This window comes from Macaca nemestrina, chromosome 19, assembly GCF_043159975.1.
Source record: "Macaca nemestrina isolate mMacNem1 chromosome 19, mMacNem.hap1, whole genome shotgun sequence".
NCBI classification, from domain to species: domain Eukaryota; kingdom Metazoa; phylum Chordata; class Mammalia; order Primates; family Cercopithecidae; genus Macaca; species Macaca nemestrina.
In genome coordinates, this window is record NC_092143.1 from 17,045,916 (window position 1) to 17,117,414 (window position 71,499).

Below are 71,499 nucleotides of genomic sequence, written 5' to 3' on the forward strand. Positions count from 1 at the left end.
CGATGGGATCCCTGCAACAAAAACAAATGCCTATTCAGCTCACTAAGGGGCTACTTCATTAGCCTAACCAAAACCTCCCAAGTCTGGTGGACACCCAACCAGAACCATCATGATAGGCAAAGCATGAAGCACAGCATTGATTTTGCAGCACTTGAAATAAGCATAGGCTCGGTATTGTTGAGGAAGGATCCTGCAATGATACCACAAGTACCTTCCTTTCGGCCTTCTCCGAAGGGGTAGGAGGCTACTTGTCAAAGCTGCTAGGAAATAATGAAACAGAAATATGAAGACTTTGGAGGACTGTGGGACACTGGCTCTGAGGTAATAATCTTACCTGGAGAATCAGAAAGTCACATGGTCCACTGGTCAAGAGGGGACTTACGGGGATTCAGTGATAAATGAGGTGGTGTTTTAACCAAAGTGTGCATTGGTTAAGCTGAATGAATATCTCTGGGAATGGTCAGTCACCAGAGCACTTCTCTTACACGTGGGGTGAAGGTTAATGTAAAAAAAGGGTCAAGGAGAACCCCTTGGAACTTTTCCCTCTTACAGAAACAGTAAATAATAAACAGTTGTTACAACACTAGAGGAAATCACAGAAATACTGCCACCATCCAGAACACGAAAAGTGCAGGTATGGTCTTATCCACCAGGGGCCCGTTTAACTCTGCAGGATGGACAGCTTAGAAAATAAATGAATTTTAGAGAATAACAGTGAATACATACTTTACGTGTTCTTCCATTGGCCTGGTATTTCACAGTTAGATAATGAAGATATATCTAGGGTAAGTTGAGAATTGAAATAGATGTAGAAGAAAGAACAGATATTATATAAACTTAATCTTACAGACCGGGCACGGTGGCTCACGCCTGTAATACCAGCATTTTGGGAGGCTGAGGCAGGTGGATCACAAGGTCAGGAGATCGAGACCATACTGGCCAACATGGTGAAACCCCGTCTCTACTAAAAATACAAAAATTAGACGGGCATGGTGGCACTTGCCTGTAGTCCCAGCTACCCGGGAGGCTGAGACAGGAGAATCGCTTGAACCCGGGAGGCAGAGGCTGCAGTGAGCCGAGATCACGCCACTGCACTCCAGCCTGGGTGACAGAATAAGACTCCTTCTCAAAATAAATAAATAAATTAATTAATTAATTAATTTAATTAATCTTACAAATGGATAGTAATATGAGATTCCAAAAGTTGGTGGAGCAAGAAATGGAGGTTTAAAAACAGTTTCAAAGGTAGGTGATAAAATTCTAAACTATTAAAAAAAATTGGAAGGGGCAAGTGAGGGGTTAATGCAAGTGACCTAAAGTCTCATCTCTCAAAGTAGGAAGCAATCATGTACAAAGTCAGTAAATTGAGATGTAGTATAATAAGCAGACATGGAGGTAACTCAAGAAAAATTATTTGTTTGGAATTGCTGCTTTAGAAGTCATCTCCAAACTTCACAGTTTCAATTATTTTCTCTTGGTTCCTGTGGGTCAGGAATTCAGGAAGGGCTTGGCCAGGTGCTTCTGCCTAGGAGAGCTCTGCACAGGTGCAGTCCCACAGTTGCTGGACAGCTGAGGCATCCGGGCGCTGGCTGGATAGCCCTCTTCATGAAGGTTTGGGGTTGCTCCAAGTGGCCGCTCTGCGTAGGATGTTTGGGCTTCCACACAGCATGGCTGCCGCAGGGCAGTCTGACTGCTGACGTGGTGACTGGTGACTGCAACTTCACGAGCAAGTATTTCAGGGACCAAAACGGAAGCTGTACCACCTTTAGCAATCTAGCCTCGGAAGTCACATAGTGTCTCTCCTGCCATATTCCATGGATGACAATATTCACAGAAGCCCACCCAATTTTGAAGGGAGGGGACATGGATCCCTCCCATCCCTGGGAGGCATGTCAAAGTGACATTTTAAGAAGAGTGTTTGAGTTGGCAGATGTTGTTGTGGCCATTTTTGGAAAATAAAATCATCCACAGGAACCAAACCTAAAAAAAGACTGGAAGTGATTGCCCCTGGGGAGTGGAATCAGGGCTGAGGAGGGTTTGAGGGTAGGGAACTGTGAAGTTACATCTTAGCCCACTGTACTGTTACTTTTATGTCCACACACAGCTATTCTTTTGATTAAAAAATAAAATGGCTGGGCACGGTGGCTCACGCCTGTAATCCCAACACTTTGAGAGGCTGAGGCGGGTGGATCACGAGGTCAGGAGTTCAAGATCAGCCTGGCCAATATGGTGAAACCCTATCTCTACTAAAGATACAAAAAAATTAGCCCGGTGTGGTGGCAGGCGCCTGTAATCCCAGCTACTCGGGAGGCTGAGGCAGGAGAATTGCTAGAACCCAGGAGGCGGAGGCTGCAGTGAGCCGAGATGGTACCATTGCACTCTAGCCTGGGTGACAGGGTGAGGCTCCATCTCAAAAAATAAAAATAAATAAAAATAAAATAAAATAAAAACTAAAGTATCAAGATCACTTCTAAGAAAAAAAGAATTGCAGAATTAAAAAAATTGTACGTATTATCTAAGCTATGTAAAAGATATGTCCAAAACAAAAAAAGAAACTAAAAGAAGTATGGTAGAAATCTAGTACCATCTATCTAGATGTCAGAACTTTATGTATACTGGCCTTGAGCCTATAATGTCCCTGGCCTCAAGAGACTTACAGTCCAGTTAAAAGGATAGTCAAGTGAATCAATGATTGTAGTGCAACACTCTGAGATCAAGGACAGATGTGCAAAGCGCACCACGCAGCCACTGAAGGGGAACAGCGAAGGGGGAAAGCCTCATTTGCCGCCACTGGTGGTGAATATCACTCAACTTCTTAGTCTGAAAGCTAGGAATTATGGGAGACATTGAACATTTGCTCTTCCTCTTTAAGGGGAATAGGAGTTGATACCTAGATGATGAGGGAAAGCTCTCTCTCTCTGTCCAGAAGAATGCTAGCTAATAAAGGTGAAGTGAACAGAAGAATTTAAAATACCCTTTGCCAAGCCCAATGAAATGATTCAGGCAAAGATCATTGATGGATGCTAAAACTATTGAGTGAGATGATGTTTACATGGTCTATGAGTGTATAATAAACCGCTCAAAATCTTAATGGCTTAAAATGGCCATTTATTATTTTTCACAAGTCTGCAATTCAGGCAGAACTCCATGGAGAGGGCTTACCTCTGCTCCACATGGTGTTGGCTGGGGTGAGCAATCTAGGATGGCTCCATCCCATGTCTTGTGCCTCAAGTTGGGCTGGCTGGACTGTTCTCTCATGTGATCTCTTCAGGCAGTAGTCCTGCCTGAGTTTCTTTCCATGGCAGGTTACTCCCAATCCCGGAAGCTTCAATGCCTCTTAAGGCCCAGACCAAGAAATAAACAAGTTAGAAGACCAGTCAAGATTCACGGCATGAAAAATAAATTCTACTTCTTCATGGGAGGACTAGCATATGCAGATAGGAAAGGGAGGAACTGTTGGTGATGACACGCCCACATTCAGAAGTGTCCTCTCAGATTACTTGCTCACTGCCAAGGGGAACACTGGCTTTACAATGGAGAGCCATGGCTGTCACCACCTTGCCAAGGAAATCAAATTGAGCATCATTAACAATGGCAACCTGACATCATGTGCCACCTGGTAGGATGCAACATGAAAACCACTTACGAAGTATTCTTATTTAAAAATGTGTGGTCTGAAACTGTAGACCTAATGCCAGGTTACAGAAAATTCACTGGAGAGAGAAATAACACCACAAGAAATCAATCAGTCAGGAGAGAATGCAGCGTCTTCTACAAGACAACTGACCCAGTCTCTTTAAAAAAGTTAATTTTTCTAAAAAGGTTGGAAGATTCTTCTATTCTTCTATATTTAAAAAAGTTGGAGATGTATAACTCAATGTAATATGTGAACCTTGCTTAGATCCTAGTTTGGGGAAAAAAAGCTATAAAAGACAATTTGGGCTGGACGCAGTGGCTCACGCCTGCAATCCCAGCATTTTGAGCGGTCAGGGCAGGTGGATCACTTGAGGCTAGGAGTTCAAGACCAGTCTGCCCAACATGGTGAAATCCCATCCCTAAAAAAAAAAAAAAAAAAAAAAAAAAAAAACTGGGGGGCATGCATTGTACCCTTCACTTTAGAAGACATATGCTTAAGTGTGCTCATAGAGGGATGCAGAGGAAGTGCCATGACGTCTATAAATTACTTTGAAATTGTTCAGAAAAAAAAACTCACACATGCACCAAAACACCTACATGAAGCAAACATGTCTAAATAAATAAAGAACACTGAAGGATAAAGAATCGTTTCTGGAGTTTAAAAAATATCTAGTGACAGAATCTATGACTAACTGCCAGGCGCGGTGGCTCATGCCTGTAATCCCAGCACTTTGGGAGGCTGAGGCAGGTGGATCACTTGAGGTCAGGAGTTTGAGACCATCCCGGCCAACATGGTGAAACCCCGTCTCTACTAAAAATACAAAAATTAGCCAAGTGAGGTGGCAGGAGCCTGTAATCCCAGCTATTCGGGAGGCTAAGGCATGAGAATCACTTGAACCCGGGAGGTGGAGGTTGCAGTGAGCGGGGATCGTGCCACTGCACTCCAGCCAGGGCAACAGAGCAAGACTCTGTCTCAAAAAAAAAAAAAAAAAAAAAATCAATGACTAACTGATCTTCAATAAATGCTTCCCACACATCTTTCACGTTTTTCTCCTTCCTCTCCCAAAATTTGTCCCTTGTATTATTTTTGCATGTAACATGTACACACATATTATTCTTTACCCTACATCTCCCATTTGCTTTAGGCTTTGGTGTACTGTTAAATAGATTCAATTTTCAAAAGACTGTTCTTTTACTATGCTTTTCCCAGTCAGCTATTGGCTGGCTGAGTCATCCTGTAGTCTTAATAATTTCCTCAAGAACTGCTTAGGGGAAAAATATTTCCTTGGTTATTATATGTTCAAAATTATTGTCTGTAACTTTTATGGGTGAAATACGGATTCGCTGAACGTGCAACCTTGACACAACATTCCTTGCTTGAGGATCTGATAGATGTTGCATTGTTCTGTCATGTTGAATGTCACTCTGGAGAAACCTGAAACTAGCCTGATCTCTTTTTAAAACAAGTGACCTGATGATTTTGTCTAACTGACCAAAGTCTTCATTCTTTTAAAATTCAGTACTTACTAGAGAATGACTCAATGTTGATTGTTTTCAGTCAGTTTTCCCTGGTGTAATATATCGTGTGTGTGTGTGCGTGTGTGTACACACACATATAAATGTTCAAATGCTTTAGTATTTTAGGAAAGTGTATTTGAAATTTTAAAAAATATTTCTCATGTCTTGTTTTTTTCTTCAGGCAGTCCTGTTATACATATGTTGACTCAAATCCTTTGTTTTCCTATCTTTTTTCTGTCTTTTAAATTATTTTTTTTCATTTCATTTTGTTTGCTTTACTCATTCTCTACTTTCTATTCCTTACTGTGTTTTTCACTCTATTCTCCTACTGCGTTCACTTTCATTTCATTTCTTTTTTTTTTTTTTTTTTCTTTTTGAGACGGAGTCTCGCTCTGTCGCCCAGGCTGGAGTGCGGTGGCGCCATCTCGGTTCACTGCAAGCTCCACCTCCCGGGTTCCCGCCATTCTCCTGCCTCAGCCTCCGGAGTAGCTGGGACTACAGGCGCCCGCCACCGCGCCCAGGTAATGTTTTTGTGTTTTTAGCAGAGATGGGGTTTCACCGTGTTAGCCAGGATGGTCTCGATCTCCTGACCTCGTGATCCGCCCGCCTCGGCCTCCCAAAGCGCTGGGATTACAGGCGTGAGCCACCGCGCCCGGCCTCATTTTCATTTCCATGATGATTTTCACTTTTCTTTCTTTCCTGATTTCTGCCAGTGTAACTTTTATCTCCTCTTGTTGTTTCCTCATTCTTCCCTGAGTCCTTGCATTTGTAGTCTTCCTTCATAAAATAACTGCTTCACCAAATGTTTTAAATCCTGGTGAAATATGTAAGTATCCAAATAAAATATTTTTTGTTTTGTTTTGTCTTTTTCCCTGAGTGTAGATCTATTGAGGAGTATTTCTGCTCTTCACTGCTCTTTCCCCTTTTTTTTTCCTCATAATATCTTTGTATTAGGATTGTGCCAGTTCCTTTCAAAATAAATTACTTAGCTTTCAGGTCGAGTACTGTGGATCACACCTGTAATCCCAGCATTTGGAAGGTCGAGGCAGGCAGATCACCTGAGGTCAGGAGTTCAAGACCAACCTGGCCAACATGGTGAGAACCTCATGTCTACTAAAAACACAAAAATTAGCCAGGCATGGTGGCAGGTGCCTGTAATCCCAGCTACTCAGGAGGCTGAAGCAGGGGAATCACTTGAACCCAGGAGGCAGAGGTTGCAGTGAGCCAAGATTGTGCCATTGCACTCCAGACTGGGTGACAAGAGCAAAACTCTGTCTCAAAAAAAAGAAAAAGAAAGAAAGAAACTATGTATCTTTCAGGCTGGGCAGGGTGGCTCACGCCTGTAATCCTAGCACTTTGGGAAACTGAGGCAGGCAGATCCCCTGAGGGCAGGAGTTCAAGACCAGCCTGGCCAACATGGTGAAACCTGTTTCTACTAAAAATACAAAAATTAGCCAGGCATAGGGGCGCATGCTTGTAATCCCAGCTACTCTGGAGGCTGAGGCAGGAGAGTCACTTGAACCCGGGAGGCAGAGGTTACAGTGAGCTGAGATCGTGCCACACCCCAGCCTGGGTGACAAAAGGAGACTCCGTCTCAAAAAAAAATTGTTTTTAATGTCTTATATTTTGTTCATCTTTAAGAATGTAAGAAGAGTAAGAATGCCAATATTACTATTCTAAGGTAATCCAAAATATCTTTTTTAATGGTTTCAACAAGATAAAAAAAAATTTTTTTTTAATTATCAGATTAGAAATTAACTTAATGGTTCTCATTGTTTATTTCCTGCTTTGAACTTTTTCATGTCAACCAAAAGAGTCAAACTCTAAAACATTTGAAAAGATTTATACTGAGCTAAATATGAGTGAACAATGGTCCATGACACAGGCCCGGAAGATCCTGAGAACATGTGCCCATGGTGGTTGGGCTGCAGCTTGGTTTATACATCTTACGGAGACATGAGACATCAATCAATACATGTAAGACGTACATTGGTTTGGTCCAGAAAGGTGGAACAACTGCGAGTTGGGAGGTTACAGGCAAATTCCAAGATTTTCTGATTGGCAACTGGTTGAAAGAGTTATTATATAAAGACCTGGAATTAACAGAAGGAAGGAAGGGGAAGGGGAAGGGGAGGGAAGGGAGTTATTTCGATTTCTGCTTTGTCATAACTCATGCATTTATTTAACCCCAAGTTTGTTGAGGACCAAATCATCAGTCAATTTAACAATAAATTATTGGACACCTGCTTAGGTGTCCAGAATTCAGCAAGGCACTATGGAAGAATCTTCTGATTCAAAGAGTTATAAGTCATGTGACTACTTTCAAATACAATGTGATGAATGTTATAATTAAAATGTGGAAAATGTGGATTAGAGAAAAAATACTCTTCTTAGATTGCTTGGGAAAACCTCACTGAGCCACTGACACATTTGAAATCAATCTTGATAAATAAAGCTCACAAGACAGAAGAAGGTAGAGTGAGGAACTTTTAGAAAAAAAGACATTGCTGATGAACTGCATCAGGTTGACCAATACAGGAAAATTTGGGTATAATGCCATACTTAGAGACCAAAAAAATCCTTTCTGTAAGACACAGTATCACCAGGATGATAAAAATATCAAGAAGAGCCTGCATTGTCAGCTGGGTTCTGAGGGACTGGGAGCCAGTCAGTCACCCAACATAGCACTTCTGAGTTTGTATTTTGCAGGTTTTTCATGGATGGTGAGTAGGTTGTGGCCAGAATTTAGGTTATATGCATTCTGTGTTTTTGGTATGTGTGAATCTGAGTAGGCAAGAGGAACTTGTATTAGTTTTGTAATGCCATTGTAACAAATTACCAAAAGTTAGTGGCTTAAGCCAATGCAGATGCATTAGCTTACAGTTCCGTCAGTCAGAAGTCCAGTACAGGTCTCATTGGGCTAAAATCAGGATGCCAGTCAGACATAGTGTTGCATGCCTGTATTCCCAGCTACTCAGGAAACTGAGGTGGGAGGATTGCTTGAGACCAGGAGTTCGAGGCTGCAGTGAGCTGTAATCACACCACTGCACTCCAGACTGGGTTATGATTGCACCACTGTATTCCAGCCACGGGAAGAATTAGTTTCCTTGGTCATTCAGGTTGTGGGCAGTATTCAATTACTTGTGGGTGTAGGACTGAGGTCCCATGTTCTTGCTGGCTATCAGCTGAGGGCTGTTCCCACTTTCTAGAGGCCACCTACATTCCTTGGCTTGTGGCCCCTGTCCTCCACTTTCAAAGCCAAAAATGGCGGGTTGAGTCCCAGTTGTGCTTAAGATCTCTCCTGCCTCTTCTTGCTTTGTTGCATCTCACCCACCCACTCTCCTGCTGTCGTCTTTCACTTTAATTTTCTTTGTTTTTATTAAACTTTTTACTTTGACATAATTGTAGATGCACATGTAGTTGTAAGGAACAAAACAGAGATCCCCTGTACCCACTTTCCCCCAGTGGTAACATCTTGTAAAATTATACCACTATATCACAACCAGGGTATTGACATGGATATAGTCAAGATACAGAACATTCTCATTATCACATACTCCCCTTTTATACACCTGCTCCCCTCCTGTTCCACTTCCTCCTTAACCCCTAGAAATGATGTTAATTTTTGATTTTTTGTTTTGTTTTGTTTTGTTTGAGATGGAGTTTCACTCTTGTCGCCCAGGCTGGAGTGCAATGGCACGATCTTGGCTCACTACAATCTCCGCCTCCTGGGTTCAAGCCAGTCTCCTGCCTCAGCCTCCCAAGTAGCTGGGATTACAGGCATGCACCACCACACCCAGCTAATTTTGTACTTTTAGTAGAGACAGAGTTTCACCATGTTGATCAGGCTGGTCTTGAACTCCTGACCTCAGGTGATCCATCTACCTCGGCCTCCCAAAGTGCTGGAATTACAGGCGTGAGCCACCACGCCTGGCAAATGATGTTAGTTTTTAAATTTTTTTTTTTTTTTTTTTTTTTTTTTGCGGGGGGACAGTCTCGCTCTGTCACCCAGGCTGGAATGCAGTGGTGCAATCTCAGCTCACCATAACTTCTACCTCCCATTCCCCCGCCCACCCCCAAGCAATTCTTCTACCTCCAGCCTTCCAAGTGGCTAGGACTACAGATGCAGGACACCATGCCCAGCTATGTTTTTGTACCTTTGGTACAGACAGGGTTTCACCATGTCACCCAGGTTGGTCTTGAACTCCTGAGTTCAAGTGATCTGTCAGCCTCAGCTTCCCAAAGTGTTGGGATTACAGGTGTGAGCCACCGCACCCAGCCTGTTCTTTATTTATGATATTGTCCTTTCAAGAATGTTATATAAATGGAATCACATAGTATGTAACTATATGGGATTGACTTTTTTGTCAACTTTTTGGGATTGACTTTTTTCCCTTAGCATAATTCATCCAGGTTGCTGGGTGTATCAATAACCCCCTTTTTTTTTTTTTTTTTTTGAGACAGGGTCTTGCTCTGTTGCCCAGGCTGGGGTGCAGTGGCACAATCTTGGCTCACGGAAGCCTCTGTCTCCCAGGTTCAAGCTATTCTTGTGCCTCAGCCTCCTGAGTAGCTGGGACTATAGGCACATGCCACCACGTCCAGCTAATTTTTGTATTTTTGTAGAGACGGTGTTTTGCCATGTTACCTAGGCTGGTCTCAAACTCCCGGACTCAAGTGATCCACCTGACTGGGCCTCCCAAAGTGCTGGGATTACAGGCATGAGCCACTGCACTCGCCATCCGTTCTTTTTTGTTGTCAAGTAGCATGGTACTGTTGAGTATTGTCGAGTTCCACGGTACATATGCACCACAGTTTGTTTAACCATTCACTTGTTGAAGGACATCTGAATTGCTTCCAGTTTTTCACTATTTTGCATGAAGTTGCTATAAACATTTATATACATGTTTTTGTGTGAACATAAGTCTTCATTTCTCTGGGATAAATGCCCAGGAATGTGATTGCTGGGTCACATAGTAGTTGCAGGCTCAGTTTTTGTTTTTCTTTTTTTCAACAAACTGCCAGACTGTTTTTCAGAAAGGCTGTGCCATTTTTTACATTCCCATCAGCAATGTATGAGTAATCTAGTTTCTCCACATCCTCACCAACATTTGGTGTTGTCACTATTTTTTGTTTTAGCCATTTTTATCAACATATACTGATACTTCATTGTGGTTTTATTTTATTTTATATATATATTTTTGAGACAAAGTCTCACTCTGTCACCCAGGATGAAGTGCAGTGGCACGATCTCAGCTCACTGCAACCTCCGCCTCCCGGGTTCAAGTGATTCTCCTGCCTCACCCTTCTGAGTGGCTGGGATTACAAGGACGTGCCACCATGCCCAGCTAATTTTTGTATTTTTAGTAGAGACGGGTTTTCACCATGTTGGCCAGGCTGCTCTCAAACTCTTGATTTCAGGTGATCCACCTCCCTTGGTCTCGCCAAGTGCTGGGATTAGAGGCGTAAGTCACTACGCCCCACCTTTATGGTTTTAATTTGTATTTCTCTAATGGCAAATGATGTTGAACATATTTCTTCATGTGCTTATTTCCTATCTGTATATCTTCCTCACTGAAATATCTCATGTAAATTTCCCATGTTGCAACTGGTTTTATTATTATTTTTGAGATGAAGTTTTGCTCTTGTTGCTCAGGCTGGAGTGCAATGGCGTGATCTCAGTTCACTGCAACCTCTTCCTCCCAGGTTCTCTTGCCTCAGCCTCCCGAGGAGCTGGGATTATAGGTGCCCACCACCATGCCCGGCTAGTTTTTTGTGTATTTCTAATAGAGATGGGGTTTCACCATGTTGGCCAGGCTGGTCTCGAACTCCTGACTTCAAGTGATACACTGCCTCAGCCTCCCAAAGTGCTGGCATTACAGGCACGAGTCTTTGCACCTGATGGTTTCAATTTTTTAATTGTTGAGTTTTGAGAATTATTTGCACATCCTGGATACTAGTCCTTTGTCAGATATGTGGTTTGCTAATATTTTCTCCCAATCAGCAGCTTACCTTTTTTTCCTTTTATCAGGGTATTTTGCAGAGTCAAAATGTTAAATTTTGATGAAGCCCAATTTATCAATGTTTTCTTTTAGGGACTGTGCTTTTGGTGCCAGATCTAGGAAGTCTTTACCTAATCCTAGCTCTCAAAGTGTGCTTTTTCCTAACATTTTGTAGTTTTAGATTTCAGTCCATGAGCCTCTCTGTATTATTTGGGGTACTCCTGAGAAATAGAATGAATGGGATGTACACATAAACAAATAGATTTATTATGAGAAATTGGCTTATGCAGTTATAGAGGCTGGAAAACCCCAAGATTTGCAGGGTGAGTTGGCAAGCTAGAGACCCAGGAGAGCTAATGTTTCAGTTAAAGCCAAAGGCAGAGGAAGAAGCCAATGTCCTAGTCTAAAGATCATCAGGCAGGAAGAATTCTCTCTTACTAAAAGGAAGGATCTGCCTTTTTGTTCTATTCAGGCCTTCAACTGACTGTATGAGGTCTACCCACAGTAGGAGGTACAATCTGCTGTACTCAGTCTTCTAGGTTAAATGATAAATCTCATCCAAAATTCCCTCACAGAAACACCCAGAATAATGTTTGACTGAATATCAGGGCACCACATGGCTCAATGAAGTTGACACACAAAATTAACCATCACACCTTCTTAAGTTTTGCAAATCGTATAAACTTTTGGTTGAGGTATTTTTTTTTTTTTTCTATTTGTTTGTTTTTCTTTGTCTATGGATGTCCAGTTGTGGCAGTCCCATTTCTTTTCTTTCCTTTTTTTTTTTTTTTTTTTTTTGAGACAGAGTTTTGCTCTTTTTGCCCAGGCTGGAGTGCAACAGTGTGATGTCGGCTCACTGCAACTTCCGCCTCCGGGTTCAAGTGTTTCTCATGCCTTGGCCTCCCGAGTAGCTGAGATTACAGGCTCGCACAACCACACCCAGCTAATTTTTGTAGTTTTAGTAGAGATGGGGTTTCACCATGTTGGCCAGGCTGGTCTCGAACTCCTGACCTCAAGTTATCCACTTTCCTTGACCTCCCAAAGTGCTGGGATTCACGCGTGAGCCATCGCGCCTAGCCTGGCAATCCCATTTCTTGAAAAGTGTATCTTTCCTCCATTAAATTGCTTTTGCACTTTTGTCAAAAATCAGGTGTATTTTCATGGGTTTATTTCTGGGGCCTATTGATCTATGTGTCTGCCCTTCTGCCAATACCATACAGTTTTCATTAGTGTAGCTATATAATCACTCATGAAATCAGGTAGATTGATTCCTTCCACTTTATTCTTCTTTTAAAAAATATTTTCACTATTTTAATTTCTTTGCCTTTACATATAAATTTTAGAGCATTCCTGTCTATGTTTACAAAAATATTGCTGTAGTTTGAATAGGCAGTGCATTAAAATAGTACATCAGTTTGGAAAAAATTTGACATCTTTACAGAGTCTTCTAATTCATGAACATAGTATGTCAGTTTATTTCGATCTTTGATTTCTTTCATCAGCATTGTGCAGTTTTCAACATGCAAGTCCTGTACATGTTTTGTTACATTACATCTATTTCATTTCTTTCAGAAATTATAAATGAAATCATATTTTTAATTGCAGTGTCCACAAGTTCATGGCTAGTATATAACAATGCATTTTATTTTTGTATTATGCAAATTTGCTGGAGATGCTTAATTCTACTAGGTTTTTTTCTTTTTTCAAGATTCTTAGGGATTTTCTGCATCATCAATCATGCCATCTGCAAGTAGGAGTCGTTTTACTTATTCCTTTCTTATCTGTAGTATGTTTACTTCCTTTTCTTGCCTTATTGATCTGGCTAGAACTTCCAGGACTGTTGAATGAGAGTGATGAGAACAAGTTTCTTAGCTTTGTCCTTGATCTTATGGAGGAAGCATTCAATATTTCACCATTAGCTGTAGGTTTTTCTACAGATGTTCTTCATAAAGCTGAGGAAGTTCCTCTATATTTTTATATTTCTGAGAATTTTAATTATGAATGGGTGTCAAATTTTGTCAAATGCCTTTTCTACATTGATTGATATGTGATCTTCCTTCTTTCACCTGTTAATATGATAGATTATACTGATTGAATTTCAAATATTGAATTTTAAATATTGAAATAGTCTTGCATCCTTGAAATAAACCCCAGCTAGTCATGGGGTCTACTTATCTTACTTGAAGTAAGATTTACCAATGGAATTTAGAAATCACGGGGTCTCACTCATTGGAGGCCAAAATAAATGCAAAGGAACAATGACATCAGAAAGCTGAACATAGAATCTCTTGATTGTTATTATCTGTAATAGCTGAATTATAGGGATAGTGTTGGGGCAGAACCTGATGCTGGGCCAACCTGGAATTCTAGCCATTGAGCCACAGCCGCTAGTTCAGGGCCATCTCCAAAGGGAAAAGTTATGCTAAAACAACAGAGAGCAGACTTATTCCAAGAGACTAAGGAAAGAGAAAAGGGAGAGAGAATGGATAGAAATTTTAAAACAGTTATTAAGAAACATCATAAATAAAGTGGGCATTGGTAGTGTTGAAACAAAAGTCTTAATGCAGCACTCTCAGAAGTTCGATGGACAAATGGAAACCCTTACTTACTAGTCCCCCAACATTGAAGGGCGCTCAACAAATCCACTTTGTTCAACCTAGTTTGGATAAATTTTAAAAGCTGCAAAGCAAAGATGACTATGAGATACCTGACTTCCAATCACCTGGGGTGGAAGATACACAATGTAGTCAAGATAAGAACTGAAGAAAGGCCGGGTGGGTAGCTCATGCCTGTAATCCCGGCACTTTGGGAGGCTGAGGTGGGTGGATCTCCTGAAGTCAGAAGTTTGAGACCAGCCTGGCCAACATGGTGAAACCCCGTCTCTACTGAAATACAAAAATTAGCCGGGCGTGGTGGTGCATGCTTATAATCCCAGCTTCTCAGGAGGCTGAGGCAAGAGAATTGCCTGAACCCAGGAGGCGGAGGTTGAAGTGAGCCAAGATCACACCACTGCACTCCAGCCTGGGCAACAGAGTGAGACTCCGTCACATACACACACACACACAAACACACAAAACAAAACAAACAAAAACTGAAGAAAGAACCTAGGCCCATTGGCCTAATCTCTGGCTGGGGTTCAAGACCAAATGTACGTGAATGGGTAAATAGTCAGGGGTGGAAAAGAAACATTTCTAAAATTCTTTGACATGGGAGCCCCATGCACTGTTTTTCTGTTAGTGAGATTCTAACCAAGGCGACAGTTAGATTGGAAAGATGAAAATACATTTGATGGGATTAACGCGAAAGTTTGGATAAAAACTGGAATGTCTGAACAGACTCTATTTGGAGTGGTTGCATCCCCTTTACATGAATGTACTATGGGGATGGATATTGCCTGAGGAAAATTTCCTTTATCTAGTAATGTAAAACACAAGACAGGTGGATCTGCCCTTCAGACAATATTGATTGGACATGTTAAATGGGAACCAGTAAGATTGCTGAGCCCATGAAGTTGTTAATACTAAAAACTATAGGATACTTGGTGGACAAAAACATGTTAAAAAGACAGTCTGGTAGCTGAAAGGGTGAAGGCCACTTCCGTTTTTGGAAACTGATAGCAAATGGGAACCTTCAAGCCTGAGTGGCATTTCTCTGGGAGACATTTTGGTCATACAATACGATGATGAACTGGAGCACTTGTTGATGGCAGAGTAGAACTCTTGTATCTATCTGCCACTAGCTTTTGACTCTAATTTTTCAAATTATGTTTACTACCATATAATAAACAGTGTAACTCTGGGACTGTAAGTGAGGTTATAATATTCACACTGATGGCCAAATTTATTGAGAAATTGAGTTAAAAGCCTCCTACTCTACACTGGCTCCTTCAAATGTCAGACATGTTCATTTTACTATAAGAGAGCTTTGGCCAAAGCAGGTGGCAGCCATGTTGTAAAGGATTCAGTCTTGCCCAAAGAGAAGAGTTGACTTTTGCCCTTGGCTTCTGGGAGGTTATCTATGTCATACCTGATAGGAGTGTCTTTGTTTAGATGGGGAGTGGGCAAACTGTATTTTAGGGTGGAGACTGGGCATTCCAGAGAGACCAAGCATGTGAATTAGGTGGGGGCTTTTGTCATGTACTATCAGTCTAGTTGGAGTCTCAGTTCAACCAAGTGGACGATTGATCAAGCCTATGTGCTAGAGTCCCAATAAAAACTCTGGACACAGAAGCTTAGGCAAGCGTCCCTGGTTGGCAATACTCCAAGCATACTGTCACATACCAATGCTGGGAAGGTAACACAGCCTGACTCCATGGGAGATGACAACAGAAGCTTTGCATTTGGAGCCCTCCAGACTTTGCCTTAGGCATTTCTTTCCTTAGCTGATTTTGATCTGTATTCTTTCCCCATAACAAACCATAACTATGAGCATAATGGCTTTCGGTGAGTTCTGTGAGTTCTTCCAGTGAATTATCAAACCTGAGGGTGGTTCAGTAACCTCTAAACTTGCACTGACATCAGAAGTCTTGGACACTATGCCCTCAAATTTTGCAGTTTGGCTAACTCTGCTTAAGTCAAGAAAAAAAGAAAAACAAAAACTTTTTTTTCTCCTTAGCTCCCTAGTATTTCTAGAAACAACAACAAAAATGAAAAGCAAGTAAGCAAACAAAAATATGTGCCTCTATGCAAATTAAAATCACAATGACACTTTGCACCAACTAAAAAAGCTATAATCAGAAAGACGGATGATAACAAGTGTTAGTGAAGATGTAGAGAAATTGGAACCCACATACACTGCTGGTGGGAACACAAAATGTAGTCACTTTGGAAAACATTCTGGCAGTTCCTCAAATAGTTAAACATAGAGTTGCCATAAGATGTAGCAATTCCCCTCCTAGGCATATACCCAAGAGAAATGGAACATATGCCCACACAAAAACCTGTAAATGAATATTTACAGTTAGCATAATTCTAATAGTCAAAAAGTGGAAACAACCTAAATATTCCTCAATTGATGAGTGGAAAGTTAAAATGTGGTATAGTCATACAATGGGGTATTATTTGGCAATAAAAAGAAATGAAGTATTAACATGTAGTTCATATCATGGATGGACATTAAAAACATTACAGTTAGTGAAAGATAAGATGAAAATGGCTACACATTATGAGATTCAATTTATGTGAAATATCCTGAATAGACAAGTTTATAGAGACAGAAAGGATGAGGGATTGCTTAGGCTTGGGCAGGGCTTGGGAGGAAATGGGTCGTAACTGCTAATGAGTATAGGATTTTGGGGGGTTGTGACAAAAATGTTCTAAAATTTATGGTAGTGATGGGTCCACAACTGTGACTATATTAAAAACAATTTATTATGAGCTTTATTTTTATTTTTTGTTTTTTGAGACGGAGTCTTGCTCTGTCGCCCAAGCTGGAGTGCAGTGGCACGATCTCACTGCAATCTCTGCCTCCCGGGTTCAAGCGAGTCTCCTGCCTCAGCCTCCCAGGTAGTTGGGATTACAAGCGTATGCCACCATGCCCAGCTAATTTTTGTATTTTTAGTAGAGACAGGGTTTCACCATGTTGGCCAGGCTGGTCTCGAACTCCTGATCTTAAGTGATCCGCCCACCTTGGCTTCCCAAAGGGCGGTGATTACAGGCCTGAGCTACCTGCCCGGCCTATTATGCACTTTAAATCGGGAATTGTATGGTATAGTATGTGAATGAGACCTTAATAAAGCTGAGTTGTTTGCGTTTGTTGTTTATTTGTTTTGAACCTGCTTGGTAAAAATGAACTCTGAACTCAATGAAATTGAATTACTTTGGTGATTTCTCAGAACTCCCTGTTAAGGCTTTCAGGTCCTCCGAAAAGCGAAAGTGGGCTGTGACCATCTTCTAAGAACGCCAAGAAAATACGGAATGGAGCCCAGGATTTCAGAGCGTAGTCGCCGGGCTCCCAGGCTGATCCGGCTCCGGGAGCCTCCAGCCGCCCTTTCCGATGCCCCAGGGCCTCCGAGCATCCCGGCGGGTGGTCCCAAGCCGAGGGCGGAACTCCGGGGAGGAGCGCTCGTCACGCCCACACTGGAGGCCGTGGCAGGCCTGGAAACCCCGCCCTGCGGGGGTCCTAAGAAGCCACTCGAGCCCCCGAAGAGCCAGTCTTCGCAGCCTTTCCCGGAGCGCTCGCATCTGGCGCTGCCCAGAGCCCGCTCGCAGCGCTCAGGGACGGGAGGCCCGGTTTCCACGGGAGAGGCTGCGGACTGTGGGCCCCGTCCCGAGGGGGTGGTGGTGGGAGACACCCGGCAACCCCCCAGAGGCGATTCCGGAGGTGGCGGCGGGGGCAGCCTACGCGTCCCCTGGAAGCACCGCCCCGCCTGGGTGGTGCCCGCGCCGGCTCCTCCTCTTCCCCTCCGCAGCGGCCCGCCCCGGCCCGCAAACCCAAACACTCCAGGCGCCCGCCCACCGCGCGTGATTCTCGCTTCGCCGCCGCCCAGCCCTGCGCGCCCCGCCTGGCGCCCCCCGCCCGGCCGCTCCGGGCCCCGGGCCCCGCGGAGCGATGCTGCTGCTGGCTGCCGCCTTTCTCGTGGCCTTCGTGCTGCTGCTCTACATGGTGTCTCCGCTCATCAGCCCCAAGCCCCTCGCCCTGCCCGGGGCGCATGTGGTGGTGAGTGGCCTCCTGTTGCTGCGCCCCGACCTCCCCGCCCGCGCGGCCTTTCTGCCGCCCAGGCCGCGCCGCCTGCGTCCCTTTTTCCAGGCCGCGGTCTCCAGGAAGGCATGGCCAAATGGGGAAGGTCACCTGCCGCCGTCCACCCCGGCGCTTTCGCCCCGGCCCCGGCACCCGGCCTCGCGGACCCGCCCTCCACTGCCTCGGGCTCCTCCTAGGGCGGGAGAGCGTGCGACTGGGGACCGCGCCAGCCGCAGGGTTCCCGGGGCCCAGGGGTTCGGTGGCTGCTTGTGAATCCACGCAACATCCCTGGGATGTGGATGTTTTGTCCTCAGTTTTTCCGATGAGTCAACTGAGGCACAGAGAGGCTGAGAAACTTTGCCAAAACACAGGGGTCGGTGGTGCGCAGGGTGCGGTGCACGGTCCCGGGCGGGGGCAAACAGCGGGGAGGTGGGGTCCCAGCCACCGGGACCCGCCGAGGCAGCTCGGAACTGGAAGATGGCCTGTGCGAGTGACTGGAAGAGCCGCTGCCAGAGGATTCCAGGAAGTGACTCACCTGGGGAAACTGCTCAGAACCCAGCGGGCTGGCGGTGGTGGCTTAGCGGTATCTACACTGCTTGTCTCTGAGCTCAGTCTCTGAGCTCAGCGTGGCATCTGCTGATTGCTGCTCCAATGCAATCCTTTCCTGTTTCCTAGTGGGAAGGATGAGCTAAATGACAGGGCTAGTGTGCGAGGAATGAAGGAGAGGTGGATGGGTGTCTTTTGTTTCTTGGCGGAAGCTCGCATATTCAGCGATCGCTGTTGTACAAATGTGGCACCTTTCTTAAACAGAGAGAATGCCTCGTTACCTGCGCCCAGCACTTCCCCGTTTGCAGTGGCTTTCTCACCAGCTTTCTTGTTTGGATCTCCCAATCCCGAGGCATAGTGAATCGGGGAGTTAGGAATAAGGAGGGTTGATTACAAAGCTGGCCGCACACCTCTTCCTGTCCTATCTCTGCACCGGAGATCCGAGCCTCCCTGCTGAGCTGGTGTAAGATAAGATGGTTATTTCTCTTAGTGTACTTTAAATCTGTAGAAGGGTTTGTGAATGCGAAAATGTATCTCTTTAATTTCTCCTTTGTAAAGCTATTAGCTTTTTCCAACACCTCCTGTTCCTAATGGGGAAAGAGTGTGGACTCATTACAAAAAACAAATAAGGAGAAAGGCAAAACTTGACACACTAAATTCTGAAAGTTTTACATCCGCAAGAGAACTGCTGCCTCAAAAGCATGGCTTTAAACGTTGGATCCTTTCAGAGCTTGTGTTTATAGAGCATAACTTTGCAAAAAGTAAAGTTAAACGCAGAATGAAAATTGGAATTCCTTCTTTGTAAGACAGTTTCACTGAGCCTTGGCTCCAGTCCTTCCAACCCCATCCCGCGGCAGGTCGTAGGTGAAATAATAAATGCTGTGTCTGTTCAGGTGGACCAAGAAGAATTTCTTATTTTTACCATCCTGCTTTAATATGCAGGATTATTATTTCAGACTCTAAATAATGTGAGAATGACATGAATAATTCGCATGGTGTCACCATCTGTCTTCTTTTTTAATGTCATAAGAAGAGTGAAAAGTGTAATTATTGTTCTTGAGGTTTGTTAGGAGTTGACTGGGCGGTATTGTTGGGAGAGGGGGCTGATGGTTAGACTGTACATAATTAAGAACAAACTTATAACAATTGTTTCATTTTTAGAACAATTTTATATAGTAGTGTTATCTATCTAGTTACAGTAGTAAAATTGCAGGAAAAAAGCAGAAAATCACCCGCCTCATCCCAAAGTGCTGGGATTGTAGGCGCGAGCCACTGCACCCAGCCAACAACAGCTATATTTTTACAGTAATCTTCTGCTGATAACTGGCTGATTATCCACCAAGTAAATCTCTTCAGTGATGACAGGTTGAAGCTAAAAAGAAGTAAGGGATGCCTATGAGTCCCATAGAGATAGGTGCATTTGCGTGGGAGACACTTCCCAATGATGTTAAAATCCTAACATGGAGTCAGAGATTTTCCTCCCAGCATGATTTATGTATAACAGTGAATATTAGGAATAATCTAAATGTCTGATTATAGGGAAATGTTTAAGTTTTGATTTAGCTATTTGATGCAATATTGTGAAACCTTTTCGTTTTTTGACATAATAGGTTATAATTTTTAAAAAACAAGACGCAATACTATGCAATATTATGTAATTTGCATGGGACAGTGACTAGAACGATATGACTGGGTGCGATGGCTCACTCCTATAATCCCAGCACTTTGGGAGATCAAGGAGAGTGGATAACTTGAGGTCAGGAGTTTGAGACCAGCCTGGCCAACATGGTGAAACCCCATCTCTACTAAAAATACAAAAATTAGTTGGGCGTGGTGGCGCACGCCTGTAATCCCTGCTACTTGGGTGTCTGAGGCAGGAGAATCGCTTGAACCCGGGAGGCGGAGGTTGCAGTGAGCCGAGATTGCGCCACTGCACTCCAACCTGGGTGACTGAACAAGACTCTCTCAAAAAAAAAAAAAAAAAAAAAAGGAAGACAGATAATGTTGCATTGTTCACTTATTCAGTGAAATATATAATATATATTGAGCCCTCCCCATGCTAAGTGCTAGGAATATAGTGGGGAACAGGAAAAGCATTGGTGTTTTTAATGGAGTTTATGGGTAGGTGATGGGAGAGATGGTTGGAATCAGATAATCACACAAATCTAGCGCTGTTTATTATGTGCATGTCATAAAGAAGAAACATAGTGCTGAAAAGTGTGTCAGTGTGGGGGCAGGGGAGACAGTGAAGCCTTTCCTGAGGAAATGATATTCGACCTGAGATTTGATGGGCGAGTAGGTGTCAGATGAAGTGGGGAGAAGAGCATTCTTTGCAAGGGAAGTAGGATATGCAAAGATACTGTGGTTGGAGGGTGCATGGAATTGAAAGACAGCCGGTATAGCTGAACTGTAGACAGGGGTACAATAGGGCAAGAAGAGCTTTACTTTTCAGAGTTTCCTTGTGATTGTATATTACTTTCATACTAAGCAGTCATTTCAAATATATATGCAGGTGGCCATTCTTTTCATCTGTTGTAGAGCTAATCTTGCATAAAGGTGCATTAAGGAAATAAGATTCATTTGGATTTGGAATCAGAGGCAGACTAATATATTATTTATGAGCTAGATTTATAGGGCACTTTTCCACCAGTGAACTCAGAAAAATATTATAGGTGTGCAATTTATGGTTCAATAAGAAAACAGTCAGAGCAGCAGGCCTTGTGATAGTATCTTTCATGCTTACACTTACTCCGGTCATTAAGTTTGGGATGAAGAAGTTACAACAGCTAACCATTTAGTTCTTGTAGATTCATTTCAAGAGCCTGTCATAGTTGTTTGTTATAAAAAAACTTCCTACAGAGGGGAGATTTCAAGTGCTAAGAATATTTTATGATTTTGTTTTAGGTTACAGGAGGTTCCAGTGGCATCGGGAAGTGCATTGCCATTGAGTGCTATAAACAAGGAGCCTTTATAACTCTGGTTGCACGAAATGAGGTGAGGCTTCTAGATTCATTATTACCGACTGACTTCTTCAACTTGAAATTAGTCAAAGAGGCTGTGCTAAACGTCTTAGCATTCACCTAGAAAGCGCTTCTTCCTTGGTGTGAGATGTGTTTTTTGAACTACTGATTCTCTCTTGTATTTAGGCCAAACACTTCTCTGTTGAAATCAGGTCGGGCCCACAAGTATTTATTTAGTACCATTGGCATATTAGGCGACAACGTCATAGATACTGCAGATCCTGAGGTGGGAGAGGCCAAAGTCTAGTTTAAGGAGCACACCTGGCCATAGGAAGCCAGGGAGGGCCCTCGGCCGCCAGGGAGGGCCCTCGGCCGCCAGGGAGGGCCCTCGGCCAGGCCTAAAGTGCTGGAAGCAGTGATTCTAGAGCTGATACCTGAAGGTGTGTAGGTGTTTCTCTATAATTTTTCCCTATGATTTGCTTAAGACATGATAGATATCTTTAGTGAAATGTAGACACCATAGAGGAACCTCGTCCCTCCCTAGAAGTTTAGCAAAATGTGTTTTTCTGTATCAAGTCAACACAGAATCTGTTTTTATTTTTTGTCAGGGCTTGTTTTTGTCTTGCCAAAGTTGTTTTTAGAGCACAAAGCAGTGACACTGTGTGCACATGAACTGTCATGACATCCTCTTGCTCCCCATATGGGGACTGGAGGAAAGTGACCTCAGAGCTGGCTCGTCCGCTGCTGCAATTCTATGCCTGGCATAGTGCTTGGCACATAGCACATGCTCAGACGTGTTTGTTGAATGAAGAAATGAAGGGAGGAATGATGGAGAGCCTGGGAATGTCAGCATGGCATACTTCTGTGGGGATCTTGGACTCACCCATGTGCAAGGAGGGTGATAGTATGGTAACTGCTCAAGTGGGTGGAGGGCTGGACAGGACCCAGTAAGAATGGCAGGCCAGGAAGGGCCTTGAGGGAAAATTTAAATAATGTCGCAGACTTAGGCTTGGACCTCTATTATTTCTTTCTTTCTTTCTTTTTTTTTTTTTTTGAGACAGCATCTCACTCTGTTGTCCAGGCTGGAGTGCAGTGGCATGATCTCGGCTCACTGCAACCTCTGCCTCCTAGGTTCAAGTGATTCTCCTGCCTCAGCCTCCTGAGTAGCTTGGATTATAGGCGCGCACCACCACGCCTGGCTAATTTTTATATTTTTAGTAGAGACAGGGTTTCACCATATTGGCCAGACTGGTCTCGAACTCCTGACCTTGTGATCCGCCCGCCTCGGCCTCCCAAAGTGCTGGGATTACAGGTGTGAGCCACCACGCCTGGCCTGGACGTCTGTAATTTCTTTTACAAACCAAGAATGGCAAAATTAGCTACCTTATATTTATAGCTTGACTTTTCTAACAATGAATTTGCTTTGGCATTGAAGCCACTTTACATAAATGAAAACACAAATTTAATGAAATGGCATTTTGTAAGTTTTAAACACCAGTTTTGATGCAAGTAAATAAAAGTGGAGGCAGAGAAGGTCAGCATTTTAGGCCCTCAGGAGCTCACATGGGGCCTTTGCATTGCTAGAAATGAATGAGCTGAATGAAGAACCTGTGGTGTTGAGTAATTCATTCATTTTTTTTTTTTTTTTTTTTTTGAGTCACGGTTTCGCTCTGTAACCCAGGCTGGAGTCCAGTGGCACGATCTTGGCTCACTGTACCCTCTGCCTCTAGAACACCTGGGATTACAGGTGTGTGTGACCACACCTGGCTAATTTGTGTGTGTGTGTGTGTGTGTGTATGTATTTTTTCTTTTTTTAGTAGAGACGGGGTTTTACCATGTTGCCCAGGCTGGTCTCAAACTCCTTACCTTAAGTGATCCGCCTGCCTCAGCCTCCCAAAGTGTTGGGATTACAGGCGTGAGCCACTGCACCTGGCCTCACTCTGTCGCCCAGGCTGGAGTGCAGTAGCACAATCTCGGCTTACTGCAACCTCTGCCTCCCAGGCTCAAGCAATCCTCTCACTTCAGCCTCTTGAGTATCTGGGACCACAGGTACTCGCCACCACGCTTGGCTAAGTTTTTGTATTTTTGGTAGAGATGGGGCTTCGCTCTGTTGCCCAGGCTGGTCTCAAACTCCTGAGCTCAGGTGATCCACTCACCTTGGCCTCCCAAAGTGCTGGGATTACAGGGGTGAGCCACCGTGCCTGGCTGAAAAATTCTTTCTTTTCTAATGTAATTTATAATTCCAGTCTTTGCAAAGTCAAGCTGTATGTATCTTTAGTCGTAGGACAGTATTATTTCATTATAGACATATTCAGGTTTAGAAACCCTGCATTACCTTTTGGAAGATTTCGCTTACGCTTTGGTTCCTCTCTATTGCATGATATTATTTAAGTTACTTTTTACAGCAAATTAAGAAACTATAATCTGATACCTGTTTTCTTGGGATTAAGTAAAACAAAAAAAAATAGGACCTTGGAAGAATTACACAATTACACGGATAACCTTGCTTAAGACTATTTTATAGTAGCCAGGCCTAGTTTACTCAGTCTATCCAAAAGGTGATTCTTACTATGTTTGCTTTTATAATAGAAGAAAATATTGGACAAAAAGCACTGTTGACAGGGAGTCACACATACCCTCAACTTTGGGGAGCACTGCATATTAATAGAGTTGTTCTTTTCTTATATCACAACTAAATAATAAGACATTTATTAGAACTGTAGAGTCGGCCTCAGCAATGAGTACTGTTAACAGGGGTTTTGAGGTTTATCAGTTTTTCTATTATCATTCTCTGTAATTAATTTTCAAACTTATTATCACTTATTCATAGCTTAGCATACTTCACATCTTCTTTCTTTTATAGGCTGTGGCCCAGTCTGTCTATGCAATGTAGATACTGTTTAGTGTGTTTTCTGGAATTTAATACATACACATAGAAATAATTGCTTGTTTTCTCTCCTTGACAATAAACAGACATGCATCTAGATAATCACCAGGACTAATTGTTCTGTATTGCTTTCAGGATAAGCTGCTGCAGGCAAAGAAAGAAATTGAAATGCACTCTATTAATGATAAACAGGTAAATCTCTGTCTTCAGAATGCATTTTCTGTATAACTCAGCACAGTTGTATAAAGGAAAAACAGGGTTACTTCAATTGTGAATAGCTAATTGAAAGCATATATGATTTTCCCAATCAAAAACATATTGTACTGTTTTTTTAAAAGGTGGAATTGTTTGAATTGTCTGGTAACTCAGAATATCACACACACACAAAATGAATAGACTCCCTCACACATTCATATCTACAAATGGTCAAATAACAGAATGTTTTACTGGCAAATAATTTCATTTTAATTATTTATTTAAATGAACTTTAGACAAATGCTTAAGAAGAAAGGAATATTTAAAATTTATTTGGTTATGGAATTTTTGATGAATACAATGATGTTTATATTTCAGTATAAAACGTAATAACAAAATTAATAATCACACAGCCATCACCCCGCCTAAGAAGTAGAAATGATCAGGGTCTCTGAAGCCACCTCTATGCCCCACAGCAGCCTTGTCCCTCTTTTCTCATTCCTGGAGGGACAAACGCCAACGCAATTTTTTGCGTTGATGCTTTCTTTGTTTTTTTTTTTTTTTTCTTTCTTTTTTTTTTTGAGACAGTGTCTCACTATCATCCAGGCTGGAGTGCAGGTGTGCGATCTCAGCTCACTGCAGCCTCCACCTCCTGGACTCAAGCAATCCTCCCACCTCAGCCTCCCTAGTAGCTGGGATTATAGGCACGTGCCATCATGCATGGCTAATTTTTGTATTTTTGGTAGAGATGGGGCTTTCACCATGTTGCCCAGGCTGGTCTTTAACTCCTGGGCTCAAGCAATCTGCCTACCTCTGCCTCCCAAAGTGCTGGGATTATAGGAGTGAGCCACTGTGCCCTGCCTCTTTTTCTTTTTAATTTTACCATATATGCACGTGACTCTACATAATAATATATTTCTTTAGTTCTTTTTTTTTGTTTTTTTTTTTTCTGAGATGGAGTCTCTCTCTGTCACCCAGGCTGGAGTGCAGTGGTGCCATCTTGGCTCACTGCAACCTCCACCTCTTGGGTTCAAGAGATTCTCCTGCCTCAGCCTCCCGAGTAGCTGGGATTACAGGTGCATGTCACCACGCCTGGCTAATTTTTTTTTTGTATTTTTACTAGAGATGGGGTTTTACCATGTTTGTCAGGCTAGTATTGAACTCCCGACCTCAGGTGATCTGCCTTCCTTGACCTCCCAAAGTGCTGAGATTATAGGTGTGAGCCATCGTGCCTGGCCAATATATTTAGTTCTACTTCTTTTATTATATCATTCTTATTTTTTAGCAGCTTTGTGAAATACAATTTACATACCATACAGTTGACCCATTTAAAGTATATGATTCAATGATTTTTAATATATTCCTAGAGTTGCGCCACTATCACCAGAATCAATTTTGGAACGTTTTCCTAACCCCATGAAGAATCTCCATCTGTATTAGCAGTCACTTGCCATTTCCTCCCAGCCTCCTCTCAGCTAGGCAGTCACTCATCTACTTTCTTTCTCTATAAATTTGTATAACTTCATTCTTTATGCTTCTTATGCAACTTGATTTCTTCACTCAATATTATTTATTTATTTTGAAATGGAGTCTTGCTCTTGTTGCCCAGGCTGGAGTGCAATGGCGTGATCGCAGCTCACTGCAACCTCTGCCTCCCGGGTTCAAGCCTTAGCTTCCTGAGTAGCTGGGATTACAGGTGTGCACCACTACGCCTGGCTAATTTTTGTATTTTTAGTAGAGACAGGGTTTTACCATGTTGGTCAGGCTGGTCTCGAACTCCCAACCTTGTGATCTGCCCGCCTCAGCCTCCGAAAGTGCTGGGCTTACAGGCGTGAGCCACCACGCCCGGACCACTCAATACTATTTTTAAGGCCAGGCGCGGTGGCTCATGCTTGTAATCTCAACATTTTGCGAGGCTGAGACGGGCAGATCACTTGAGATCAGGTCTTTGAGATCAGCCTGGACAATGTGGTGAAACTGTGTCTCTACTAAAAATATAAAAAATTAGCTGCGCCTGTAATCCCAGCTACTCAGGAAGGAGGCTGAGGCAGGAGAATCGCTTAAATCTGGGAGGCAAAGCTTGAGGTGAGCAAAGATCGCAGCACTGTACTCCTTGGGTGACAGAAGGAGACTCGATCTCAAAAAAAAAAAAAAAAAAATTATATATATATATATATAAAATTTGAAAAATTTATTTATGTTGCTGTATAAAGTTGGAGTTCATTTTTTTTTACTACTATATAGTATTCCATTGTATGTATAGACCACATTTTGTTCATCAGTTCAGCAACTGGTGGATATTTAGGTGATTCCCAGTATTTTTGTTAGTTTGTTTTGTTTTTTACTATTAGAAAAGCTTTCACTATTCTCTTTGTGCACACGTGCAAGAATGGTACATACCCAGAAAAGAAATTGCAGAGCTGTAGTGTATTTGGTGAGTTCAACCTCACCAAAGTGGTTAAGCTCCCACAAGTAGGACTGTGGTTCCTGTTGTGCCGCATCCCTGCCAATACTTGGTATTGACAGACTTTTTACTTTTTGCCTTTCTGATGAGTTTTAAATAGTATTTCACTGTGGTGTTCATTGACTTTTTCCCCTCCAGAGTGTTAGAGATCTTTCCACGTGCATTAAATAGATTTGCCTTAAATTGCTCCTGCCTAGGATTGAAGTACACCAGAGCTTGTTCCATCAGTTCCCTCCTATTGAGCTGTTTCCATTCTTTTTATTTTATTTTGTATTTTTATCTTTGCAATTGCAGTCTGTGCTGCAGGTAAAAATCCTTGTGTACATCTTCTGCACACGTGAGTTTTTCCTCTAGGACTGTGGTCTTTACCCCCCTTCTCTGAAGCCCACAAGCATTGGAAAAACAGCAGCTCTGTAAATTGCCCCATTTTTTCCCGTATTCCTGTAATATCTGATAGAGGAAGGAGTATGGTGTGAAGCCAGGAGTCAGTGTTCAGGGCCTAGGCCAGTCTTGCCTGCTGCCAGCACTGTCTCTGCTCTGGGCTTCCTCATCATGCCACCTTCTACCTCTTCATCTGCCAGAGGGCTTTAGGTCAGGTGGGAAACTTATCTTTCACATCAAGGAAGGGAGATGGAGATAAGGCTAGGGCAGGAGAGAATGAGCTTGATCCTTCTTATGCCCTGCCAGGCTTCTAGGGACCTTTGTGTGTGTGTGTGTGTGTGTGTGTGTGACTTGTTAACATTTTTTTGTTTTGAAATTTCACTTGTCTGTGGCATAGATTTTATTTATAGTAACTGGTCTAATACTGTATGAAAAGGCATGTTTTAAAATTAATCATATGATTACTACTGCCCTTTTTTTTTTTCTTTGAGACAGAGTCTCACTCTGTCACCCAATGGTGTGCAGTGGTGCGATCTCGGCTGACTGCAGCCTCTATCTTCTGGGTTCAAGCAATTCTCCTGCCTCAGTCTCCCCAGTAGCTGGGATTACAGGTGCCCGCCACCACGCCAGGCTAATTTTTTGTATTCTTAGTAGAGGCGGGGTTTCACCATGTTGGCCAGGCTGGTCTCGAACTCCTGACCTCAAATGATCTACCTGCCTCAGCCTCCCAAAGTGCTGGGATTGCAGGTGTAAGCCACCATGCCTAGCCAATTACTACTACCTTTAAAACAATGTTTTCTATCTGAGGATGTTGGGATAAAATCCACTCTAGGTATACATTACAACCAAGGGCAACCCCTCTAGACTAGAATGTGCAGGTTATATTTGGAGGGAGGGCTGTTTCCTTTTCTTAGGAATTTTGATCATTTGGACAGGATTCCTCTTTGAAGGAATCAGCACTGAGGCCCTGATATGGAATATTTCCATCACTCCCCAGGGTCGGCCTGTGCCCTTTCACAGTTCCTTCCATCCCTCATGCCTGGCTGTGGGCAACCCCTTATCTGCCTTCTGTCACTATAGATTAGTGGCATTTCAAGAGGAGCATTTATATATTTTTAAAAAGATTCTTCAGAGTTTTAACTCCAAAAATTGCCAAGAAAATTAGATTCTATGAATTGCATCATCAGCAAACACTGAAATCTCTTCATTCAATATTGGCTTCCTTCTGTATTCAGTGAATTATCTTTTATTTAAAAATATCTTTAAAAAATAGTTTGGTACCTGCAAAACTTTGATCACTTTTTTTCTTTTTTCACAGGTGGTGCTTTGCATATCGGTTGACGTATCTCAAGACTATAACCAAGTAGAGAATGTCATAAAACAAGTAAGAGGTTGGGCTAATTGGAATTCACCAATGTGCTTGACTTTTGATTTGTTCTTGCCATTTTGCTATGTGGCTTGGAATGGGCACAACTTCTCTATAGGTTTAATAGTTTTGTAAATTTTATTTATCAGCATGGATTTGCTGCTGAGTGGTTTTTCTTCTCTGTTTCTTAATGCCTGCTCTGCTACATTTTTCTAGGCACAGGAGAAACTGGGTCCAGTGGACATGCTTGTAAATTGTGCAGGAATGGCAATGTCAGGAAAATTTGAAGATCTTGAAGTTAGTACCTTTGAAGTAAGTAAAAATGTTTACTCACTGGAGTAGCACATACACTAAAAGCAGAGCAAGCCACGGGTAAAAGCTTTAAGAATCAATTAGATGAATGCATTCAGATGTCCATGGAAGCTTTAGAAGACTCTGGAGGAAGGCTGAACAAGGTGAAGCTGAGCAAGGTTTTCGTTCCAGTGTCATGACCATTGAACCTTAAGAGTTTAGACATTTTATAGGTGAGAAAACCAGCAAAAATGGGAATGGAACTTCTGATCTGACACAGATTACTGTAGCAATTCACTGAGGTCATATTTTCAAGAGAGTACTTTGTAACCTGAGAGATGCTGGATCATGTCAGACATCAGTATTATTAACAAGGAGAAACCAAAAAAGTTGAAGAACAGACTCACTAGGGTTCTCAAATCAATATAAAAAGATACTGCATCTTATTAAGATTTGAAATTTTTTTTTGTTTTTTTTTTCTTTTTTCAAGATGGAGTCTCGCTCTGTCGCCCGGGCTGGAGTGCAGTGGCCGGATCTCAGCTCACTGCAAGCTCCGCCTCCCGGGTTTATGCCATTCTCCTGCCCCAGCCTCCCGAGTAGCTGGGACTACAGGCGCCCACCACCTCGCCCAGCTAGCTTTTTTGTATTTTTTAGTAGAGACGGGGTTTTACCGTGTTAGCCAGGATGGTCTCGATCTCCTGACCTCGTGATCCGCCCGTCTCGGCCTCCCAAAGTGCTGGGATTACAGGCTTGAGCCACCGCGCCCGGCCAATACTCTTCCCTTAATTTTCCTTTTCAGTGCTTTTCTTTGTGGTTTCTTGGTGCTATCTCCCCTCTTATCTCCCTGTAGATGTTAAGGAGAATTCTTTTGTCCTTCATTGTCTCTGCTCTGTATGTGTGTTTACTTTCTCTTAGAGGCCAGTGGCTCTGTCTTTGGTGTGAGAGAGTTCACTGGGAGTCTGGAGGCCCTTGGCTGTGTTTTCGGAATCAGGCCCTAACAAGGTGACTGGGACTTCTTTGCTTGTTTGTGGACCTGTTTGACAATGGATCCTTTGGAAGGGTGATTGTGTGGTCATATCTGTGGGCCGTAGTTTCAATGTCATTATCTGTAAATCTTTTCTCTTGGGTTGGTCAGAAGCCCTGAGGAGTGTCTTCCAGCCTCCTGTGACAATAAAGCTGGGGAGAGTGGTGTTGTCTTTGTGTGCACTGTCTAGGCAGACTTTCTCTTAAACCTCTTTATCCAGACCTACTTTCCCTAGAAACGGAACCTCCAGTCTCCTGCCAGGCTGGAAGAGGGATACAGATCTGCCCTGCGGAGAGGGGAAAGGCATCTAAGATCTAACTCCTTTTTTTTCATTGTCCTACATTCTTTTTTTTAATTGAGGTGAAATTCATATAACATTAAATTAACCATTTTTAAAGTGAGCCGTGCAGAGGCAGTTAGCACATTCACAATGCGGTGCCACCACCACCTCCGCCTACTTCTGAAACAAACACATCACCCACAGGGCAGCCCTCACCTGGTAAGCAGTTGCTCCCCATCCCTGCTCATCCCCACACCCGATCTCTGACAACCACCAAACTGTATTCTGTCTCTGGTAATTTAGTATGATTGGAATCATGATACGTGCCCTTCTATGTGTGGCCTCTTTCTCTTGGCATCATGTTTTTGAGGCTCATCCCACATGTAGCATATATGGGTACTTCATTCCTTTTTATAGGGCGATAATATTCTGTTGTATGGATTGACCACATTCTGTTTAGCTAGTCATCGTCAATGGTCATTTGGGCTGTTTCTAGCTGATTGCTTATTAAGTAGACTCTTAGTCCCTACTCCTGTCTCAGCCCCATGCCGGCCCACCTTTCCCTCCATCCCAGAGACTCTTGTGGCTGGAGCCTTTTGGGGTTCTGTGGTAGAATCTGGCTTTTTAGTTTCTCCACTCCCCGCTTAGGTTTTAGTTTTTTGTGGTCTGCTAAGTTAGTTACCCCTCGTCAGTCTGTTCTTCAGCTTCCAAAAGGTTATTGCTGTTATTTTTATTCCTGTTTTCTTTGTTCTTGTGGGTTCTTGCCTTAAAAAAAGAGTCTCTTTGCTGAGATTTTAGCGAGGTTTCTAAAGGGAGCTGAGGTAAACACATGTGTTCAGTGTGCCATCGTTTTCCAAATATTCTTTTAGAACTTTTTTTTTTTTTTTTTTTTGGAGACGGAGTCTCGCTCTGTCACCCAGGCGGGAGCGCAGTGGCTCAATCGTGGATCACTGCAACCTCCACTTCTCAGGCTCAAGCAATTCTCCTGCCTCAGCCTCCTGAGTAGCTGGGATTACAGGTGCCCACCACCATGCCTGGCTAATTTTTTTTTTTTTTTGTAGTAGAGATGGGTTTTCACCAAGTTGGTCAGGCTGGTCTTGAACTACTGACCTCAGGTAATCCACTTACCTCGGCCTCCCAAAGTGCTGGGATTACAGGCATGAGCCACCGTGCCTGGCTTAGAACATTTTTATTATCAAAACAATATCATGTTATTAAAACACATTTTTGGAAAAAAATGAGAATCCCAGCATCCTAACTCAGTCAGTTATGATCTTCTGTACTTCTTTGGTCTTCTCTCTGAGCATGTGTGCTTTTACTTAACCTTTGAAGTAATCACAGTTACAGCATGCATATAGTCTGGCTTCTGCTTTTTAAACTTAAATAGCATAGATATTTTTCCCTGTCACTTCCAGTGTTTCTGGTCATCATTTAAAAAGATTATCTAAGGCCGGGCGCGGTGGCTCAAGCCTGTAATCCCAGCACTTTGGGAGGCCGAGACGGGCGGATCACGAGGTCAGGAGATCGAGACCATCCTGGCTAACATGGTGAAACCCCGTCTCTACTAAAAAATACAAAAAAACCTAGCCGGGCGAGGTGGCGGGCGCCTGTAGTCCCAGCTACTCGGGAGGCTGAGGCAGGAGAATGGCGTAAACCCGGGAGGCGGAGCTTGCAGTGAGCTGAGATCCGGCCACTGCACTCCAGCCTGGGCGACAGAGCGAGACTCCGTCTCAAAAAAAAAAAAAAAAAAAAAAAAAAAGATTATCTAGGCCTGGCGCAGTGGCTCACACCTGTCATCCCAACACTTTGGGAGGCCAAGGTGGGCGGATCACCTGAGGTCAGGAGTTCGAGACCAGCCTGCCTAACATGGCAAAACCCTGTCTCTACTAAACATGCAAAAAATTAGCCAGCTTAGTGGTGGGTGCTTGTAATCCCAGCTGCTCTGGAGGCTGAGGTAGGAGAATTGCTTGAACCCGGGAGGCAGAGGTTGCAGTGAGCCAAGATCACACCACTATACTCCACCCTTGGCGACAAGAGCGAAACTCCATCTCAAACAAAAACAAACAAAATCTAATATTCTCTTGAACTAAAATATTATGATTGTATGTTCATGTTCTGTCCATAATATGAAAAAGAATTATGATTGATCTCAATTCCCCAATTGAGGTATTTAGTTTTTATTTACATGCTGATCTAATATTTTTACAAATATTTGAATATTTGAAACATTTTAATGCACGGATTATTAGATTTTCAAGTTAAAATTTAAGGTTTTTAAGAGCTTGGGCTAGGCACAGTGGCTCATGCCTGTAATCCCATCACTTTGGGAGGTCAAGGGCAGGAGTATTGCTGGAGCCCAGGAGTTCAAGACCAGCCTAGGCAAAATAAGAGGACCCTGTCATTACAAAAAATACAAAAATTAGCTGGGCGTGGTGACATGTGCCTGTAGTCCCATGTACTCAAGAGGCTGAGGCAAGAGGATTGCTTGAGCCCGGGAGATTGAGACTGCAGTGAGCCAAGGTTGCACCACTGCACTTCAACCTGGGTGAGCCAGTGAGACCCTGTCTCTGAAAAAAAAAAATGATAATAGTAAAAAAGCAATAAATAAATAAATAAAAATTAAAAGCTTGCAAGTTAAGGAGAAAATATACTACTAGTACTCTTACGCATCCAAGGTTGCTCCACTGCACTTCAACCTGGGTAAGCGAGTGAGACCCTGTCTCTAAAAAAAAAAAAATGATAATAGTAAAAAAGCAAAAAATAAATAAATAAAAATTAAAAGCTTAAGTTAAGGAGAAAATATACTACTAGTACTCTTACCCATCATAATGGGAGAGCCAGTGGTTCTTGAGACCCAGAGCTGTGCTAGCGCTTACCTTGTGTTTTCTCTTTTAATCCTTGGAACAGCCCTATGTGGTCATACCCATATTAACCTTGTTTTCAGCCGAGAAAATGAGTAGAATGTCTGACTTGCTTTTTCATCATCAAATAGGCAATAAGTGGGAGAGCCAAGGCTTGAAACCAAAACTTTTAATCACCCTCCTACTCTGTTTGTGCTTTTCTTATTGCTTAAAACAATAGGACTACAAATACTTGGAAGTTCTTTCCTAAAAAGGTCTTTCAGAAAGTACTACCCACAAACATGCAGTATACATTTTATAAGGAGAAAACTAACTTTGACCAGTTTTCAGGAAAAACGTAACTGCTGTCATGGTCAGAATGCAAGACTAGACTGACACAGGCTTCAAATGGTAGGTCCTGAGCCTTCAAATAATGGTAGGTCTCAAATCACATTTCATTTATAGCAAAACGTCATCAGTCATTCATTCCGTAAGCCTGTTGAGCTTCCCAGTCACTTGAGCATGCATTGAAGAACTGAAATCCAGAAAGCAGACTGAATTCTCCATGAGCACAGCCTTGAGGCTTTTGACCTCATGCACTCCTCATGTGGCCTCTTTGTTCCCTGCAGAGGTTAATGAGCATCAATTACCTGGGTAGCGTGTACCCCAGCCGGGCCGTGATCACCACCATGAAGGAGCGCCGGGTGGGCAGGATCGTGTTTGTGTCCTCCCAGGCAGGACAGTTGGGATTATTCGGTTTCACAGCCTACTCTGCATCCAAGTTTGCCATAAGGGGATTGGCAGAAGCTTTGCAGATGGAGGTAAAATGTATTCATTTTTGTATGTATTCCTCTCCGCTCAACAATATACATTCCACTTTAGTTTTGTAGCTTCTTTACATTTGCTGTTGTATTAAATTAGAGATTTTTAGATTTGACATTAGTGAAAGAGAATTGGCTCAACCCTGAGTTTTACAGTTAACATTTTTCGTTGCATGAAGATTATAGTTACAACAGATGCAAAATGTTAATGGAATTTTTGCTTGTTTAATTTAATACGTAAAATACTAGTAATATCTTCATAGTGTTATTGGTCTAATACTGTGTGAATGTGAGTAAGGTTAACCAGATACTTTATTTTATAGAGATTTTTCTTTAACAAAAAGATTGTCCTTATGACTGAATAATACATGAAATTAGTACATGTTTGAGGGAAGAGCTTGAATCAGCTGCTAATTTTTAGCTTTTAGACAAGTCATTTAACTTGCTCTCAGTTTCCTCATCTGTAAAATGGGAGGGTTGGAATAAAGCAATAATTTGACTCTCCCAGTATTTATATTTTTATATCTTAAAGAAATGTTGGGAAAATGAATGCTTTTTATTTACATAGTTAATAGAACATTTTGTGGAAGAAGGATGTAGTTAGGATTTGCATCAAAATAGCGTTTGTCATGATGAGCGCAACTTTGCATCTCAGCTGCATGAAGCCGACTTCCACATTATTGTCACACAGGAATGCTTAGAGAGCATCACATACGTATCTACCCAAAAATCACATGCTGAAAAAGGCAGGGTAAAGTTCTTTCCATTGCTGTGTACAGTCGTCCCCTCTTATCCACAAGGCATGTGAGCTAAGACCTCCAGTGGATGCCTAAAATGTTAAGAGCCCAGAAGGGTATTGACTGTGGCCAACCCTCTTATAGTAAGAGTGTGCTTTTGGGAATCCTGGTTGATGATTTAGATCAGGGGTTGACAAAACTTTCACCAAAGAGCAGACAGCACATATGTTAGGTTTTAAAGGCTGAATGGTGCCTAATATAGCTACTTAAGTCAGCTGTGATAGCAGGAAAGCAGCCTCAGTAGACAATGTGTAAATGAACAGTTGTCACTGTGTTCCAATAAAACTTTACTTATAAAAAACAGGCAGAGGGCCAGATCTGGCTCATGGGCCATAGTTTGCTGACCCCTATTTAGAAGACCCCCATAAGAGACCTTGATGGTGTGTGATAGAGCACCACATTGGTTAGATATGGGACGAGTGTTGCAGTACAGATGAGTTGCTGGGACAGCGACAGCCCCTATGTGCCACGTAGGGACTGATAGACCATGCCATTCTCATACCAAAGGAACCAGCCACAGATTTTGTTATCAATTGGCCCAATACTCTTAATAATAGATAGTTATAATATGCTTAGCCAATAGGACTCTGATGGCTGTGAAATTTCAAAAAAGAATACTGGTATTTCTTTTGAAGTTTTTAAATTTGAAAAGTCCTTTTGTGAATACCTGTTTTATTTATTTTTATTTTATTATTTTTTTTTAGAGACAGCGTCTCACTCTGTCACCCAGGCTGGAGTGCAGTGGCACAATCATAGCTCACTGTAACCCCGAGCTCCATGGCTCAAGTGATCCTCCTGTCTCAGCCTCCCAAGTAGCTAAGACCACAGGTGCACATCACCATGCCTGGCTAATTTTTAAAATTTTTTGTAGAGAAGGGGTCTCACTGTGTTGCCAAAGCTGGTCTCAAACGCCTAAGCTCAAACAATCTTCTGGCTTTAGCCTCCCAAAGTGCTGGAATTACACGTGTGAGCCAGCACACCCAGCCACCATTTTATTTTTATCACAGTTTTGTAAAATATGTGACGGAGATGTTGTAATGCCACCTAATGAGAGGAAAACCCCATTTTCAATACATTCAATGTGTTGCTCAAAGTCACATAGTTACTTAGTGACAGAAATCATAACACGATCCAAGCTTTGACTCCAGGTCTGCTGCCCTTTTGCAGCAGATGATGCGTCCAGCTAGTTGGTTCACCTGGCTGGTTGCCTCGGCCCCTTACTTTGGTCTTAGGATCCGTGTAGGTGAAGGGGTGTTTGCGGGATGAAGAATCTGCCCATTAGGACTTTTTGCAAAGCTGTGTCAGCATTCACTGATTTAGAGCAAAGTGTACAATCGGGGTGGCCTGGTTTCACTTCAAGTAGAACAGAGATGCTAAAAAAGAGGAAAAAGAAAGTGGATTGCTGGTACAGACGGAGCCCCCCAATCTCTGTGACAAGTGTGATTTGCATACTGCAAGTAGCCGGTCTGCACACTCAAGTCTGCATGACTTCTGTCCTTATTTGGACTCTATTAAAAATGCCCTCACTTAAAAAAAAGAAAAGAAAATGAACGTATCCCATAAAAAAATAGGTTCTGGGGAAAAGAAATGCAATCATCAAAATCTAGTTTGTTCGTAGTAGAACTTGCATCAAACCAATTACTGTGACCCTAAAGTAATTATAGTCGCATTTTTTTGAAACCTGGATAATTTGGTCAAGGTAGGTGTGTTTTCTGTCAATGAAATCTTATGTAATTGCTCAAACTCTAAATACTTTTTTTTTTTTTTTAATTTTTATTTTCTGGACACAGTCTTGCTTTGTTGCCCAGGCTGGAGTGCAGTGGTTTGATCTTGGCTCACTGTAGCCTCCACCTCCTGGGCCCAAGCAGTCCTCCCACCTCAGCCTCCCAAGTGGCTGGGACTACAAGTGTGTCCTACCATGCCTTGCTGGTTTTTTTTTTGTTGTTCGTTTATTTTTTACTTATTTTATTTTATTTTTTTTTGTAGACATGGGGTCTCGCTATGTGGCCCAGGCTGGTCTTGAACTCCTGGACTCAGGTGATCCACCTGCCTTGGCCTCCCAAAGTTCTGGGATTACAGGCGGTGTGAGCCACTGCGTCTGGCCTCTAAATATTTGTAACAATTCTTTGGGTTTAATTAACTTTGAAGTCTCTCTGTCCACCTCCCTTTGCCCCCAAACTAAGGTAGGACCCTGGCATTGTTATGGGTACCATGAGTAATTTTGAAAGAATGCATTGTTGGCACTTTTTGGTCTTTTTTTACTCAGTCTTTTAGGAAGAAATGTAAAGATTTTAAAAGTTCATCTTTTGGAAAGCAGACTTCTGAGGTGTGTTATAGCTAAAGATGCGGTAGCAGAGACCAAGCCAAAAACAAAAAAAAATTGATGCTCCCTTTTCTGCTTTTCTTACCCTGATCATGCCCCTCTCCTCCCATCTCTTCCCTCTGTGGTCTGAAAGTAAGTTAAAGCTTAAATTCCGGAGTTTCCTGTACACAGCCGTAATCTTTCCAGCCCCCACCGTCTTTGTTTTGATGGAATGGGGAACAGCACATCCTGTGTGGATTATTTTAATAACAAATCTGTGTTTGTTTGTTTGTTTGTTTTGAGACAGAGTCTCACTCTGTCGCCCAGGCTGGAGTGCGGTGGCGTGATCTCAGTTCACTGCAATCTCTGCCTCCCTGGTTCAAGCGATTCTCCTGGCTCAGCCTCCCAAGTAGGTGGGATTCCAGGTGCCCACCACCACGCCTGGCTAATTTTTGTATTTTTGGTAGAGATGGGGTTTCACCATATTGGCCAGGCTGGTCTTACACTCAGGTGATCTGCCCGCCTTGGCCTCCCAAAGTGCTGGGATTACAGGTGTGAGCCACTGCACCCGGCCCACAAATCGGTTTTTGAACAAGTGGTCAGTTGTCTTTCTGTTTGAGGTTGAGGCCAGAGAGAAGGGAGGAAGTAATAGGATGGGCGTGGGGCAGAGTGAGGGACACAGAGAATGGTCAGGCAACAGGGATGAGGAGAAGCAGTGACCAGGCAGCAGGGGACTCAGTGAGGACCTGGCTCATCTGTTCTTAGAGAGAGTGGTGATCTCAGGGAGCTAGCATTGTCTTATAAGAACAAGTAAAGCCAATCTACCCTCATTTTTGTTTATGACAGGATTATGAGCTCAGTTGATTAAAAGAAGGTGTAGATGTGGTTTAATATATTCAGATTTTAGCAAATTATTTGACCAAGAGTTTCAGGAAACTAGAATCCTACCCTTATGCTTTGTTCTTAGAACAATACTGGCATGTAGAAGTAATTCAATAAGTGCTCGTTGTTGCATGAATAAATAAAAGAATATGCAAATGGTGAGGTGACTAGCCACTGGAGGTATCCAGCCAGAGACTGGGAGAGTCATTTGGTTGGATGGCGTAGCGACAATACCAATCTAGAAGCGATTGGACTGGTTTCTCGCAAGCCCAGCAATCTGTCTTCCTACCTCATGAAGAAGCTGCTCTGAAAAGCTGTTTTAACCTTTGGCAATGCAGCCATAACCTTGATTTTGAGAAGCACTGCTCTGTAATCCTGTCTTCCATTAGCTTTGGAGCCAGCATCCTCCTTTACCATGAGAGAGAAGGCAGAGGGGCAGCGCACTCGTGAGTTTCTGGCCAGTCAGTGTCGGTCTTGATGTGGGCTGCCTAATGACAACTCGCTGGAATTTTTGTGGTGTTTTTCTCTGGTCGGTGCACAGTGGAGGGCAAGGCTGGGGAGGACGAGGCTTTCGTAAGTCACTATCTCAAAAACAAGTGGAAGCGAGTTTCTGGCTCATCTGCCTCATTACCTGGCCCCAATCCAGAGCTATTTATGAGCATGGCTGGGCTGTGAAGCTGCATGCCCTGGCGATACCCAGTGGATGGGCTGTCCCACGCCCTAATTGCACTGGAATGGAACCCACAAAGACATCTCACTTTCACGACTGCACTTTCCAGGGTGGCTGGCCTGGATCTTCTGCTTGCAGGCCTGTGCGTGCTTCTCCTTCCCCTTGCAGCTTCCCTTAAAGCCCTCAAAACTGCTTCACTGAAGGAACCAGGGAAGAAAAGGGCTGCATGAGATGAGACTCTGGGCTACTCTTTTTTTTTTTTTGAGACGGAGTCTCCCTCTTGTCACCCAGGCTGGAGTACAGTGGTGTGATCTCAACTCACTGCAACCTGCGCCTCCCGGGCTCAAGCAATTCTTCTGCCTCAGCCTCCCGAGCAGCTGGGATTACAGGCATCCACCACCAAACCCAACTAATTTTTGTAGTTTTGCTAAAGACAGGGTTTCACCATGTTGGCCAGGCTGGTCTCGAACTCCTGACCTCAGGTGATCCGCCCGCCTTGGCCTCCCAAAATGTTGGGATTATAGGCATGAGCCACCGCGCCCGACCCCTGGGCTACTCTTAAAGGCCGTCACATTAGGCAGTGTGGTGTTGATTTTCAGCCTAGGGTACCCTCCTGAAGATGTGCAGTGGCTGATCTGTCAGCTGCCTCTCCGCTTCCAGATCCCTTAGGTGTGTTCCTAGGGATGAAAGAGTGAGCCAATACCAAATAAAAATCATGGCAAAGAGATTTTCACGGTATGAACCATTGCTCTTAGAGTTGCTAATTGGCAGGGCGAGATAAGTGTGTGCAGCAGGGCTGTGGCTGAGCAATCTGTGGGAGGGTGTGTCCCGGCCAACAGCAGAAGAATCTGCTGGAATTGTTGGGGTTATGTGTGTGAGTGGGGGTGTGAAGCGCAAAGTGTGCAGGCGAGGTGGCGAGGCACACAAGTATAACAACCTACTCCAAGTGTCAGATTGAGAGGGGCCACACAGAGTTTCAGATAAGGCGGAGGGCTTTCCCTATGTGAATGCAGGTTGAGGTTGTCCACAGGGGAGGTACTTGGCTGGTCTGTCTTGGAGGTTCTACCCAGTGGTTCTCGTTGGTTCAGTGGAGGAGGTGACTCTTGACCTCCTAATGGACAGAGGCCAATTGTACAGGGAGCTCTGGAATAAGCAGACTTCTCAGGGACAGTTCTGGACTGGCTTTGGGGTGGGGCACAAGAAGGGGCTAGGGCAGCAGATTTTAATGACCCCAGTGTATTTCGTGGATGAAATTAACACAAGAGTGTCAGAAGCAGTCTGAATGGAAAACAGATGTGCAATCTGGTGAAGAAAGAAGGGGCAGACCGGTCCCATTTGCCTTGATAAAGGGCTTGGATGTTGTACGGTGCGTGTGAGAACTGGACTGTTTTTAAAACACCGCCCTCCTCATTGGATGTCTCTCAGGGCCTCTGCCTGGGCAGCAGGAGCGGAAGACACTGCAAAGGAGGTGACTTGCCATACTTTAGGGCCAGCTGTTTTCTCGGGTCTAGGTTAGGGTGAGCTTTTTGCCTTCATTCTGGAATCATCTTCACGGAGAGGGATTTCTCAGTGCAGTTGGTGTAGTTCCCTGCGTGCAGAATCACCCCATTGTTCTCACCGCTTTTTGGGAATCAGGGCAGCCAGTGCAGGTTGGCAGTGTAGGACCTCGGTGTGTCTTGGTTACTGAAGGTACATGTGTTGTTTTGAAATGCAGGTGAAGCCATATAATGTCTACATCACAGTTGCTTACCCACCAGACACAGATACACCTGGCTTTGCCGAAGAAAACAGAACAAAGGTCAGTATCCTACATGTCCCAGTTTGAACCTCTAATGTTTGCTGCTTTCTTGATTTTCTTTCTGCTCTTCAGCTCATACTCGTTTTCACCAGTCAACAGTGTTTATTGGGGTTTTCACCAGTCAACAGTGTTTATTGGGTAGAGTGCCCAGCTGGTTTCTGATGACCTTGAGATTCTCCAGGCATATATTCCTTCTTTCCTTCCTCTTTTCCTTCACTTCCTTTTCTTAAAGTTTAATTTAAATTTCCACCAGATGTTTTCTCTATAGCGACCGGGCCTCACTCTGCCGTCCAGGCTGGAGTGCAGTGGTACAGTCATGGCTAACTGTATACTCAAACTCTCAGGCTCAAGTAATCCTCCTGCCTCAGCCACCTGAGTAGCTGGGCCTACAAGCGTGTGCCACCAAACCTGGCTAATGTTTAATTTTTTTGTAGAGATGGGGTCTCACTATGTCGCCCAGGCTGGTCTCAAACTCCTGGCCTCAAGTGATTCTCTCTCCTCAGCCTCCAAGGTGCTGAGATGATAGCCATTGCACCCAGCCATGTCTAGCACATTTTCATCAAAGAACTATGTCACACAGTTTTAGAGTCCAATATCAATCCTTTGCCTCATCTCTCCCATTCCCAATTCCTACTGCCTAGAGGTAGCCATTTATTTTAACTAACATGTTTATACTGCCTTTTTTTTTTTTTTTTTTTTTTTTAAGATTTAGAAATTATTTATTGACTTTCTACTGTGGAAGATAAAATTTAAGACCAGGCCAGGCACAGTGTGGCTCACGCCTGTAATCCCAGCACTTTGGGAGGCCAAGGCAAGAAGATCACTTGAGACCATGAGTTCAAGACCAGCCTGGGCAACATAACAAAACCCTGGCTCTACAAAAAATTAAAAAATTAGCTAGGCATGGGGGCACATGCTTGTAGTCCCAGCTACTCAGGAGGCTAAAGTGGGAGGATCATTTGAGCCAGGGAGGTTGAGGCTGCAGTGAGCCAGGATTTTACTACTGCATTTTGACCTGGGTGACAGAGAGAGAACCAATATCTAAAAAAAAAAATTAAAAATAAAAAAGTAAAAATTTAAGGCCAGCCATGGTGGCTCACACCAGTAATCCCAGTACTTGGGAGGCCATGGCAGGAGGATTGATTGAGCCCAGGAGTTCAAGACCAGCCTGGGCAACATAGCGAGACCCTATCCCTACAAAAAAATAAGCAAAATTAGAATAGTTCCACCTACTCGGGAGGCTAAGGTGGAAGGATAGTGTATTAGTCTGTTCTTGCATTACTATAAATAAATACCTGAGACTGGGTAATTGACACATAGAAGAGGTTTAGTTTGCTCACAGTTCCACAGGCTGTACAGGCTGCTGCTTCTGGGGAGGCCTCGGGAAACTTACAATCTTGGCCAAAGGTAAAGGGAAAGCAGGCACGTCTTACGTGGTTGGAGCAGGGGGAGGCGAGAGACGGGAGGTGCCACGCACTTTTAAACAACCAGATCTCATGAGAGCTCACTCAGTATCATGAGAACAGCAAGAGGGAAATCCACCTCCATGATCCAGTGACCTCCCACCAGGTCCCTCCTCCGACATTAGGGATTGCAGTTGGACGTGAGATTTGCGTGGGGACACAGATCCAAACCATATCAGATAGTTTGAGCCCAGGACGTTGAGGCTACAGTGAGCCAAGATTGCGCCACTGCACTCCAGCCTGGGCAACAGAGTAAGACCCTGTTTCAAAACAAAAACATTAAGATTCATAGCTGTTCCCCATTCCCTGTGTACTCCTCCCATCTCTTTAGTTAAATCAGGTTTAGTGTTTATATTAATATGACTGCAAGTATTATGCACACTTGGACCATTCTATAGTGACATTTCCTTTCTTGCCTTTTCATTTACTTAGCTTTGTAATTATCTGTAACTAATTCAGTCCCAGATTCAGACAGAACTGAGATTCTCCTTTTGATCCATGTGAGCACATTGGACATTCTGTTTCATTCTTTCTTCCTCAGACATTTCTCCTGGGGTCGTCCCCATTCCTGGTCTGTTCTAGATCTGCCACCCAGCGGTGGTCTCAGGACTTGTCTTCACCTCACACTGCACGTTCCCTTCTCCTCTCCCTTTGACGGAGCCCATGACTCTCACTTTTTTGGTTTATCTGCTCATTTTGGCAGAGCTATAATATTTTCCACCAATTTTCTGAGAAAGGGCACATCAGAGGTAATATTGTTTTAGAAACGACATGTCTGAAAATGCCTTTATTTTAATTTTAATCTTTTTTTTTTTTTTTTGAGATGGACTCTTGCTCTGTCACCCAGGCTGGAGTGCAATGGTGCGATGTTGGCTCGCTGCAACCTCTGCCTCCTGGGTTCAAGAGATTCCCGTGCCTCAGCCTCCTGAGTAGCTGGGGTTACAGGTGCGTGCCACCATTCCCGGCTGATTTTTTGTCTTTTTTTTTTTTAGTCGACACGGGGTTTCACCATGTTGGCCAGGCCGGTTTCCAACTCCTGGTCCACCCTGGCCTCCCAAAGTGCTGGGATTACAGGCATGACCACCGTGCCTGGCCATTTTTTTTTATTCTCGATGTATTGTTTTATTAAGTACAGATTTCTAGTTTGGAAATAATGTTTCCTCAGATTTCTGTGGGCATTTATTGATTTCTAGCTTCCAGAATTTCTGTGGAATGCGATACCATTTTGATTCCCAATCTTTTGTATAGAACCTGTTTTTCCATTTATTTTTGGAAACCTTGTATCCCTTTTTATCCTTACTTAATGGATTTTGGCATGGAGTCTTCTCACTTCATGTGCTAGACACGAAAAGGAGCCCTTTTATTTTGTCAACTTTTGTTCTGGGACATTTTATTGTATTACTCCTTTTATCACTTCTTTCTTCCCAAAGTATTTCAAGTGTTCATCTTTCTGGAGCATTTATTATTCAGATTTTTGAACTTTCTGGACCGATCCTCTAATTTCCTTCTATTTTCTCTCATTTTTAAAAAAAATCTCTTTGGCCTTTTGTTCTCCTTTCTAGTTTTTTAATTAGCTTTATCCTTAAACCTTTTTGTTGAAATTTTTATTTCTGCTGGCTTATATAAAAATTACTTTAGATCTCTTTTCTCTGAATATTTAAAACAGTTTTTAAAAAAAGCTTCTTATTTCATGGATTTCATATTTTCTCTTGTGTCTAAGGATGTTCACTCTGGATGTTTAGCTTTGTTTTTTTGTTGCTGTTGTTTTGTTTGAAAATTTCTTCTACATCTCGTAATATTTATTTCCTCCTACTTTCCTTTTCTCTGTTGTTGTTTTTTTAGGCTTCCTCAAATGTCTCGTGATCCTTGATTGTCCATATTTAAGAGTGAGGCACTAAAATGCCAATTGTAAATCTCTAGCTTCTCAGTTGTTTACTATGGGATGATCAGGAGAGGATGCAGCCACTTCATTAGAAGACTTTCATATGCCAGCATCTGCTCACTTTTCTCATGGTTTGATCAATTTCCCTAGTGAGGAATCATGTCGTCTCCTGCCTTTGGGAGAGTAAGACTTGCTGTCTGTGTTGTGGGAGCCAAGCAGGGCAAGAGGGCTGGGGAGCTTACCACCTAAGTGCCAACTTTTGCTTAATTTTTCTGTTTCTGCAAGGTGCCTTATAACTACTCTTAGTGGTGACTGGTGTTCCAGAATTAAGAGTCTGTTTAGTAAACTGCTCATCTTCTGCCATTGTAGAAGAGATGATTTGGGGTCTGATGATTTGAGTCTCCATTGCACTTATCACATCAGAAACTTCTCATAGCACTTATAACAGACATATCTTTTATATAAAATGACTGCCAGTCATTCTGAGCTGAATATAAACTTCACACGTTCTCAATGGAATATTCCCTTTTCCTTGACACATAGTAGTTGCTTTTTTGAGCAAATGAATAGGTGAAGTGGGAAGAAAGGAATTAATCAGAACTTACCACCTTGAACTGTGGTTGATTTTAGTTTTGTATTTTTTTCTTCTCTTTTATACCAATACTTTGTAAATGTGAAACTCTGCAGCATAAAAATTGGCACTTAAACTCCCTAGACTGTATATTTGTAAAAAGATGTTTGTGATTTAGAAGGTTTTTTTTTCCTCTTATTCTTTTCTCTTTGGCTTTGCCTTTTTAAAAATTACTGCTATTTCAAAGAAGTAAATTTAAGCCAAATGTCCTGTCTTAGAATAAGCTTTGCAACATTTGGTATGCAGTCTTTTAGTGTGAAGCCAAAGCTGACAAAGGGTGGTGATTTCCCTGTTAAGCTTTGATTCTGATGTTGATGAAGTTGGGTTTTTTTCCCCCCACCTTCAGTAAAATTTTGGGCAGACTTGTTTGGGTAAATACAATTCTACATTGACGTGTAGACCCTTTAGGGGGCGCCATAGTACTTTAGAATCTTACGTGTATTTAGTGTGGTTATGCCAGCCTGGGGGTCTGGAAGAATGAATAGTGGCACCTTCAAAACAACTTTTCTCTTAATTCAGGTTCACAAGAAATACTTGATATTTATGAAATACTTTACTTCCTGTTTTAAGAAAATATAATCTGGTTTTTATTTTCTTTAATTCCTTCAAGCTTATATGGTAAAGTTTACAGTCTCATGCAGTTTAAAGCTTTCGTTTGACACTTCTAATTGAAATTATTTGACGCTTCTAATTGAAACTATTTTGACACTTCTAATTGAAACTAATGGAACTAATTGAACTAATTTTTGACCACATATATGCAAGGCATCACAAAGAAAAGCCAAAGATAAATGATTTCTTATAAAAAAGGCCCTGCCCACAAGAAACTTAAGAGGTAAAATGCAAATTCGCAAGTAGCTATAATGTGTATTAAAGCAGAAATGTTCACAGAAGAAAGAGAGATTACTGCCAGTTAGGTATTTAGGGAAGGCTTTTTGAGCTAGGTGAGAGTTGAGATGGACCTTTTGAGGAAGAAAAGTCCAAGATTTGGGGTCTGCAGCTCCAGCCTGGTAACTAGCATGCAGCCCATCTAGGGACCACTCAGGGTTGTCTCCTAAGTGGCTCCTTCTCTTTCAGTGTCCTGTGCGTTTGCCTCCTCTGCAGATCCTTTAAGAAGCATCTGCAGTTGTCGAACAGGGGCTGGGTTGCGACTGTGTCTGCCTTGGGCGCCAGGTTCATCCCCAGGGATCAGCCCTCTGCTGGCCTGGGAGTATGGCCAGAATAGAGTTGCTGGCCTTGAGAGCAGGCTTGCTCTGGACACAGGTCTAGCCTCTGCAGAAGCACCGTCACTCAGGTGTCTGGTCGGCACTGAGGTGTCAAAGAGAGGGTCTTTCTGAACTTGTATCCGGTGGTGTGTTCTCAACTATAGCTTTGACGATCCTCACTGGACCCAAGATTTCATATGTCCTCAGAGAATGGCAAAGGCCTCCTTGTCTTGCTTCAGCTACTGGGTAGAATTTTACATAGTAACTAGGTAGACACTGATTTAGAATCCAGATGGGCCTTATTCTAAAAACAGGAATCTGCCCAAAGGTAGAAAATTGGAATTATTTGTAAATCAGGAGGCTGTAAGAATAATTTATTTTGAATGCAATGGGTAATCATGATATTATTATGTACATTTTTTTCCCCACTTCTAGCCTTTGGAGACTCGACTTATTTCAGAGACCACATCTGTGTGCAAACCCGAACAGGTGGCCAAACAAATCGTTAAAGATGCCATAGTGAGTAAAATCCTTGTTTTCTGTACTATTTGTATTTGCAGTACTATATTCCTGAAAAGATATTTGTCCTAGGATTTTACTTCAAAACATCAATTATTAGAATTTTTTAGTCTGTTAGATTCATCATATCTAATATTGGACTCGACTTTTCTTCTTTTAGACGCTTTATTGACTCCATATTAGTAGTTAGTAGGCTCCTGAAAACTGATTGTATACCTTAACCTTAGGAACAGGTTTACTAGAAGGATGTCTGGAAACCTGGAAACACCAGTTCTTTAAAAAGAAAATGAGACTTTCCTAGGCAGTGTAAACAATATATACTGTGTCCTTTTTTTTTTTTTTTTTTTTTTTTTTTGAGATGGTGTCTCACTCTGTCACTCTAGGCTGGAGTGTAGTGGCTCGATCTCGGCTCACTGCAAGCTCCACCACCCGGGTTCACGCCATTCTCCTGCCTCAGCCTCCCAAGTAGCTGGGACTACAGGCACCCGCCACCGCACCCGGCTAAATTTTTGTATTTTTAGTAGAGATGGGGTTTCACCGTGGTCTCGATCTCCTGACCTCGTGATCTGCCCACCTCAGCCTCCCAAAGTGCTGGGATTACAGGCGTGAGCCACCATGCCTGGCCACAGTTTATACTATGCCCTGTATACACCTGGCTGCCTTCTCTCCCATTCCTGTTTCCCAGTATCATTTTCCCAAAAGTTAGCTAACGAGAAAGTGCCACTAGCCCCGTGGGCCTGTCCTCCTGTCTTCCCTGTTGATGTGCTTTTTTATTCAGAATCAAAAATAGTATTTTAAGAAACAATGTGCTGTGTTGTAGAAGAACAACATATGTGCCTCATGCTTTTTGACAACATGTCTGTTAATGCGGAAAAATACACATTTATGAGGGATGTCTGTAAACCACAGACCCACACTGAATTTGGAAAATCTTTAGGACCATTGGAATGAGAGGTGTCAGCCAATGGTGGACAGCCTTGAAGCAGCATAAGTGCTGTCACATTAGACTGAACTGAGCAGAATAAGACATAGTGAATTCTGCTGAAATATATACGCGTGTGAACAACTTTGCCCTGAGTACCTTAAAAGGCCCAGGAAGATGGCACAAGTGGGACTTTATTTTTCCTGCTTATCTCAGGTCAAAGCAAATGCATTCGGTATTTGTTGTTATTGTTTTGTTTGTTTGTTTTGAGACGGAGTTTCGCTCTTGTTGCCTAGGCTGGAGTGCAGTGGCATGATCTCGGCTGGCTGCAACCTCTGCCTCCTGGGTTTAAGCGATTCTCCTGCCTCAGCCTTCTGAGTAGCTGGGATTACAGGGTCCCACAACCACACCTGGCTAATTTTTTGTATTTGTAGTAGAAATGGGGCTTCACCATGTTGGCCAGGCTGGTCTCAAACTCCTGATTTCAGGTGATCCACATGCCTCAGCCTCTTGGCCAAAGTGCTGGGATTACAGGCGTGAGCCCCGTGCCTGGCCCATTCCGTGTTTTTAATGATGCTAAATAGCTCTTAGTATTTTGGCAGTATTAATTTAGTTTAGTAGTTTTCAAACTTCTCTTCACCACTTTATATTCTTACAAATTGTCAACAACCCCAGAGAACTTTCGTTTATTTACATGGCTATATTTATTGATATTTGCCATATTTGAAATGGAAGCTGTTTATAATATTTATTAATTCATTCATATTAATTCATTAATTCATTCACCGTGCTGGGCGCGGTGACTCATGCCTGTAATCCCAGCACTTTGGGAGGCCAAGGCGGGTGGATCACCTGAGGTCAGGAGTTCAAGACCAGCCTAACCAATATGATGAAACCCCATCTCTACTAAACATACAAAAATTAGCCAGGCATGGTGACATGCGCCTGTAATCCCAGCTATTTGGGAGGCTGAGACAGGAGAATTGCTTGAATCTGGGAGGCAGAGGTTGCAGTGAGCTGAGATCAAGCCATTGTGCTCCAGCCTGGGCAACAAGAGCAAAACTCCATCTCAAAAAAAAAAAAAATATATATATATATATATATATAAAAAATATATATACACATATATATTTTAAAAAACATACATATACATACATATTTTAAAAATATAAAAGATACATATATATATATGCCCATTGCTTTATAATGTGACTTTTTTTAAACAAAATTTACAAAAAATTTTCAAAACAAAAGTTCAGTGAGGACAGTGGCATTGGTTCACATTTTCACCAGTTGCTTTAAGGTCTGCATTAACAGCTGGATTCAAATAGCTGCTTCTGCATTCCATCTGTTGTAATAATGTTGTTTTGATGGAAGGATATGAAGAAAATCTGGCCTTAGACAGATACGGAGTTGGGAAAGGGAAGACTATTTTACTAGGCTTTTCAGATAATTATGGACATTCTTTTTTTATATCAAACTCAAACTCAACAAATGGTAGTTTCTTAAAAGGTTAGTTGCAGTATAGAATTGGAAACTACATCAATGAACGTTTTGTACTCTGTTACATTAAATTCCATTGGTCCGTCTTGTACTTTGAATGGATCTTTTAACCATTCATGATTTCGTAACACTATGCATTAGTCATTGGGAAAATATGGGTTGACTGAGTGATCAGAAAAATTGCTTTCATCAATATTACTGCTGATCTTATCATAAAAGTATGCAGCTTACAGTCTCATGATGGTGGATACTAGTTTTTCCAAATCTTAATTTTTTCTTGAAGGCTCAGATTTTAACATTGATGACACATGTGGCCAGTTGTTTTTCCTGAAGTGACATGCTTGCTTTTGTCGTTTTCTGCACATCTGCCGCATACCTAAGTCTGAACAACCATGGATTTCCTGTCAATGGTCTTTCATATAAAAATTATGCTCTCCAGCCAGGCACGGTGGCTGATGCCTGTAATCTCAGCACTTTTGCCGGCCGAGGCAGGTGGATCGCTTGAGCTCAGGGGTTTGAGACCAGCCTGGCCAACATGGTGAAACCCCATCTCTACTAAAAATACAAAAATATATCCGGGTGTGGCGGCACATGCCTGTAATCCCAGCTACTTGGGAGGCTGAGGCAGGGGAATCGCTTGAACCTGGGAGGCAGAGGTTGTAGTGAGCAGAGATCACACCACTGCACTCCAGCCTGGGCCACAGAGTGAGATTCTGTCAAAAATAAATAAATAAAAAATAAAAATGACGCCCCATAAAAGAAGTGGCAGTTTAGCCCTCGACGTAAGCAGCTGCATAAGGGCTTTTGTTCCAGGCAGTTGTCCCCGATTGGAATGCAGTGCCGCGGGAGCGCACTGGGCGTGCTCTCATTTGTCACACAGAGTATTAAGAAGACATGTCCTCGAGGGTTGCCATTTAACAAAATGATGAATTTTGCTGCTTTATCAAGAGGATTTTAAAGCAAAACTGACACTTTTTGATTTTTAAAAGAATTTTAGAACTTGTATTTTCTTTGTGTATTCTTTATTACTGTGAGTGTGTGTGGTAGTACCGATGACAGTGACTCCTAGTACAGTTTGGCCAGAACACCGTGGTTTTAGCCCGTGTCTGCAGTTTGGCAGAGGCAAAACTGTATTTCCCATACATCACACTGTGGAAAAGAGAATGAATGTCTTAGTGTTATTAGGACAATCATTTGCGAACTGCCCATCTGCCAAGGCCCTGCGTCCATTTCTTAGTGCTGCTCAATGCTTTGTGACCGTTTTATCTCACTTAAAGTGAACGAGCACACTCCACTGTTTCTGATGCGTCGGATTGATTTCTGTCTATATTACTAGGATTCCCTGTTTCTCGTCTTTTCCTTCTCTTTTAGCAAGGAAATTTCAACAGTTCCCTCGGCTCAGATGGGTACATGCTCTCGGCCCTGACCTGTGGGATGGCTCCAGTAACTTCTATTACTGAGGGGCTCCAGCAGGTAAGCTCTGCCTAGGCTAGCAGTCAGATAGGCCGATGGACAAGAGAAAAACTGCCTTTCATCAAACCTTGATGAGAAGAGATTAAGGGAAAACGGAGTAACTTTATTTAGAGAATGTATTCTTATTGAGCTGTCAACTTTCCCTCTTCCTCCCCCGGGAATGAGTAAATAGGTTAAAGATATAACTTCAGGAATTTAGACTGGCAAGAAGTCGTCAGTGCTGGGCTTTGCAGATAGAGAAATCAAACACCGTCTGTCTCTGTGTTGAGGTGTTAACCTGGATTTTCACCTAAGAACCAGTGCTCCAATGTGTTTTGAAAAATGGAATACTCCTAGAGTAAAGGGTGGCCTTGCTTAAAAAGTCCCGAGATATTAGACTAGAAAACCTTTTCTAGGTGAATCAGGTCACACACAGCTAAATTTAGTGAGATACAAATCATGGATTAAACACAATTGCTACGCTTATGGAATTTATTATTTTGTCCAAGATACACAGTTAGTGTTTCATTGGTGTGCTAAGTACTGTACTTGCTCATGGGGAATCAGATGGAAGGCGACCTCTCCAGCTTCAGGGGCTTGCAGTCAAGTGGAATGCACTGACCATAAAGGTGATAGTAGTCCGGGCGCGGTGGCTCACGCCTGTAATCCCAGCACTTTGGGAGGCTGAGCTGGGTGGATCTCTTGAGGTCAGGAGTTCGAGACCAGCCTGGCCAACATGGTGAAACTCTGTTTCTACTAAAAATATGAAAATTAGCTGGGCATGGTGGTGGGCGCCTGTAATCCCAGCTACTCGGGAGGTTGAGGTAGGAGAATTACTTGAACCCGGGAGGTGGAGGTTGCAGTGAGCCGAGGTCACTCCACCGCACTCTAGCCTGGGCTACACGGGCAAAACTCTGTCTCAAAAAAAAAAAAAAAATAAATAAATAAAAAATAAAAGATGATAGTAGTGTAGTGTAATGTAGTAAGGATTACAATAGAGGGAATGTTCTGGAAAGACAAAGCCATGGGATAGTTGTTAACAAGTACTAAGTTCTGTGCAGTTGACCACATTCAGACTTATATAAATGACTTAGTTGTTGGTTTTCCTCAGGGTCTTTCCGAAGCCCTCTTTTCTTTTCACTCTGTAATATACCTACTGTCTTGCCATTCTCTTAGAGGTTGACACTGTTAGATGTAAGCTCTTTGAGGACGGGGCCCACGCCTCTTGTTTGCCATTGTACGCCTAACAGCCAGTGCCTGGCGCTTAGTAGGAACTCCAGAATACCTGAGCTGAACAAATGCATGAATTCTTTTATTTTTTAATTTTTGGGCTGGCATGGTGGCTCACACCTGGGGTGTTGTCCCGGACTCCCCTGCTTCTGTCCCTCACATCAGAGATCATTGTCACCCTTGTCACTCTGTTCTTCAGATGCTTCCATTCTCTGCAGTTCTGGCAGTGCTTCTGGAGCCCAGGCCTGGGTTGCCACAGCAGGCCTCCTGCCTGACTTATACACTTTTTGAGCCAGAGGTTGTAAATGATTCCCATGGGCCTGTAAAGCAGTTTTGTTTGGTCCATCTGGTATGAGTGTGTGTGTTTCAGATTTGAAAATAGTTTTTAAATTAGGTTTCATATAAAAGGTCCAGATTTCAGACTTTTCTTGGAAAATCGGAAGGTTTAGTGGCACAGAGTCTGCATTCTCACCTGGCAGTCATCAGCAAGCACAGGTGGCAGCTGCTCCTGAGGGAGGAGCACAGTCCCTGCAACCACTATGGTCTGCAACCCCCTGCCCAGGCCCCCTGGATGCGTTTGAGTGCACCCTCCCATTTTCCACACCAGTTGTTTCTGAACTGCAACTATACATTGCATGAAAACATTCAGTGGCTCCTTGATACCATCAGGATAAAGCTTTAAAAATTCCATTGCACCTGGGTATGGTGGCTCATGATTATAATCTCAGCACTTTGGGAGGCCGAGTTGGGAGGATTGCTTGAGCTCAGGAGTTTGAGACCAGCCTGGGCAACATAGTGAGACCCTGTCTCTACATAAAAATGTAAAAGAATAAGAAAGCCCGGTGTGGTGGTGTGTACCTGTATTCCTAGCGACTGGAGGCTTCCGCTTGAGTCTGGAAGTCTGAAGCTACAGTGAGCTATGATCATATTCCCGCACTCCAGCCTGGGTGACAGAGCAAGACCCTGTCTCTAAAAAGAATTTAAAAATTAAAAACATTTCCATCGCATACCATAAGCCACCTGATCTCCTACCCCACTTACCTTTCCAGGCTCTGTTTTTTTCTTTCTTTACCCGTCCTCTTCTTTCTGGAATCTTCTCTATGTCCTGCCAACTTCTAATCTTCCTTCAGGTCTCACCTTAAACATTGTTTCTTCCAGAAGATCCAAGAACTGGGTTCAGTGCTCTGAGGGTGTAGGGAAAAAAACAGTGACTTTTCTATTCTCTTATGCACGGGGGCTCATGCCTATGGTCCCAGCTGCTTGGGAGGATGAGGCAGAAGGATCCCTTGAGTTCGGGAGGTCAAAGCTATAGTGAGCCGTGTTCATGCCGCTGCACTCCATCCTGAGCAACAGGGTATCAGTAATCACGGCTCTCAACCCCGAGGCAGTAGTTTCAATTTTACTTGTTTTTCCAGCCTGAAAATAAGCTCCCTGAGGGCAAGGACTGTGTCTCTCACCACAGTGTTCTCAGCATCTAGTATAGGGTCTTGCTTTCACGCTCAGAACATAAATCTCAAACCAAAAAAGCCTTGATTGTAGTTTGGCTATTTGAGATGCTGGAGTGGATCTTTTTAAGCTATTATAACCCTAAGACTGCGAGCAATACCTATTTTGTTCTGCTTGTGGTTTGAATTTATTAATTGAACAAATATTTCATTATGTATCTGGGCTGTCCAGCAGTGCAGAGCACACACATTCTGTTCTCACAGCTTACTGACATTTACAGAGTTTTCATTATATTCATCCTTAGAGCAGACTAGAAGATGTGTCTTAGAAACTATTTATTAGAGACCTAGGTACCTTGAAATAGTCTTGTACCGTTGGATGCACTAAAAGCTCTCTCTTTATCTTGCAGGTGGTCACCATGGGCCTGTTCCGCACTATTGCTTTGTTTTACCTTGGAAGTTTTGACAGCATAGTTCGTCGCTGCATGATGCAGAGAGAAAAATCTGAAATTGCAGACAAAACTGCCTAATTCTTCTCGCCCTGTGGAAGAAGACTGTTTCCAAATAATTTGAACAGCTTGCTGCTAAATGGGACCCAATTTTTGGCCTATAGACACTTATATATTGTTTTCAAATGTGTCAGATTGGACCAGTGCTCTTCAGAAATGTGGCTGCAAGCAAGGGGCTAGAAGTTCACCTCCTGACAATATTATTAATACTATGCAAATATGGAATAGGAGACCATTTGATTTTCTAGGCTTTGAGGTAGAGAAGTGAAGGTATGAGAATTAATACCATGTGAACAAGGTAAAGAACAGGATTCCAGAATGATCATTAAATTGTTTTCTATTTATTCTTTTTTGCCCCTCTAGAGATTAAGTCCAGAAATGTACTTTATGGCACATAAAGAAATCTTGAGGACTTTGTTTAAACCTTCCATAAAAAACAATTCTGGGTTTCCTTCCTTCCTTCCTTCCTTCCTTCCTTCCTTCCTTCCTTCCTTCCTTCCTTCCTTCCTTCCTTCCTTCCCTCCCTCCCTCCCTCCCTCCCTCCCCCCCCTCCCTCCCTCCCTCCCTCCCTCCCTCCCTCCCTCCCCCTTCCTTCCTTCCTTCCTTCCTTCCTTCCTTCCTTCCTTCCTTCCTTCCTTCCTTCCTTCCTTCTTTCCTGCCTTCCTTCCTTCCTTCTCTCTCTCTCTCTCTTTCCTTCCTTCCTTCCTTCCTTCCTTCCTTCCTTCCTTCCTTCCTTCCTTCCTTCCTTCCTTCCGTCCTCCCTCCCTCCCTCCCTCCCTCCCTTCCTCCCTCCCTTCCTCCCTCCCTCCCTTCCTTCCTTCCTTCCTTCTGTCCTTCCTTGGTGTATTTTATTCAAGATGACTTGGACCCATTGCCAGTGAGTCTGAGTGTCACTGACAGCCCTGTGTTGTGCTCAGGACTCACTCTGCTGCTGGTGGAAACGCATGGCTTCTCTGTCTCTTTGATCCCAGGAAGCTATGAGGGGGACGGGAGAGGGCAGTGCAATGGGAGCTAAAGAGATATTTTCCAGTAGGAAAAGCAATGCTTTCTTGTCTTCTTTAGACTCAAATGCTTAGGGAACGTTTCATTTCTCATTCATGGGGGAAGGCAGCCTCCTTAAATGTTTTCTGAAGAGCAGTAAAATCTAGAAGCTTAAGAATTTACAGTTCCTTCAATAACCATGATGACCTGAAGTTCACCTATTCCATTTTAGCATCTACTTGTTCTTCCCATCTCTTCCTTTCCAATTTTGCTTATACTGCTGTAATATTTTTGTAAAAAAAAAAAAAAAAAGGGAAAAAAAGACCAGCTAAAATTTTTGACTTGACTTTTTAACTTAATTCATGAATTAATTAAAACAAATGAAAAAATTAAAAAGTGTGACATTTTTCTCGGAGCATATATGTAGCTTTTAGGAAAGGCTGATGATAGTTTAAAATTTACTCATGAAGAAAAAAAGACAAGGCTGATTTTGAAGAGAGTCGCTTTTGAAATAAAATGATCACCTGTTCTTTATGTGACTCTCCCACTGAGCCCGCAGACATTGTCTTCATACCACGTGCTAAGGAAGCCCACTCATGGCTCGTAACTCTGTAGCCCTGGAAACCCTCTTGGCCCCTGAATGTTGTTTCCAGGTTATAGGATCTGTGTTCATTAGTGGATTTTGACAGCAAGTGTCTCTGATGAGTTTTAGCCAACATTCCCCGTTGCATCCTGCTGGTTGTTCACACTCCTCTGACTTGAGGAGAGCTCCCTTCACCTAGATCTTGTAACCGATCTTCCTTGCATATATGGTAGCACATTCCAGATCACTTCGGTGAAAAAAGACCTCTGTTTTTGAAGAGGAAACTTTCTTAAATTGTAAAATAAAACTTAAAAAACATAAAAACTCTATACAAAAATTGAAGACCTAAAAATTATTGCAAACCTTTTTTTTTTTTTTGCTCTTGAGTTTTTGAAGCTCTTGACTTTAAATGACTTAACTTTTTAAAAAATAAGATGTTTGATGGCTTTAATCCATGGTATCTTTTTATTAAGATCTGAGAATAGCATATTTTAAACACTGATAGATACAGAAGAAATTATTATTTAATGTATTAATTGCTTGGAATGATTTCATTGCAGCTTATAAGGATAGGTTGATGCCAAAATGGTTTCATAAATCTTTCAGTCTTACAGAGCCGAAGTTTGCAGATTATATTGAGTTGCATTGTGCAGCTGCTCAAATGGAATTGTAGCTTTTTATAATTTGCAGAAAACAATTGCATTAATGTCTGGATGTCTCTCAGTTTTACTCTTTTCTCATAAATGTTCCTCGAACGTTGGCACCTTCTACTGCTGATCTGTATTAGAATCTAGTCCAAGAAGGTGTCTGATTTAATAACATTAACTAATTATTTCAATGTATTTTTTTCAGATTATCTTCATAGAACCTGTCGCTTCCAGTGAGATGGTAATCTACCCAAATAAATTTAAGAGAGCCTGTTAAGAGCCCCTGTTTTGGGGTAGAAGACAATTGTCCCTATCCCAATTTCCATTGAAATATGAGAGCAGATTTGTAGAGACCATCATGTCAGAGAAGAAATTTCCTTGTCAGAGATGTTAAAGGGCTACAGTCCCTTACCAAAAAACTTTGAAATCTAAGTTGGTTTGTGTTTTTCTGAATTTGATACCGTAATTCATTTGGCAGCAAAATCTGACTTGAACTGATGTGAGAGTATTGTACTTTTTTTTTATGCTACTCCATTGTGACTGTTAATTTTCCCTGAAGAAATATCCATGGATTTGATTCTAGGTATTCCCCTAGATGCTGTGGAGGTGTTTTGTAATATTCAAAATATGCCCATGTTGCCTTTTTAAAACCCCAAAGGTTATGAATTCTAAACCACATCCAGCGCAAAGGGTTTTGGATAAGGTGTTGTAAGCATTTAAGCAGCCGCACATAGTGGGCTGACTTCATCCAAAACATAGAAATATTACAAGGCAAATTCTATTTTTTATATTTTTTGGTTCAATGCTTGAACAACTTGTTTTTCTGCTGGGTGAAGAGAAAAAAAACAAAACAAAAAACAACCGTGAGTATGATTGTTATGGAAACTAGTGACTTTGTTTTTAAAGGATCACATTGATTCAACACCTTCTGTTGGACCCAGAAGTGGGTAAATATTACCTATGGCAGGAAACGTTTAATTATAATTCAGTTTAAATGCTGGTTTTCTGTATGTAGCCAAGAACAGCTCATTTTGTGAATTTCAGTTTTCAAGTGGCTGCTTTTTGATTTGGTTGTATTATTTTATTATAATGTATTTGTAAGTACATCAAAAAATTTAAAAATTAACATTCAGCCATAAAAAATCCCCAAATATGTTTAAGGACTTCATATTGAAAAATATATAGAAAACAATCTTTCTTTCTTTTTACAAAAACAAAATCATGGGAATTATTCTTTTCTATATATTTAGTTATAAATCTTTCTCTGGGCCGGGCACAGTGGCTCACGCCTGTAATCCCAGCACTTTGGGAGGCTGAGACGGGTGAATCATGAGGTTGGGAGTTCAAGACCAGCCTGGCCAATGCGGTGAAACCCCGTCTCTACTGAAAATACAAAAAATTAGCTGGACGTGGTGGCGGGCGCCTATAGTCCCAGCTACTCAGGAGGCTGAGGCAGGAGAATCACTTGAACCCAGGAGGCAGAGGTTGCAGTGAGCCAAGATTGCGCCACTGCACTCCAGCCTGGGTGACAGTGTGAGACTCTGTCTCAAAAAAAAAAAGAGAAAAAAATCTTTATCTGGATCTGTTAAACCATATATTACTGATCACTGCAAGTGAAATTTTGAGATATTGTTTCTAGTATTTAGATGATGAAAACATTTTGGTAATACTGTTTCAGTTCAAAGAATTTTATGTCTTTATCTTTTAGAAGAAAGCAATTATATATATATTTTTTGCTAAATTATATAAACTTTTAATTACATCATGTTCTAATTTAAACATGTATTACTCACTTGAGGCCACTTTTAAATATTCATACTCTTTGACATAAGATGCTTTGTATATTTCTCATTTCTTTTAGTTCTTAGTAAGTCAGCTTTAAAAAGTACCTGCCAACCAGAACCTTCCATATTCTGGACTAAATCTTGTTGTTTGGATTATACTTCAGTGCAGTAACTGTGGATTTGCAATTTTGAAGGGGAGATAGTCGCTATTATATTTTACACTTGCTTGATGTGATAACTCTGAAGACTTTTTAATTGATAAAAGTGCACATGGCTATTTTGATACACAATAAAAGTTGTGTTTGCTACTTTAGAAGCTTTTGTGGCAGAATTGTAACCTAATTTTCATACCTTGTATTTCTGAATCACAACAAAAAAAATAAATGGGGAACAAGACTTACAGATTTGAAAATTTACTTTTCTAGAAATTTGTGTTTTTTAAGAGACCATTTGGGCAAAACATAAATGTTTTCTATAATGTGATCCTGACTTTGCCTCGTAAGCATTTCACCAGGCCTGATTTTTATCATTATTTAGGTAGTAATAATACTTGTGGAGTTAATACTTAGTATTCTGAGCCCTTGTTTCAAGTATATTCTGTTTGTGTCACTATAATGTGGGATATATGAGTAAAAGTTTAAGAAATGTGAATTTAGCAAAATTTCTTAAATAGTTTTCAATACAAATATATTTCTCATACTTTAAACTAAAACCTGATATTCCAACCATGTAATATCTCCTAGATCCTGACGGGCAGCAAATTATATAAGACTGATCTGGAAAAGAACATGCCTTGATATTTATCAGTTCATAAATAGAAAGGTTTTAGAACATTGAGAAGAGATTTCTTGGACATTGTGGTCTGCAAGTTTAACCTTTCTTTACATCTGAGCAATTTATATACATAAATGGCATGTGATATTATATCTGTAATTTTTGTTTGGATATTTAAAAGACAAAATTATGTGTTTGTTTGAGATGGAGTCCCGCCCTGTCACCAGGCTGGAGTGCAGTGGCATGATCTCGGCTCAGTGCAGCCTCCGACTCCCTGGTTCAAGCAATTCTTCTGCCTCAGCCACCTGAGTAGCTAGGATTACAGGCATGTGCCACCACTTGCAGCTAAGTTTTGTATTTTTAGTAGAGACAGGGTTTCACCATGTTGGCCAGGATGGTCTTGAACTCCTGACCTCGTGATCCGCCCGCCTCGGCCTCCCAAAGTGCTGGGATTACAGGCGTGAGCCACCGCACCCGGCCCAAAATTATGTTTTGATTTCTGTTACACTCCTGATTTTATAACCTCCATTTTGCCTCATCCATCATATATTTGTTGGGTACCAATGATGAGCTTGATACCAGGTGCTGGGGATACAATTCTACATCAACAATTTGTTCCTTCCTCATGGCAATTACATTTCTTGTTTCTGCACCTTCTCCTTTCCTTCATCCCTCGGATGCCTCTGCTATATCCTTACAAGTTTCTTAGATAAAGAGGAACCACTCCCCATTTTCTTCTTTGACTTGGAGCCTCTGAATTTTAGGCTTCAAGGATTTGTATGCTAAGCACTGTTCTAAGCTGGAAAGGTTCCAAGGAAAAATATGATCCCTGCCCTCAAATAGTTTATAATCTAGTGAGAAGGACATATGCCAGAGGTTACACTGATCTGAGGATAGCGGCCATTAAGATACTATAGCCAACACTGAAAACAGGTGCCAGTCACTTGTGAGTGCTTTACATGTATTAACTCAATGAAATCACAAGCTAACCCCAAGAGTAGTAGCACTATTTATATTTCCATGTTATAAATGAGGGAACAGGCACTGAAAGCTTAAATACTTGGCTCAAGGTCACAGCTACTCAATGGTGAAGCCAGGATGAGAATCTTGATTCTGATTTTTAGGCGTCTAGCCCCTGTACTAAACATCTTCTAGCGGCACAGAAGGAATGTTAAGACGGCCCAGGAACAGCAGGGATGGCTTTTCAGAGGAGGAAGTTCTTCAGCCAAAACTAGAGAAATGAATTTGCCAGGTGAAAAAGTTGGGTCCAGTTCAGGGAGACCGGCAGATGTGCGAAGGCAAAAGACATGAGACCCCTTGGCGTATTCCAGAAACCACAAAAAGTGGATATAAGATTTTTAGGTTTTCGAGAACTTTGAGTGGAAATATGAAATAACCAGATTTTAGCTTTAGAGAGGTCATGATAGCCCTTGAAACTCAGTTCTAATATTGCCGAGTCTTTAGGCCTTGGAGTCAGCAATCCTCATTAGTTTTAAGAATGTCATATTAGATACATATTGAGATGGGTTGAATTGTGTCACCTCAAAAGAGATTTAAATTCAGCCCCCGGTACCTGTGAATATGACCTTATTTGGAAATAAGGTCTGTACAGATGCAATCAAGTTAAGATGAGGTGACTGTGATGGGCCTGAATCCAATATTATGACTGGTGACCTCAGAAGAATGGGAGAAAACAGAACCCCACAGGTCATGGCAGAAGCAGAGACTGGAGTGATGAGGCTGGAGTGCAGTGGCGTGATCTTGGCTCACTGCAACCTCTGACTTCCTGGTTCAAGTGATTCTCCTACCTAGCCTCCCCAGTAGTTGAGATTCACAGGCACTTGCCACCATGCCCAGCTAACTTTTGTATTTTTAGTAAAGACGGGGATTCACCATGTTGGCCAGGATGGTCTCGATCTCCTGACCTTGTGATCCGCCTGCCTCGGCCTCCCAAAGTGCTGGGATTACAGGCGTGAGCCACCACACCTGGCTGAGAAGTTATTTTTTAAGCAGTTCCTTTTTCCTTTTTTTTCTTTTTCTTTTCTTTCTTTTTTTTTAGATGGAGTCTCGCTCTGTCACCCATGCAAGAATGCAGTGGCATGATCTTGGCTCACTGCAATCTCTGCCTCCTGGGTTCAAGCAATTCTCCTGCCTCAGCCTCCTGAGTAGCTGGGATTACAGGTGCCTGCCACCACGCCTGGCTAATTTTTGTATTTTTAGTAGAGACGGGTTTTCACCATATTGGTCAGGCTGGTCTTGAACTCCTGACCTCGGGTGATCCGCCCATCTCTGCTTCCCAAAGTGCTGGGATTACAGCTGTGAGCCACTGCGCCCAGCCTCATTTTTCTTTTATGCAAACTATATGGACTACTTGTTTTTACTGTCTGTAGTCAGCTCATTCTATTTGTGGATTAATTTCCATTTCAGGTTGGGGCCATGGTTTACTCTTCCATCTGACCTATTAGTTATCAGTATCCTCAGTTAATAGTCTCATTCTACCTACATTTTCAATAAAAAGTTTCATAGCTGGAAAGATTTGATACACACACACGGTTTTTTTTTTTCTGATTTTTTTTTTTTTTTTTTTTGAGACAGGGTATCAGTCTGTCACCCAGGCTGCAGTGCAGTGGTGTGATCACAGCTCACTACAGCCTCCACCTCCTGGGCTCAAGTGGTCCTCGTATCTCAGCCTTCAGAGTAGATGGGACTACAGGCACATACCATCATGTCCGGCTAATTTTTGTATTTTTTGTGGAGATAGGTTTTTGCCGTGTTGTGCGGGCTGGTCTCAAACTCGTGGCCTCAAGCATTCCACCCACCTCAGCCTCCCAAAGTGCTGAGATTACAGGTGTGAGCCACCACATCTGGCCGTTACATCCCTATATTAAACATGAGTATGTTCGTGTTAGAATAGTGTACCTTTTGAATTTCATAAACTAGGGGAACATTTATTCTGATGATGAATGAAAGAACTTTCTTGGATAGATGAAGAGAACAACGCTGTGAAACAACCAGTAGGTGGCGAAAACTGGCAATAAAAAGCTTTTTGTTTGGTGGCCTGGGGAATGAAGACGGAAAAAAAACACAGGCGGTTCAGACTCTTGATACAATCTCCATTCCCTGCATCTTGTTTTTTTCTCTTCCTGGTACCACGCTACTTGTAGAATCCAACCAGGCAAAGCTGCCAAAAGGGTCATCCATTGGCTCTTACAAGTGGAAAACATCTTGGAAAGTGAAAAGTCCACTGTGCATATGTTTGTAAGGTTGTTGGAAGGTCTCAGGCACAGATCTGGGATTCAAATCCAGTTACTCCTGCTTCAGGCTGGTGTTCGCTCCCCCACCTCAGCATTGTCCAAAGACGAATAGTCAATGTCACATACTTCCTGGGAATACTTGCCTTTATGCTTTAAAATGGAATCTAATAAACATGGAATCTGAACATAGGAATGGTTTCACTCTTTCAATTGAAAGAGTATCTAGAACATTCCCAGGGAATATATAACCGCTAGTCAAAGACTGCAATACAGATCCGTCTCAAGACTGATTATAGCCAAGATGCTACATAAGGAATTAGTCTGGGAAAATCCATAGAGTGAGGCTCTATGGGAGCAAAGGAAGACAAAATCAGTAAGCTTTTCTTTCTCTGGGAATAGGGGATCCGTTTCCTTCTGGCTGCCCACTTGCAGAAGTACAGTTTCTTTTGCAGGTCTGTCCTATCATTTCCTCACTCATATGCTGAGTATGAGGAGCCTGAAGCCTTTCAATTCCTCTTAGGTAATTTTGGGGCTTTAAAATACACTTTCAAGATTTCTAAACCATAATGTTGTGGAACTGGCATGAATTTATGTGAGAACATATACTCTAGGTCAATCTATACCCAGTGCCTATCCAGACCAGAACACCTCCCACGTGCCAAAAAGGGACGCTGTCCCAACCATCAGAAGGACAGGAAGGAGGATCTCTTTTCATCCCCTCTTGCCTGGATAAGAAATTTGTACCCAGGCACCCATTCCTATGTGAGAGCAGTTGGGCTGATGGGATACAATAAATGAAGAAATAAAATAAAAATACCCAAGAGAGATGGCAGTGCATATAACATATAGTCCCAGCTATTCATGAGGCTGAGGTGGGAGAATCCTTTGAGCCCAGGAGTTCAAGTCCAGCCTGGGCAATATAGCAGGAACCATCTCTTAGAGAAAAAAAAAAAAAAAAACAAAAAAACCGCACACACAAAAAAACTGAAGAATTTGGTGTGCTTTTTTGGCTTTTTAAAGAATGTTTTGATTTTATAGTAGGAATGAGACAAAGAAGATGTCAGGCCAGTGGCTCATGTCTATAATCCCAGCACTTTGGGACGCCGAGGCAGGCAGATCATAAGGTCAGGAGTTCAAGACCAGCCTGGCCAGTATGGTGAAATCCCGTCTCTACTAAAAATACAAAAATTAGAAGAGCGTGGTGATGTGCATGTGTAATCCCAGCTACTCAGGAGGCTGAGGCAGAATTGCTTGAGCCCGGGAGGCAGAGGTTGCAGTGAGCTGAGATCGCACCACTGCACTCCAGCCTCGGTGATGGGACAGAGCAAGACACTGTCTCAAAAAAAAAAAAAAAAAAAAAAAAAAAAAAGATGTCAGAGCATATATGTACACATTATAGTACTCATTTGTCATCTTTCTTGACCACAATAATTCCGTGTCCCTATATATTTGCACTCAAACCCTATTAAGTAAGCCACTGTGCTTCTAGAAAACCTTTTTCTTTCTTTTCTTGGTGCTTTATTTGTCAAAGACTCTTGGAGATAAAAATACACACGTGCAACTTGTTTGTCCTCTTGTCCTTTTTTGCTAGGGGCTATTCATGCTGATGAATTTAAAACTGTCTGCTTGCGAGTACACACGTCTGCGAGTGTGGATGTGTAAGTGTGTATCTACGTACCTCATTTGAGAAAGTGCGGCCACCTAGGATTGGCTACCAGGCAAAGGTGGAGACCTTTAGGAGCCCACCCACCCCAGCGTTAGGACGGTGGGCCTGAAAGTTACTATGTAGAACTCCTCATCGTGTAGCACTAAAGCAGTGCAAAACGTGTTAGGGACAGAGGAAAATCATTGACTTAAACTATCGTAAAGCCCTTGATAAACCCCTTCCCTGGCGTGCTGAGTTCTGCATGGCTTGGGCCACAGACTAAGTGTTCAGGTGGGCACGGGCGGGGATGCGCGCGCGTGTGTAGTGCGCGGACACCTAGGAAGCCACTTGAAAGTAAACACCACGCTCGGGGCTTCCCTAGACATTGCTTAAAATGTGCAGAGTCGCCTCTCTTCACGGCAGGGCAGCGCTGAGGTCCCATTGCTCGGGGCGCGGCATTGGCCTGGGTCTTCCCCAGGCGGCCGAGCGCTGGTAACACGGCGTGTGTGTGTGTGTGTAGGCGCGTGTACACACTCTATACACGGCTAGAAAGGGTCCAGGCGACACACACACTCCCACATACACGGCTAGAAAAGGTCCAGGCGACACACACACACACACACACACTCCACACACACGGCTAGGAAGGGTCCAGGCAGTTCCCGGCGCTTTTCCAGCCCTTGTTTTCATGGCGCACCCTCCCGCCAGCAGCCCCCCTCCGCGCTCCGTCGCCCGCCCGGCCCGGCCGCGTGCGGTTCCCCGGGAGCCCCCACCCCGTCGTGGACCCCGGCGACCACCGAGTCCGCGCCCCGCCCGCCGCAGGCCTGAGCAGAAGGCCCCGCGCACACCCACCGCGCCGCGGCCGCGCGGGAGGCCTGCGCCGTCCGCGCCACCCACCGGCCGGGCCCCGCGGGCGCAGCGGAGCGGGCGGGTGGCCGGCCTGGGCGCGCCCTCCCCGTCCGCGGCCCCGCGCGCCATGTGCCCCCGGCTGGACGCGCCACTCCCGGGCCGGCCGCGGCGCCTTTAACCCGGGCCAGGGAGCGGGGCGGAGGGGGCGGTCGGGTGGCTCAGAGGAGGGCTCTTTCTTTCTTCTTTTTTTGAATGAACCGTGTGACGTTACGCACAGGAAACCGGTCGGGCTGTGCAGAGAATGAAGTAAGAGGACAGGCACCCCCGCCCCGCGCCCGCCCCCTTCCTCCCGCGCCCGCCCCTCCGCGCCGTCCGCCCGCCCGCGGCGCTCCCGCCCGCCGCTCTCCGTGGCCCCGCCGCGCTGCCGCCGCCGCCGCTGCCAGCGAAGGTGCAGGGGCGCCGGGCCCTCCCCGCCCGCGGCCGTCAGCGCTCGGAGCGGGCTGCGCGGCGGGAGCTCCGGGAGGCGGCCGCCGCCAGCGCCGCCGCGCAGGAGCAGGAGGAGGAGAAAGGGTGCGCAGCCCGGAGGCGGGGTGCGCCGGTGGGGTGCAGCGGAAGAGGGGGTCCAGGGGGGAGAACTTCGTAGCAGTCATCCTTTTTAGGAAAAGAGGGAAAAAATAAAACCCTCCCCCACCACCTCCTTCTCCCCACCCCTCGCAGCACCACACACAGCGCGGGCTTCTAGCGCTCGGCACCGGCGGGCCAGGCGAGTCCTGCCTTCATTTATCCAGCAGCTTTTCGGAAAACGCATTTGCTGTTCGGAGTTTAATCAGAAGAGGATTCCTGCCCCCGTTCTCGGCTCCTTCAGCGTTCCCCCTCCCCTATCTCTCTCCTGGGGAGGCGTGAAGCGGTCCCGTGGATAGAGATTCATGCCTGTGCCCGCGCGTGTGTGCGCGCGTGTAAATTGCCGAGAAGGGGAAAACATCACAGGACTTCTGCGAATACTGGACTGAAAATTGTAATTCATCTGCCGCCGCCGCTGCCTTTTTTTCTCGAGCTCTTGAGATCTCCGGTTGGGATTCCTGTGGATTGACATTTCTGTGAAGCAGAAGTCTGGGAATCGATCTGGAAATCCTCCTAATTTTTACTCCCTCTCCCCCTCGACTCCTGATTCATTGGGAAGTTTCAAAGCAGCTATAACCGAAGAGTGCTGAGGATTGATGGGATCGTTGCCTTATGCATTTGTTTTGGTTTTACAAAAAAGGAAACTTGACAGAGGATCATGCTGTTCTTAAAAAATACAAGTAAGTTCTCTGCACAGGAAATTGGTTTAATGTAACTTTCAATGGAAACATTTGAGATTTTTTACTTAGAGTGCATTCGAGTAAATTTAATTTCCAGGCAGTTTAATACATTCTTTTTAGCCGTGTTACTTGTAGTGTGTATGCCCTGCTTTCACTCTGTGTATACAGGGAAATGCACCTGATTTTTTACTTATTAGTTTGTTTTTTCTTTAACCTTTCAGCATCACGGAGGAAGTAGACTGATATTAACAATACTTACTAATAATAACGTGCCTCATGAAATAAAGACCCGAAAGGAATTGAAATAAAAATTTCCTGCATCTCATGCCAAGGGGGAAACACCAGAATCAAGTGTTCCGCGTGACTGAAGACACCCCCTCGTCCAAGAATGCAAAGCACAGCCAATAAAATAGCTGGATTATAACTCCTCTTCTTTCTTTGGGGGCCGTGGGGTGGGAGCTGGGGCGAGAGGTGCCGTTGGCCCCTGCTGCATTTCCTCTGGGAAGGATGGCGCACGCTGGGAGAACAGGGTACGATAACCGGGAGATAGTGATGAAGTACATCCACTATAAGCTGTCGCAGAGGGGCTACGAGTGGGATGCGGGGGATGTGGGCGCGGCGACCCCTGGGGCCGCCCCCGCACCGGGCATCTTCTCCTCCCAGCCCGGGCACACGCCCCATCCCGCCGCGTCCCGGGACCCGGTCGCCAGGACCTCGCCGCTGCCGACCCCGGCTGCCCCCGCCGCCGCCGCGGGGCCTGCGCTCAGCCCGGTGCCACCTGTGGTCCACCTGACCCTCCGCCAGGCCGGTGACGACTTCTCCCGCCGCTACCGCCGCGACTTCGCCGAGATGTCCAGCCAGCTGCACCTGACGCCCTTCACCGCGCGGGGACGCTTTGCCACGGTGGTGGAGGAGCTCTTCAGGGACGGGGTGAACTGGGGGAGGATCGTGGCCTTCTTTGAGTTCGGTGGGGTCATGTGTGTGGAGAGCGTCAACCGGGAGATGTCGCCCCTGGTGGACAACATCGCCCTGTGGATGACTGAGTACCTGAACCGGCACCTGCACACCTGGATCCAGGATAACGGAGGCTGGGTAGGTGCACTTGGTGATGTGAGTCTGGGCTGGGGCCACAGGTTCGAGGTGCGGGGGTTGGAGTGCAGGTGGGCTCCTGGGGCAAGGGGAGGCTGTGGAGCCGGCGAAATAAAATCAGGGTTGTTGCTTCCCGGCGTCCCTACCTCTTCCTCTGGATAAAGCGTTCCCTCCCCACCTGACCGATAACGCCTGCCATCTAAGTCTTTAACTTGCTTGCTAGTCGTGGAGATCCAAAGAGCCAGCGTTTGTAATCCAGTGGGATGTGGTGGTAAATGGTACCCCCTTCGGTGTTTCTCAAGCTGGAGGTCCAGGAGTCCCCAGGACCACCGTTTCCTGGCTTGAGCAGCTTGTTGGAACCAGAGGGAGGTTTCAGGGACTGCTTTTGAACCAGATGCCAGGTTGGGTCTTGACAGTCTGCATCCCAAACAAGCTCCTCTGAAACAAGCCCCTTGTACACTAAAATTTGAGAACAACCTAATTCGAAGAATAGACTCCACAGAAAACCAAGGGCATCATCACTCGGTAAAATTTTCCGAAAGAGGAAAACCAATGTAAGTCTTTTTCCCTGGAAAACTTAGTTGTGTTTGTAAAGAGCTAAGTTGACATTCCAAAGTCCTTGGACTGGAATCTCCAGTGTGTGCCATATTCCCAGTGGGCGTGATGAGGTGTCTTGAGGAGTATTAGGCTATGGCTTTGCTACCGTCAGTGACAGAATTTGCATCGGCTGCATTCTTTGTGTTCTATAATTTGTGTATGATTTACCAATTTGCTAGAATGCTAGAATCTTTTGTTTTTCACAACCTAGAATCGACCTAATTTGGTGATCTCCTGAAAAAATTTGCATGTAGGTATCTATGTAAAATGTAGAAGAATTGATTCTTAGCTGTGGATTCTCCTGCCCTGACTTTAGTTGAAGTGATTGATACCTGTGGCTTTGAAGAACATTTGTGAGATGATCTTTTTCTGGTACTGTGCTAGACAGAGCTTTCGTCATTATACCATACAATTGGACTTTTCTGAGATTCTTTGCGGGGGGTGGTGGTGCAGCTCCTAAGAGTCAAGGATTGTAATGGAGATCTATATCTCATATCTAAAATGATGAATTTATGAAAAAGTATTCTTGTCTGAAGTTTTTTTTTTTTTGTTTTACACTTTTTGTTTTAATCTGAAGAGTTATCTTTGAAAAACAGGATGCAATTCAGTGCTTCCTCTTATAGCCTCTTGGGAGAATTACTAATGTCATTATTTTATAGGACATAACAGGAGCAAAAAGCCTAGAAATGACTGCAAGTGGATTAGATGTCAAGAAGCACACTACATGTTTTTATTACATTTTACAAAGTGTGCTCATATTAAGAGGCCAAATAGAGAAAAGGCCAAGAAAAGTAGATGATTGATGTGAACATCTGATCTTATTTGACCAAAGTTGACAAAATATTGATGCCACTGTTCGGTGTTTAAAAGTAAGATTAATTAAAATACCCCAATTTAAATTTCTAAAATTTAAATTTCTAAAATTTAAATGCTCTTCTCGAATTGTTTGTTGAGATCTCACATTATCAGATGTTTAGTAATTCTGGAAGAATTTACTAAAGGGTGAAAAGAATGTTTTTGTTAAATATTTGGTTAAGTAGGTGGTTTGATTTTTAATCACTATAACCAAAAGGGCTGGGACTTCCAGACTCCAAAAGGATCATTTTAAACCAAAGTAAAACTGATTTAATAGTTTTGCTATTTCACATTTTTATGAAAAATTCACATTTAAAAATTTTTTTTCTAGTTGAAATAAATCCAACGTGGTAACTGGTATCTGTCTATCAAGTAAGTTAATAAAAACGTGGGAAACAGAGACACATGTTTATGATAGAAATTAAGATACAACCTTGATACTTGTTGCTGAATTTCAGTGTGTTACCATCTCATGTAACTGAAGTTTCTTTTTAAGTAAAGGCTCACTTTTTTCTTTTTTTGAAACAGAGTTTTCGTAGTAGACCTATCTTTGTGGTCAACAGGTATCTGAGGTTGATAAATGTAGAGGCTACATTTTATGATGCCAGACCACAAGGACACACCATAGAACATGATAAAAAATTTTTGACAAAACTGCTTCTAGTAAAAATAAATCATGTAGAAGCACAGATGGTTGATGGTAAAATATGTAATAGCTTTCAGAACAATGCATAGATGGTGACTATATAGGAAAACAACGGAATTTAGAGAAAAAAATACATATATGCCAGGAAATGCACTCATAGGACACTTTGGAATAAAAGTGGTAGTGTTTGAGAATGATAAATGATTGGCCTATCATTTCAATGTGCATTATTAATCTAAAAGTCATTTAAGGCATTTGGCATACAGACAGATTTTCTTCAAATTTACGCCAATTGGGGTTACATCTCTAATAATATGTTGTATTTTATAGTGTAAAGTAGTCTTAATGGTAAAGCTTCAGAAGAGAGCTAGCATATTTTCTTGACATGTGACAATAATCTGCAGTGTCCCCAAGGCTCAGTGGATCAGCCCATCTCCTGAATACTACACTGAATACTCCTGGCTTTAGACTTCAAGTCATTTCTTTTGCTTTGCCGCTGCTCCTAGAAGATCAGAACCTTGTGAGGCTGAGGCAATCTGTTTGACTTTTGTGTTCCGTAACATGGAGAAATCAGGTCCTTGGAACGATCAGCCTCTGACAGATTGTCCCAGAAGACTACAAATTAAATAAAGACTAAAGAAGTAATTGGCTGTAGAGTGGAGTGTGACTTTATTCCTAAGTCTGAATAAGGCATTATGTGGCATCCAGAGAGAGGCAGGACAGAGGAAGCAGTGAGAGAGCAGCAATTCTAGAAAACGTGGATACCTTGCTGCTCAGTGTGGCTTATAGACAGTAGCACATGCATCCCCGGGAGCTTCTTAGAGATGCAAAAGCTCAGCTCCCACCCCAGAGCTACTGAGTCAGAATATGTGGTTTGTGTGCACGTTAAAGTTAGCGATGCTGGCTACCATCCTTGGTTCCTGGTGGCATCTTTTAGGAAGAGTTGCTACCTGAGATGGATTCTGCATTGTCCCCTTCCAGTGGCCTTAAAGATCTACAGTGTTACTTGGAATACTGAATATTTCCCAGATGTCCCCTATTGTGATCTGACTTTAGGAAGACATAAACTGGGATGAAGGAGAGATAGCAAGCAGGTAGATTAACTATAAGCCCAGTCTTCTCATGAATATTTTTCATAGTAGTTATACAATTTATATTGGCATCACTGGTCCCATTAAAAAGTAAGATAGCTTTTCTTCTTCAATTAAAGGCAAGAGAATTAGCTCTTTTAATAGCTGTTAGTTATTATGTTATCCCCTCATAACACAGTTTAAATTCTGTAAATGACTTTACTGACCTTGCAACTTCTTTAAGACAAAGAGACTCTTGCAGGCAAGGGGTTGAGTTTTGGGTAAATGATGGTGAGTGACCCTCTAAACTGAGAACTGTGGTGACGTTCGGCTTCGTGTCTTAGGAGAGAGTGAGATATGGACCACCAGAAGAATGAGATGATCCGGACAAGAGATTGTGGGAGATTCGCTTTATTCTATAGACGAGATGGTAATCCGACTTATTTTTTGGTGTTGGTGGTTTAGGAAGATAGGAACTTCTCCACAACTGGTAGAGTTCAGCTGCCTTTTGATTAGTCAGCAAGCAGTTTTTCCTTTCTCAATGCAGTCTACATCCAGCAAAACATTTGATTAACTGGGAAGCAATACCATTCTCACGCCAGTGTACAAATTACACAAAAGAGCATCATTTTTCTAGTGTCTGAGGATTGGCTGCTTATGGCCAATTTTGGCAGCAAAACGATAGGATTAAAAATAGCTTGAAGATGATCTAGTCTTAAATAATATATTTCATGATGAACTTTCCTGGGAAAGTGCATCTTTCTGCCTGCAAGAATCACATGACCCTTTCAATAATTTATTTAGTAGAAAAAAACACATTGTTTCTCGTAGAGTTTTCAGTCATGTGCTGTGGTGTGATTATTTCTGGACCTTCATAAAATTTTATAGTTAACTGAGTTCTCTTTTCTGTTTTAGGGCCTTTGTTGCTATTTAACGTCCATTGAAAACATGGCTTTCTTTTGGGCATTCTGTTACTTTCAGGTGTACTTTCTAATGAGAATGGGTTGCCCTTTTAGTAATCTTTGATTGAACTGGTACATTTCAGATTACTTAAATGTCATCAGGCCACACAGCATACCAGGTAACAGAAAGCCATAAATTAAAAAAAAAAAAAAAAAAAAGGCAAGCAAAATTCTTGTAGTTTTTTCTTATCTCTGTTCCCAGTCCTATTGCGCTGTTTGAAGGGATGAGAAGCCCACTCTTGAGCGAGTGTGTGGGTGCTGCATGTTAACCGTGGTGCTTCCCACCCAACATACCTCCGCACCCTTTTCTAAGGTCACTCATTATGTCTCAGCGATAGTTTAGCAAGGCAGTTTCTCAGCAGAAGTGCGTTTGTGCTAGAAAACAACACTGTCTTTGTAGTGTACAAGTAGAAAGTTTTCTTTTTCCCCCAGAGATATATTGTATTTGAGATTCAAAGGTTCTGTTCAACCTTTTTAAGGTAATCTAATATCACCTTATTCAGGTATAACAGTAACTTCTCAATCTGGTCATCCTTTCTGTCAACTACATATAGGAGACTACTCGGTGAATTTACCCCACTATGAAGTTTCTCTTTCATGCCTCTTGGTTTGGCTTAAGCAACCTTAATGTTTGATGTCTAAGCAGGATTAATGATGAAAATCATCCAAGGACTGAGACAGTTATTCCACAGAAGTGATTGCCAGTCTTATATGAGTCCTGCCCTGGGTTAGGTTGGAGGCACGGGAAAAAGAGCTTTGCCTCTGCCCTGGATAAACTCACAGGCTAGTGTTGCAGGCGTCTTAATAAACTTGTAGTTACTGTACAGCCTGATAAGCGTGATCCTAGACTCAGAGACTTAGAGGGAAAAAGCAAATAATTGTAACTTATTTTGCATGTACTTCGATCTTGGTCTAAGAATGTTATTTCTGACTATATGACTGTCCATGTGTGCATTAGGTCTAATTTAAATAGGGCCAAATGTAGATACTTTTAGAAATACTGTATAACGTAGACGTATGCTTAAGAGAACTGAAAGGCAGGGGGAGTTCCCTTGTTAAATATTAACCCACTAAGCACTGTTTATGCATACTGAGAAGACTTAATAAACACCAGTCTACAATTTCTAAAGCATTTCATTAATTCTTTTTAAGTAAAAGACAATCAAGGCTCTGATTAGAGTGACTGGAACAGGGTAATTTGAAGAACTATCTTTCTTAAATAACTCTTGTATGCCAAAAAATACAAGTAGGTTTTGAACCAGAATAGGGGCTGTTCCTTTGAGGAGGGGAAAAACAAGCTTCTGTTTTCCTTTGGTTTGAGGTTATATTACTATTCTATTTGTCTAGACGCTTCTATGATGCTAGT

At 43.0% G+C, this 71,499-nt stretch overlaps 2 protein-coding genes across 4 annotated transcripts in view; both read left to right on the plus strand.

The window, feature by feature from the left end:
* The first annotated feature begins 17,613 nt into the window (after positions 1–17,613).
* LOC105477000 (3-ketodihydrosphingosine reductase) lies at positions 17,614–57,493 on the plus strand. Of its 3 annotated transcripts, XR_984384.3 has the most exons (11): positions 17,620–17,810; positions 21,282–21,371; positions 24,360–24,416; positions 28,583–28,648; positions 28,847–28,942; positions 33,695–33,886; positions 40,252–40,335; positions 45,952–46,035; positions 49,832–49,933; positions 52,998–53,394; positions 55,513–57,493. XR_984384.3 is itself a non-coding variant. In XM_011733303.3 (10 exons), exons 1-10 carry the CDS (start codon positions 17,703–17,705, stop codon positions 53,115–53,117), a joined length of 999 nt encoding a protein of 332 aa, XP_011731605.1. In that variant the 5' UTR covers positions 17,620–17,702; the 3' UTR covers positions 53,118–53,625. The 3 variants fall into 3 exon arrangements, 2 of the variants coding, with proteins under 2 accessions (XP_011731606.1, XP_011731605.1); XM_011733303.3 differs by lacking the exon at positions 55,513–57,493 and having other exon boundaries at positions 52,998–53,625; XM_011733304.3 differs by lacking the exons at positions 40,252–40,335; positions 55,513–57,493 and having other exon boundaries at positions 17,614–17,810; positions 52,998–53,627.
* Positions 57,494–64,248: 6,755 nt separating this feature from the next.
* The window catches only part of LOC105477002 (BCL2 apoptosis regulator), a 199,489-nt gene continuing 192,238 nt past the window's right edge, over positions 64,249–71,499 (plus strand). Inside the window, exons 1-2 of the mRNA XM_011733305.2 lie at positions 64,249–64,914; positions 65,136–66,006. Coding sequence (XP_011731607.1) covers positions 65,422–66,006 — 585 coding nt within the window. The 5' untranslated portion in view covers positions 64,249–64,914; positions 65,136–65,421. The remainder of the gene's footprint in view (positions 64,915–65,135; positions 66,007–71,499) is intronic.

Excerpts from the sequence above, each read along its gene's own strand:
- LOC105477000 (XM_011733303.3), top strand. The coding sequence starts at position 17,703 with ATGCTGCTGCTGGCTGCCGCCTTTCTCGTGGCCTTCGTGCTGCTGCTC. Across the intron at positions 17,811-21,281 it reads TGCCCGGGGCGCATGTGGTG|GTTACAGGAGGTTCCAGTGG; the intron begins GTGAGTGGCCTC and ends ATTTTGTTTTAG. Across the intron at positions 46,036-49,831 it reads AAATCGTTAAAGATGCCATA|CAAGGAAATTTCAACAGTTC; the intron begins GTGAGTAAAATC and ends CTTCTCTTTTAG.